The sequence below is a fragment of the Schistocerca gregaria genome, chromosome 3 (genome assembly GCF_023897955.1).
Source record: "Schistocerca gregaria isolate iqSchGreg1 chromosome 3, iqSchGreg1.2, whole genome shotgun sequence".
NCBI lineage: Eukaryota > Metazoa > Arthropoda > Insecta > Orthoptera > Acrididae > Schistocerca > Schistocerca gregaria.
Genome location: NC_064922.1, coordinates 36,262,926 through 36,335,014, shown reverse-complemented (window position 1 = coordinate 36,335,014; position 72,089 = coordinate 36,262,926).

Genomic DNA, 72,089 nt, shown 5'->3' with positions numbered 1-72,089 from the left:
ACCATGCGGACTTTTCTCAATGGGAGTAACTTCTGAATCTGTCTACGCTTTGATCGTTCCCTGGAAGACCAGTAGCAATTTCTGAAGCACATCTGGAGGCATTCTGTAATCTGTGGACCTTCAGAGTGTTGATGATACACAGAAATTGCATCGAGATTGAATACAACAGGCACCTTGCGGACTTTTCTCCATTGGAGTAATGTCTCAAACTGTCTACGCTTTGATTGTTCCCTGGAAGACCAGTAGTAGTTTACAAAGCACATCTGGATTCAGTTTGTAATCTGTGGACCTTCAGAGTGTTCATGAAACACAGAAATTGCATCGAGATTGAATACAAGAGGAACCATGCGGAATTTTCTTTATTGGGAGTATTGTCTCTAACTGTCTATGCTTTGATCGTTCCAGGCAAGGACTGTAGTAGTTTACATAGCACAACTGGAGGCATTCAGTAATCTTTGGAACTGCAGAGTGTTGATGAAACACAGAATGTGCATCGGGATTGAATACAACAGGCACCATGCTGACTTTTCTCAATCGGAGTAATTTCCCAAACTGTCTACGTTTTGATTGTTCCCTGGAAGACCAGTAGTAGCTTCCGAAGCACACCTGGAAGCATTCTGTAATCTGTGGACACTCAGAGTGTTGATAAAACTCAGAAATTGCATCGGGATTGAACACAACAGGCACAATGCAGACTTTTCTACATGGGAGTAATGTCTCAAACTGTCTACGATTTGATCGATTCCTGGGAGACCAGTAGTGGATTCCGAAGCCCATCTGGAGTCATTCTGTAATCTGTGGAACTTGCATTGGGGTTTAATACAACAGGCACCATGCGGACTTTTCTTCATGGGAGTAATGTCTCAAACTGTGTACGCTTTCATCGTTTCCTGGAAGAACAATAGTAGTTTCCCAAGCATATCTGGAGGCTGTTTGTAATCTGTGGACCTTCAGAGCGTTGATGAAACATAGAAATAGCATCGGGGATTGAATACAACAGGCACCATGTGGACTTTTCGCCTCATTAGTAATGTCTCAAACTGTCTACGCTTTGATCGATTCCTAGGAGACCAGTAGTGGTTTCCGAAGGACATCTGGAGACATTCTGTAATGTGGGGACCTTCAGAGTGTTGATGAAACACTAAAATTGCATCGGGATTGAATACAACAGGCACCATGCGGACTTTTCTCAATGGGAGTAATTTCTGAAACTGTCTACGCTTTGATCGTTCCCTGGAAGACCAGTAGCAATTTCCAAAGCACTTCTGGATGCATTATGTAATCTGTGGACCTTCAGAGTGTTGATGAAAAATAGAAATTGCATCGGGATTGAATACCACAGCACCATGCGGACTTTTCTCCATGGGAGTCATGTCTCAAACTGTCTACGTTTTGATTGTTCCCTGGAAGACCAGTAGTAGCTTCCGAAGAGCATCTGGAAGCATTCTGTAATCTGTGGACCCTTAGAGTTTTATAAAACTCAGAAATTGCATCGGGATTGAATACAAGAGACACAATTCAGACTTTTCTCCATGGGAGTAATGTCTCAAACTTTCTACGCTTTGATCGATTCCTGGGAGACCAGTAGTGGTTTTCGAAACCCATCTGGAGGCATTCTGTAATCTTTGGACCTTCAGAGTGTTGATGAAACACAAAAATTGCGTCGGAATTGAATACAACAGGCACCATGCGGAGTTTTCTCAATGGGAGTAATTTCTGAAACTGTCTACGCTTTGATCGTTCCCTGGAAGACCAGTAGCAATTTCCGAAGCACATCTGGAGGCATTCTGTAATATGTGGACATTCAGAGTGTTGATGAAACAAGAAATTGCATCGGGGTTGAATTCAACAGGCACCATGCGGACCTTTCTCCATGGGTGTAATGTCTCAAACAGTCTACGCTTTGATCGTTTCCTGGCAGACCAATAGTAGTTTACGAAGCACATCTGGTCTAAGTTTGTAATCTGTGGACCTTCAGAGTGTTGATGAAACACAAAAATTGCGTCTGGGTTGAATACAACAGGCAACATGCGGACGTTTCTCCCTGGGAGTAATGTCTCTAACTGTTTACGGTTTGATCGTTCACTGGAAGACTAGTAGAGTTTCCGAAACTCATTTGGAGTCATTCTGTACTTAGTTGACCCTCAGAGTGTTGATCCAACACAGAAATTGCATCGTGATCGAATACAATATTCACCTTGCGGACTTTTCTCCATGGGAGTAATGTCTCTAACTGTCTACGCTTTGATCGTTCCCTGGAAGATGTGTAGTAGTTTACAAAGCACAACTAGAGGCATTCTGTAATCTTTGGACCTTCAGAGTGTTGATGAAACACAGAAATTGCATCGGGATGGAATACAACAGGCACCATGTAGACTTTTCTCAATGGGAGTAAAGTCTCAAAATGTATATGTTCTGATCATTCCATGGCTGACCAATAGTAGATTCCGAATCTCATCTGGATGCATTATGTAACCTGTATACCTTCAGAGTGTTGATGAAACACAAATAATGCATCGGGATTAAATACAACAGGCACCATGCGGACTTTTCTCCATGTGAGTAATGTCTCAAAATGTCTACACTTTGATCGATTCCTGGAAGACCAGTAGCAGTTTCCGAAGCCCATCTGGAGGCATTCTGTAATATGTGGACTTTCAGAGTGTTGATGAAACAAAAAATTGCATCGGGATTGAATTCAACAGGTACCATGCGGACTTTTCTCCATGGGAGTAATGTCTCAAACTGTCTACGTTTTGATCGTTCCCTGGCAGACCAATAGTAGTTTACGAAGCACATCTGGAGGCAATTTGTAATCTGTGGATCTTCAGAGTGTTGATGAAACACAAAAATTGCATCGAGATTGAATACAACAGGCACCATGCGGACTTTTCTCCATGGGAGTAATGTCTCAAACTTTCTACGCTTTTATCGATTCCTGGGAGACCAGTATTGGGTTTCGAAACCCATCTGGAGGCATTCTGTAATCTTTGGACATCCAGAGTGTTGATGAAACACAAAAATTGCGTCGGGATTGAATACAACAGGCACCATGCGGACGTTTCTCCATGGGAGTAATGTCTCAAACTGTCTAAGATTTGATCGATTCCTGGGAGACCAGTGGTGGTTTCCGAAGCCCATCTGGAGGCATTCTATAAACTGTGGACTTTCGGAGTGTTCATGAAACAAGAAATTGCATCGGGATTGAATTCAACAGGCACCATGCGGGCTTTTCTTCATGGGAGTAATGTCTCAAACTGTGTACGCTTTGATCGTTTCCTGGAAGAACAATAGTAGTTTCCCAAGCATATCTGGAGGCTGTTTGTAATCTGTGGACCTTCAGAGTGTTGATGAAACAATAAAATTGCATCGGGATTGAATACCACAGCACCATGCGGACTTTTCTCCAAGGGAGTCATGTCTCAAACTGTCTACGTTTTGATTGTTCCCTGGAAGACCAGTAGTAGCTTACGAAGAGCATCTGGAAGCATTCTGTAATCTGTGGACCCTTAGAGTTTTATAAAACTCAGAAATTGCATCGGGATTGAATACAAGAGACACAATTCAGACTTTTCTCCATGGGAGTAATGTCTCAAACTGTCTACGCTTTGATCGTTCCCTGGAAAACCAGTAGTAGCTTCCGAAGCACATCTGGAGGCATTGTGTAATCTGTGGACATTCAGAATGTTGATGAAACACAGAAATTGCATCGGGATTTATTACAACAGGCACCATGCGGACGTTACTCTATGGGAGTAACGTATCAAGTGTCTACGCTTAGATCGTTCATTGGAAGACCAGTAGTAGTTTCCGAAGCACATCTGGAGACATTCTGTAATCTGTGGACCTTCAGAGTGTAGATGAAACACAGTAATTGCATCGGGATTGAATACAACAGGCACCATGCGGACTTTTCTCAATGGGAGTAATTTCTGAAACTGTCTACGCTTTGATCGTTCCCTGGATGACCAGTAGCAATTTCCGAAGCACATCTGGAGGCATTCTGTAATATGTGGACCTTCAGAGTGTTGATGAAACAAGAAATTGCATCGAGATTGAATACAACAGGCACCATGCGGAATTTTCTTTATTGGGAGTATTGTCTCTAACTGTCTATGCTTTGATCGTTCTCTGCAAGACCTGTAGTAGTTTACAAAGCACAACTGGAGGCATTCAGTAATCTTTGGACCTGCAGAGTGTTGATGAAACACAGAATGTGCATCGGGATTGAATACAACAGTCACCATGCTGACTTTTCTCAATGGGAGTAATTTCTCAAACTGTCTACGCTTTGATTGATCCCTGGAAGACCAGTAGTACCTTCCTAAGCACACCTGGAAGCATTCTGTAATCTGTGGATACTCAGAGGGTTGATAAAACTCAGAAATTGCATCGGGATTGAACACAACAGGCACAATGTAGACTTTTCTCCATGGGAGTAATGTCTCAAATTGTCTATGATTTGATCGATTCCTGGGAGACCAGTAGTGGTTTCTGAAGCCCATCTGGAGGCATTCTATAAACTGTGGACTTTCGGAGTGTTGATGAAACAAGACATTGCATCGGGATTGAATTCAACAGGCACCATGCGGACTTTTCTCCATGGGAGTAATGTCTCAAACAGTCTACGCTTTGATCGTTTCCTGGCAGACCAATAGTAGTTTACGAAGCACATCTTGGAGGCAGTTTGTAATCTGTGGACCTTCAGAGTGTTGATGAAACACAGAAATTGCATCGAGATTGAATACAACAGGCACCATGCGGAATTTGCTTTATTGGGAGTATTGTCTCTAACTGTCTATGCTTTGATCGTTCCCTGCAAGACCTGTAGTAGTTTACAAAGCACAACTGGAGGCATTCAGTAATCTTTGGACCTGCAGAGTGTTGATGAAACACAGAATGTGCATCGGGATTGAATACAACAGGTACCATGCTGACTTTTCTCAATGGGAGTAATTTCTCAAACTGTCTACGCTTTGATTGTTCCCTGGAAGACCAGTAGTGGTTCCCGAAGCCCATCTGGAGTCATTCTGTAATCTGTGGACCTTCAAAGTGTTGATGTAACATAGAAATTGCATTGGGATTGAATACAAAAGGCACCATGCGGCTTATCTTCATGGGAGTAATGTCTCAAACTGTCTACGCTTTGATCGTTCCCTGGCAGACCAATAGTAGTTTACGAAGCACATCTGGAGGCAATTTGTAATCTGTGGATCTTCAGAGAGTTGATGAAACACAGAAATTGCATCGATATTGAATACAACAGGCACAATGCGGACTTTTCTCCATGTGAGTAATGTCTCAAAATTTCTACGCTTTGATTCCTGGGAGACCAGTAGTAGTTTCCGAAGCCCATCTGGAGGCGCTCTGTAATATGTGGACCTTCAGTGTGTTGATGAAAAAAGAAATTGCATCGGGATAGAATTCAACAGGCACCATGCGGACCTTTCTACATGGGAGTAATGTCTCAAACAGTCTACGCTTTGATCGTTTCCTGGCAGACCAATAGTAGTTTACGAAGCTCATCTGGAATAAGTTTGTTATCTGTGGACCTTCAGAGTGTTGATGAAACACAAAAATTGTGTCTGGGTTGAATACAACAGGCAACATGCGGACTTTTCTCCATGGGAGTAATGTCTCGAACGGTCTACGCTTTGATCGTTCCCTGGAAGACGTGTAGTAGTTTAAAAAGCACATCTAGAGGCATTCAGTAATCTTTGGACCTTCAGAGTGTTGATGAAACACAGAAATTGCAACGGGATGGAATACAACAGGCACCATGTGGACTTTTCTCAATGGGAGTAAAGTCTCAAAATGTCTATGTTCTGATAGTTCCATGGCTGACCAATAGTAGTTTCCGAATCGCATCTGGATGCATTATGTAACCTGTATACCTTCAGAGTGTTGATGAAACACAGATAATGCATCGGGATTAAATACAACAGGCACCATGCGGACTTTTCTCCATGTGAGTACTGTCTCAAAATGTCTACGGTTTGATCGATTCCTGGGAGACCAGTAGCAGTTTCCGAAGCCCATCTGCAGGCACTCTGTAATATGTGGACTTTCAGAGTGTTGATGAAATAAAAAATTGCATCGGGATTGAATTCAACAGGCACAATGCGGACTTTTCTCCATTGGAGTAATGTCTCAAACTGTCTACGCTTTGATCGTTCCCTGGGAGACCAATAGTAGTTTACGAAGCACATCTGGAGGCAATTTGTAATCTGTGGATTTTCAGAGTGTTGATGAAACACAGAAATTGCATCGAGATTGAATACAACAGGCACCATGCGGACGTTTCTCCATGGTAGTAATGTCTCAAACTGTCTACGATTTGATCGATTCCTGGGAGACCAGTAGTGGTTTCCGAAGCCCATCTGGAGGCATTCTATAATCTGTGGACCTTCGGAGTGTTGATGAAACAAGAAATTGCATCGGGATTGAATTCAACAGGCACCATGCGGACTTTTCTCCATGGGAGTAATGTCTCAAAGAGTCTACGCTTTGATCGTTCCCTGGAAGACCAGTAGTAGTTTCCGAAACACATTTGGAGTCATTCGGTACTCAGTTGAACCTCAGAGTGTTGATCCAACATAGAAATTGCATCGTGATCGAATACAATATTCACCCTGCGGACTTTTCTCCATGGGAGTAATGTCTCAAACTGTATACGTTTTGATCGTTCCCTGGAAGACCAGTAGTAGTTTCCGACGCACATCTGGAGGCATTATGTAATCTGTGGACCTTTAGAGTGTTGATAAAACACAGAAATTGCATCGGGATCGAATACAACAGGCAGCATGCGGACTTTTCTCCATGGGAGTAATGTCTCAAACTGTCTACGCTTTGATCGATTCCTCATAGACCAGTAGTAGATTCCGAAGCCCATCTGGAGGCATTCTGTAATATGTAGACCTTCAGAGTGTTGATGAAACAAAATACTGCATCGTGATTGAATTCAACACGCACCATGCGGACTTTTCTCCATGGGAGTAATGTCTCAAACTGTCTACGCTTTGATTGTTCCCAGGAAGACCTGTAGCAATTTTCGAAGCACATCTGGAAGCATTCTGTAATCTGTGGACCTTCAGAGTGTTGATGAAACACAGAAATTGCATCGGGATTGAATACAACAGTGACCATGCGGACCTTTCTCCATGGGAGGCATGTCTCAAACTTCCTACGCTTTGATCGCTCCCTGGAAGACAAGTAGTAGTTTTCCAAGCAAATCCGGAGGCATTCTATAATCTGTGGGCCTTCAGAGTGTTGGTGAAACACAGAAATTGCATCGAGATGGTGTACAACCTTCCCCATGCGGAATTTTCTCCATTCGAGTAATATCTCAAACTGTCTACGCTTTGATCCTTCCCTGGAAGACCAGTAGTAGTTTCCGAATCACATTTGTTATCATTCTGTAATCTTTGGACCTTCAGAGTGTTGATGAAACACTGAAATTGCATCGAGATTAAATACAACAGCCACCATGCGGACTTTTCTCCATGGGAGTAATGTCTTAAACTGTCTACGCTTTGGTCTTTCCCTGGAAGGCCACTAGTAGTTTCCGAAGCACATTTTGAGGAATTCTGTAAACTGTGGACAATCTGAGTGTTGATGAAACACCTAAATTGCATCATGGTGGATTACAACATTCACCATGCGGACTTTTCTCCATGGGAGTATTTTCTCAAACGGTATACGCTTAGTTCGTTCCCTTGAAGACCAGTAGTAGTTTCCCAAGCAAATCTGGAGGCATTCTATAATCTGTGGACATTCAGTGTGTTTAAGAAACACAGAAATTGCATCGGGATTGAATAGAAAAGCCTCCATACGCACGTTTCTTCATGGGAGTAATGTCTCCAACTGTCACACTTAGTTATTTCCCTGTAGGACCAGTAGTAGTTTCCGAAGCACATCTGGAGGCAATCTGTAACCTGTGGACCTTCAGAGTGTTGGTGAAACACATAAATTGCTTTGCGATTGAATACAACAGGCACCATGCTTACTTCTGTCCATGGGAGTAATGTCTCAAACTGTCTACGCTTTGATCGTTCCCTGGAAGACTAGTAGTAGTTTCCGAAGCACATGTGGAGGCATTCTATAATCTGTGGACCTTCAGAGTGTTGGTGAAACAAAAAATTGCATCGTGATGGAATACACCATTCACCATGCGGAATTTTCTCCATGGGAGTAATGTCTCACACTGTCTACGCTTTGATCCTTGCCTGCAAGACCAGTAGTTGTTTCCGAAGCACATTTGGAGGCATTCTGTAATCTGTTGACCTTCAGAGTGTTGATGAAACACCGAAATTGCATCGTGATAGAATACAACATTTACCAAGCGGACTTTTCTCCATGGGAGTACTGTCTCAAACGTCTACGCTTTGACCGACTCCTGGGAGACCAGTAGTAGTTTCCGATGCAAATCTGGATGCATTCAGGAATCTTTGGGCATTCAGAGTGTTGACGAATCACAGAAATTGCATCAGCATTGAATACAACAGGCAACCTGGGGACTTTTCTCCATGGGAGTAATGTCTCAAACTGTCTACGCTTTGATCTTTCCCTGGAAGACTAATAGTAGTTTCCAAAGCACAACTGGAGGCATTATGTAATCGGTGTACCTTCAGAGTGTTGATGAAAGATAGAAATTGCATCGGAATTTAATACAACAGGCACCATGCGAACTTTTCTCCATGGTTGGAGAGGAATGAAGAAAATTGGGATGTGGAAGTAGGTGAGAACCATAGATTATGCAACACTGAGTCTGTGACAATGGCAAAAAAGAAGAGAGACAGTGTGTCAGTGAGAAGATACAGCAGCAGAGGAAGGAGTGAAACAGATAGTAGCAGTAAGATAGAGCAAGGCAGAGACAGTGACAGCAAGAGGAAATACTACTACTACTACTACTACTAGTACTAGTACTACTAGTAGTGGTAGTAGTAGTAATAGTAGTAGTGAGTGAGTGAGAATGGGCAAGCCGCTGTGAGGGGTATGAGTGACATATTAGTGAGAAGAGAACAAGTATATTTGTGTACCAAAATTTTTGGGAAGGTGCTGTGTAAAGTAGGATGAGGCAGCTAGAATCAGATTTTTCAGTCAATTATTTAAAAAGGAGCATATACACTTATTTGTGTTTAGAGAGTAGCATTTTCCCATTGGTAGATAAAACACTCAAAAAATATTACGTGTAACTGAACCAAGACATCAGATTCTTCCATTTTGTCCCTATATAACACTTAAAATGCTGAGATGAAGTGGGAGATATGATTCTGCGCAAAGAGTTTGACAGAGCACTGAAAGACCTAAGTTGAAACAAGGCCCTGGGAGTAGACAACATTCCTTTAGAACTACTGACAGCCTTAGGAGAGCCAGTCCTGACGAAACTCTACCATCTGGTGAGCAAAATGTATGAGACAGGTGAAATAACCTCAGAAGTCAAGAAGAATATAATAATTCCAATCCCAAAGAAAGCAGGTGTTGACAGATGTGAAAATTACCGAACTATAAGTTCAATAAGTCACAGGTGCAAAATACTAACGAGAATTCTTTACGGATGAATGGAAAAACTGGTAGAAGCTGACCTCGGGGAAGATCAGTTCGGATTCCGTAGAAATATTGGAACACGTGCAGCAACACTGACCCTATGACTTATCTTAGAAGCTAGATTAAGAAAAGGCAAACCTGTGTTTATAGCATTTCTAGACTTGGAAAAAGCTTTTGACAATGTTGGCTGGAATACAGGGAGTCGTTTCTGAAAGTATTTGTATGGAGTGTAGCTATGTATGGAAGTGAAACATGGATGATAAATAGTTGGACAAGAAGAGAATAGAAGCTTTCAAAATTTGGTGCTACAGAAAAATGCTGAAGATTAGATGGGTAGATCACATTACTAATGGGGAGGTATTGCATAGAATTGGAGAGAAGAGGAGTTTGTGGCACAGCTTGACTAGAAGTAGGGATTGGTTGGTAGGACATGTACTTAGGCATCAAGGGATCACCAATTTAGTATTGGAGGGCAGTGTGGAGGGTAAAAATCATAGAGGGAGACCTAGAGATTAATACACTAAGCAGATTCAGAAGGATGTAGGCTACAGTATGTACTGGGAGATGAAGAAGCTTGCACAGGATAGAGTTGCATGGAGAGCTGCATCAAACCAGTCTCAGGACTGAAGATCACAACAACAACAACACTAAAAATCTTGAAAACGGCTTAATGTTTTTACCATTTGTGTGTTATTATTAGTGTATCAAAGAAATAAAAGAAGAAACTACTCCGTCTTCATCAGTGACCCATTATAAAGTTAGTTAGTTACACATTCCATGGACAATTTTGCATGACAGATTGTAATGATGTGGAGAAAGTCATTTTACACTGACATTCCAAGTTAATTTGTACATATAATTACTTTCCGATCATTTCCTAGTTTGTGTTTTTTCTTTATTATTTACAAAAAGAAAAGTGTGTTCAGATTTAAGTAAGTAATTACTGTTCACCATAGTATCCTTTGCATCACATACATGATGTAGGTATTGTCATAATGAGATACAGCATACATACATCACAATTCTAGATGTTAATATAACTAATATGAAATTAAAATTATACAATGTGTTTAAAAAATTTCATAATGGACTAATGGATTGGTATTAGATGTGCCCTATAACAATTCTGACATACAAGCAGTACACTTCAAGAAACAAGAATATACAAACAATATTTAATATTTACAATGAGAACAGCATGTTTGAATGACACTGAAAAGAAAACAAGTGGTTATTAGTCATCAAGGAATTCAAAATACTCATCCATGATATAGAAACATTAATTTAATACTTAAGTTTTATTTCTGACTTAAATTTTTTGTCATCCATAATTCCCTTGATCTAAATTGACAGTGTGTTATACAGCTTTATTCCATAATGGCTCAACCTGTTTTGAGTTTTTGTTTTTATAGCTCTTTCTACATGCAGATTCTTACTGACGTGTGTTGTACTTCTGTAAATCTGAATTCATATGTAAATTACTTGTGTGTGTACTTCTATCAGACATACTTTTGAATATGAACAACAATGGTACTGTAAGTATTATTAACTGCATGAATAAGGGCTTGCAGTGTGTTTGTGGAGAGCTGTATTTAATAATTTTAATGACATTTTCCTGTCATTTCAAAGTATCTGCAAGTGAGGTTTTTTGACACCTCAGAACATTCTTCTATAAGATACAGCAGACTGGAAATAAGCAAAATACACTAACGTTGTACAGTGTTTGTAACAAATTCCATAAATTATGCTCGGTGCAAAACATGCAGAATTGAGTTTTTTGGATATGTAAATGCAATGGCTTTTCCAGCTGAAGACATGGTCAGTGTGCATGCCCAATAATTCTGTAAACTTTACTTTCTCTATTTCGTGGGCACTCAATAAAAACTGGAGGATATACTTCTCATTTCCTTTACTGTACTGTTGGTAATTTATTTTATTTAAATTAAATGTTAACTTATTAGGAAGAAACTGCTGCAGCACGCATTTCACAACTTTTTCAGCAGTAATAGATAAGGATTTTCCATCATCACCAAATTATGGTTGTATGGTCTGCAAATAACATCATTTTTGACAAACTGTTTGTGCTTTTAATGTCAATTATATAGATCAGAAATTATAGGTGGGGCCATGAACAGTACCCTACAGGACACCTTTTGCCACCCTCTTAGCATCTGATAGCCACTTTATTTTTTGCCTGTTTTGAGACCCTGTGAGTTCCAAAACCTGTGTTCTATGTTGTAGATAGGATTAAGTTAGTTCCTTGCCAATATCTTTGATGCTATAGCTTCCAGTTTCTCATGGAGTATTTAGTGGTTTACTGTATCAAAGGCATTGATAAGATCTTGGTTGATTGCTACAACACTTTTGTTATGGTCTAAATTCCTTCTGGCTCCTTCATGAGGCTTGTATGGCTCCTGTGTTATAACCTGTATGAAAGCTGTGTTGATTACAATTCAGAAGATTAGAGGTGTCGAGATAGCTTATGATCCTGATTTTCATCAACTTGCTAAAGATTTATGAAAGAGATTGAAGGAGGGACGTACGTCTGCAGTTTTCTACCTAGCATGAATACCCATTTTTGAACAGAGTTCTAACCTTAGAAATTTTCATCCTCTGTGTGAACACACCTTCACTGAATGAGAAATTGGCAGTATGTACCTGTGGCTACAAAATTTGTGGTGCAACTTTTTTATTTGTGACACTTGCACTTTATCCATTTCTGCAGACATTTTTGGCCTCAGACTATTAATTACTTCCACATTTCATATTCATTAGTGGAACTTGGAACTTATTCTCCTACTGATGCCTACTTTGGTGCTGTTCTTTACTTTTGTTTGTTAAAGTTCATGCTTAGTTTCTCAAGTACACTTAGAAAGTAGTTAATAATGTAATTGAGCAATGCTTCTTTTTTTAGTTGATTGTTATCTCCAGATATAAGTATAGTCTCCTGTTCCTTACTGCTTTTCCCAGTTCTCTTTAACTATTTACCATGTTCTGCTTGATTCATTGTCTGACTCCCTTACCAATCTATAATGATGTAATATGTATGCTACATTAATTATCCTTTTTATACACTTACATTTGCAGTTTCATACTTTTTTTTCTTTTTTAGTGTCAGAAAAAAATTTCACTTCAGTGTAGAAGTTTCTCAGTGTGTTTTTGTAAGTGTATGTGAGTGGACTTTCATGAATCTTTATAGACAGCACATTTCCAGATCTATCATGGAAAGAGAGAACATGGCATTTGTATTTGTTTGTGACAATACGTATGCCGAGGATTGGTCAGTCAGTGTGGTAGTAAACTGGTGGCAGTTTTCAGGGGAGAAAATTCTTTTGTACCTATGATGTACTATTGTTGTATTTACGGGAAGTGTGAGAACTGTAATGAGTGCATTGTGGTCAGATAAGCCTAGGTCAATGTTCCTTACTTCTATATCTGAGGTTTCTAGATTTGAAGATGTATTGTCTATGAAACTTTTTGAAGAGTTTGTTAGCATAGCTGGGATATTTATACACATGCCGGAAAAGTTTTGCATCATCCCAGTTCCAAGAACTCCTGAAGATAGATGTTGACTGTGGATATTGTATTACAGACACAGTCCCTTTGACTGTTAAGAGATGTCACTAAACCCACCCAAAGATGTAAACAACCATGCATGAGCAGCACCTATTAGACGGAGGGGCTCCGACAGCCAATAAGTTCGAGTCATTCCACCTGGAAGGAGGTAGACAGCTGATGTTGTCTGAAGTTCAGCCATGCCTAGATGGCCAATACTGTGGTTTGATCACATCCACTTAGTTACTTTGTGCTAGGAAGGTCTCTCAACAGGGGAAGTGTCCAGGCATCTCGAAGTGAACCAAAGTGATAATGTTCAAACATAGAGGACCTACAGAGATACAGGAACTCCTGATGACAATCCTCGCTCAAGCCACCCAAGGGCTACTACTGCAGTGGATGACTGCTAGCTATGGATTATGGCTCATAGGAACCCTGACAGCAATGCCAGAATAATGCTTTTTGTGGAGCCACAGGAAGTCGTGTTACGACTCAAACTGTGCACCACAGGCTGTATGATGGGCAGCTCCACTCCTGACATCCATGGTGAGGTTCATTTTTGCAACCATGACAACATGCAGTGTCTTACAGATGGGTCCAACAACATGCTGAACAGACCACTCAGGATTGGCATCACATTCTCTTCACTAATGTGTATCATATATGCCTTCAACCACACAATCGTTGGAGACATGTTTAGAGGCAACACGGTGAAGCTGAACACCTAAGACACACCGTCCAGCAGGTGTAGTTTCATTATGTGGGGCTGATTTATGTTGCTGCTGGTCATGGAAGGCATCATAATGGCTGCATGATACATGAATGCCATTCTCCAACCAATAGCGCAATGATATCGGCAGCATATTCGTGAGGCATTAATTGCTGTGGACGAGAATTCATACCCCCATGAATGACTTCCTTCGGGATAATTATATTGTTTAACTAGAGTGGCCAGCATGCTCTCCAGACAGAACCCATCAAACTTGTCTGGGATTTATTGAAAATGGCTGTTTATGGATAACATGACCCGCCAACCACTCTTGGGGATCTATGCCAAATCGCCGTTGAGGACTGTGACAATCTGGACCAACAGTGCCTTGATGAACTTGTGGATGGTATGCCATGACAAATACAGGCATGCATCAATGCAAGTGGATGTGCTATTGGGTATTAGAGGTACCAGTGTATACAGAAATCTGGACCCCTACCTGTGAAGGTATCACTGTATAGTGGTACAACATGCAGTGTGTGGTTTTTATGAGCAATAAAAAGGGCAGAAATGTTGTTTATGTTGATTTCTATTCCAATTTTCTGTACAGGTTCTCTACTCTCCAACTCTAGGGAATGAGGTTATGCAAAACTTTTTTGATGTGTGTATTAGAATAAAAGTTGAAACTACATAGAAAGTTAAGGAACGGAATTTTAATTGCACTGTGTACCAACATATTGACATTATAAAGTCCCCAGATACAATTATTGACTTTTTCTCACCACATAAGATGCGCAGTCTAATTAATAAAAATGTCTGGATCACAGTTCTAGTTTCTAGAACACTTTCACAGCTGCAACACTTTCTATACCAAGAAGTCCCTTCCATACAGCCTAGTCATCCATGGCTGTTGCATCAGTAGTGATGAGCAGTTCCTCTGAAAATATGCTGAGGATCTCACTGAGGCCTTCACACACTGTTATTACCTTCCCAGCTTCGTACAACAACACATCCCCGTGCCTTATTGCTCCAGTCACCCACCACCTCACAAAGGTGCAGCATTCCACTCATGACATGGTAGCACAATCAGGACTGGAGCAACCATATCATATTCTCCTTCTCCCCTGCAGGTCCGGGGTATTCCTGCCTGTCGTACAAGGTGACTAAAAGGAGTTTCACATGTTTCAGCCTTTATGTGATGGCCCCCTGTAGGGTTTGACTTCCATTCTTCAAACTTTTCCAAAAGAATGAGCCAACTGGAGAAGAGAGCCTTAAAAGGTCCATCGTGTTCTTCGTGAATTAAGATCTTTAGACCCATAACCACACAGGCATTGTGCTGCTGATGACTGCACTGTTAACTCCCTGCATATGCCAAGGGGTAGATGCCCATCCTCCTGAGGCATCAGGACTCCCAGCAAAGGCCATCCTATCAGCTGGCGCCTGTTGGGAGGGCCCCTGGTCAGAGTGGGCGGCATCAGGGTGGATGACAAACGATGAAGCGCAGTCCATCATCTCTTGCTGGTGGTGAAACACCAGCAGTCTCTAAGCGATCACAAGCACAATTCAACACACAACAGTACAACAAGTAAGAGCCTAAATGTGGTCCAGGGTATCACATTTCATAGAGACATTCTTTTGCAGTCCGAAATTGAGCTGCTGGCCAATTTAGAGTGACAAGGTGTAAATTTCGTCCAGCATGTCCACCGGGGTCGGAAGGATAATGAGGTTGCCAGCGGTGCCTTCATATTGGCCTTTGAGGGTGATACATTGTTCGAGAAGGTCAAGGTGATGGTCTACTGGTGTGATGTAAAGCCCTGTATCCACCCCCCAACTCGGTGCTTGAAGTGCTGGAAGTTCAGCAATATGTTTTCCCGCACTACTTCCAGAGTCACAAACCAAGATTTTGGATGCCCATCACATCCCAATACTCCATGTGCACTGCCTTCCACCTGTGTCAACTGCAGAGAGCACCATTCACCTTGCTCACCTGACTGCAGGATTCTCCAGAAAGAAAGGAGAATCATGGAGTACAAGACCCTGGAATGAATGACCTACACTGAGGATAAGAGAAAATTTGAACACCTGCATCCTGTGTGTATGACATAGTCTTACACCACCACTACAACAGTTCTGACACAATGAGCTCTGCCAACCCAGGTCACCTCTCAGAGCTGGTAGACTCACCTGCCCCCTTGATGTTGGAGAGCATTTCCATCCCTGTTGATCCTGCACCACCTACTTGAGGAGCAACACCACCCTGCCCCCCCCACCCCGCCGCCACCATCATTGCGCAACAATCATGGCTGGAGCTGGAGAAGCGTAAGTGTTCTTCAGCTTCTCTCCCTAGGAAGTGGTCCCTTGGGTCACTCCATTCCTAGGTATATTCTAGTGGGAAACAGGACACCTGCCAGTGGCCAAAGAGCAAAAAAGCAGCTGGTTGTAGGACGTCACGCTCATCCTCAGTCCTGGAGACTGAGCCAGTGAAGTCCTCCCAGCCAGGGAAACCCAAGGAGCAGTGAGAGAAATCCAAAACGAAAACCGCTAAGACCAAAGAAATTGCGGTCGCACCCACACCGCTGCTACCTACAGGCTCTGCAGCTGAGGGTGGGGTGGAGATTTGGGCACCTGCTAAGTACCTACACTCCTGGAAATTGAAATAAGAACACCGTGAATTCATTGTCCCAGGAAGGGGAAACTTTATTGACACATTCTTGTTGTCAGATACATCATATGATCACACTGACAGAACCAAAGGCACATAGACACAGGCAACAGAGCATGTACAATGTCGGCACTAGTACAGTGTATATCCACCTTTCGCAGCAATGCAGGCTGCTATTCTCCCATGCAGACGATCGTAGAGATGCTGGATGTAGTCCTGTGGAACGGCTTGCCATGCCATTTCCACCTGGCGCCTCAGTTGGACCAGTGTTCGTGCCGGACGTGCAGACCGCGTGAGACGACGCTTCATCCAGTCCCAAACATGCTCAATGGGGGACAGATCCAAAGATCTTGCTGGCCAGGGTAGTTGACTTACACCTTCTAGAGCACGTTGGGTGGCACGGGATACATGTGGATGTGCATTGTCCTGTTGGAACAGCAAGTTCCCTTGCCGGTCTAGGAATGGTAGAACGATGGGTTCGATGACAGTTTGGATGTACCGTGCACTATTCAGTGTCCCCTCGACGATCACCACAGGTGTACGGCCAGTGTAGGAGATTGCTCCCCACACCATGATGCTGGGTGTTGGCCCTGTGTGCCTCGGTTGTATGCAGTCCTGATTTTGGCGCTCACCTGCACGGCGCCAAACACGCATACGACCATCATTGGCACCAAGGCAGAAGCAACTCTCATCGCTGAAGACGACACGTCTCCATTCGTCCCCCATTCACGCCTGTCATGACACCACTGGAGGCGGGATGCACGATGTGGGGGCGTGAGCGGAAGACGGCCTAACGGTGTGCGGGACCGTAGCCCAGCTTCATGGAGACGGTTGCGAATGGTCCTCGCCGATACCCCAGGAGCAACAGTGTCCCTAATTTGCTGGGAAGTGGTGGTGCGGTCCCCTACATCACTGCATAGGATCCTACAGTCTTGGCGTGCATCCGTGCATTGCTGCGGTCCGGTCCCAGGTCGACGGGCACGTGCACCTTCCGCCGACCACTGGCGACAACATCGATGTACTGTGGAGACCTCACGCCCCACGTGTTGAGCAATTCGGCGGTACGTCCACCCGGCCTCCCACATGCCCACTATATGCCCTCGCTCAAAGTCCGTCAACTGCACATACGGTTCACGTCCACGCTGTCGCGGCATGCTACCAGTGTTAAAGACTGCGATGGAGCTCCGTATGCCACGGCAAACTGGCTGACACTGACGGCGGCGATGCACAACTGCTGTGCAGCTAGCGCCATTCAACGGCCAACACCGCGGTTCCTGGTGTGTCCGCTGTGCCGTGCGTGTGATCATTGCTTGTACAGCCCTCTCGCAGTGTCCGGAGCAAGTATGGTGGGTCCGACACACCAGTGTCAATGTGTTCTTTTTTCCATTTCCAGGAGTGTAGATCTTGCCAGACCCTCTCACACGATGGATATAGACTATTCAGGCCATAAATCAGTGGAAGCAGGTGACTGTGAGCCATACAGTGCTTCACTGAATTTTCCGTGCCTTCCCAGTCTCACGATGTCATCGTCCAGTGCAACTGTGGTGGTTTTATCCACTGCCTGGCTGAGCTACAGCAACTGTTGAGGTTTAAACCTGCCATCTGCATTGCCCTCCAGGTAACCTGGTTCCCTGCCCTCCGTGACTATAAGGCATATTACAGCAACCACAGTGACTATAATCGATTGACAGGTGGAGTTTGCGTTTATGTTCTAAACTCAGTCTGTAGTGAACATGTGCCCCTTCAAAACTCTCTTGAAGCTGTGGCTGTCAGAATAAAGATGATGCAGGAAATAACTGTCTGAAATGTATATCTTCATCTAGATGGTGCAGTACCCCTGAATGTATTAGCTGCACTAATTGATAAACTGCCTAAACCTTTCCTTCTTCGGGAAGATTTTAATGCCCATAACCCCTTGTGGGGTGGTACCATAGTTACTGGGCGAGGCAGAGTTGTCGAAATTTACTGATGCAATTTGACCTCTGACTCTTAAATACTGAGGCCGCCACATGTTTCAGTGTGGCTCATGGGAGTTACTCAGCCATTGACGTATCAATCTGCAGCCCAGAACATCTCCCATCCATCCACTGAAGAAGACATGACTACCTGTGTGGTAGTGAGCACTTCCCCATCTTCCTGGCAGTGCCCCAGCATCAGGCACACAGATGCCTGCCCAGATGGGCTTTGAACAAGGCTAACTGGGTAACTTTCACCTTAGCTGTCACCGCTGAATCTCCCCTACATTGTAATATCGATGTGATGGTTGAGCAGATGACTAGCACAATTGTTTATGTCACAGAAAACGGAATCCCTCGCTCTTTAGGTTGCCCAAGGAGTAAGGCAGTCACTTGGTGGTCGCCGCAAATCGTTCAGGCAATTGAAGAGTGTCTGCAGGCTTTACAGCCCGTAAGTGGCACCCTTCCCTGGAGCACATCATAGTCTTTAAATTGCTCTGTGCCAGTGTTCGCTACCTTATCGAGCAACAGAAGGAGTGGTGTTGGGAGAGATAAGTCTCCACCATTGGAGGCCACATGTCTTCCCAAGTCTGGAAAAAGATCAAATGTCTCTTTGGGTACCAAGCCTCAATGGCTGTCCCTGGTGTTACCTTAAATGGCGAGTTATGTACCAACACAAATGCGATTTCCGGGCACTTTGCCAGGCACTGCATTGGATAATCACCCCCCAAGGTTTCGCACACTGGAACGGTGGCTGAAAGGTAATGTACTCTAATGCACTACATGCTGTGGTGAATCCTATAACGCCCCATTTACAAAGTGGAAGCTTTTCAGTGCTCTTGCACATTGCACCGACACAGTTCCTGGGCCTGACCGCATCCACAGCCAGGTGATTAAACATATCTCATCTGACTACAAGTGACATATAATCATCATCTTCAACCGGCTATGGTGAGATTGTGTAAAAACGCACTTGATGTGGACAGCTATCACACCATCTGCCTCACCAATGTTCCTAAAAAGCAATGCCACAAGAGTGAGAATAAAACGGATTAAATGTGTAACACAAAACAGAAAGAAAGGAAAAGCCATAAGAATGAAGGGCACACTATGAACACTAAAAGGAGCAAAAGAGGACAAGGAAACAACAGAAGAGAGTAAAACATGAAAGCAGATTACAGTGGCTGGCAAGCACGAGAATAGAAAGGGAAAGCCAGTGACTCTGCAACACATTAAAAACTCAACCGTAAAGCACTAGGCTGGAGGACACAGAGTGTCAAAGGATACACTAAACCCTATATAGAAGTATAAAACCCACTCTCACGGATAAAATGTAAAACTAAAGCTGTTGTGGAGTCATTGTGTCCAACACCGAACGCAGGTTGGTGGGAAAGTTGAAAGTCTGTCACAGAGCGGTTAAATGTGAGTAGTCCAGCAAGAGGTGAACAACTGTCATTTGGAAGCCACAGCGACACTTAGGTGCTTCTCGCAACAGAGTAGTTAACCATGCATTAGCCTCATATAGTCAATGCAGAGCCGGCAGAGGATGACTGATTCCCTGGGAGAGGCCTGCCTGGAAGACTTCCACACATTCATAGCCTCCTTAACGACATGCAGTTTGTTATGTGTGCTGTTATGCCATTCCATCTCCCAAAGCCAGAAAACCCCATGGTGTAGACAGAATGTAGGTCAGCTTCAGAGAATGCCTATCTCCAGAAGCAGTTTCCACGTCGCCTGCTTGGGAGCCATTCCGTGGTTTATCAGTGGACCCCAGGACACGTCATTATCCCTGGCCATGAACTTGTATGATAGGCAGTTGTGAGAAAATGCAAATCACCAAAATGTAAGTAGCTACTCTTTTTTAAAAAAATGTGAATTTAACTGTTTAATAATATGAAACTAACGCAACTGTATCGTTATAAATCCCACTGATGATACCTTAGAACAGGAGAAGGTGAAAAGTGTACGGGATAAATAAAGTAACTAGCAGCAGGATAAGGCAGCTTTATTTACAAAACAAATTTTTATATGCTTGCTGCAGAGGATGGCCACACAAACAGACTTGTTATTCATGCCATGCCAGGCATTTCCACATGGCCCATACCAGAAATTCAGAAGAATCATCTGAACATCCATAAAACCATACAACACACAAAATTCAACATATGCAAATGTAACAATCTGGTACCTAAATATTCAATGTAAAAATTAAAAACAGTTCAACCACCACCCAAAAAGCAATGCCTTCTGCTCAGAAAATATGGTTAAAATACGAGATAAAATCCCTACACTCTAAAAAACAAGAGTTAAATTACGAGTTGTATAAGACATATTTACAACTCGCAGACACCATAAATAATATGAAAGTTTTCTCCCATCTGGTCAACAGGGTCGAAAAGCTTACAAAAACTGCTGCACAAAGAATAGAAACAGTTAATAGAAGAAAGATCAACCAACTCAAAAAACTCCAGTTACAACATATTACCTTTACTCACACACACAATTTCTACCCCAGATTAGTGAAACCTACAGACACACAGTTAAACAGTAAAGAAAGACAGCTGTTGGAGAAAGGATGAAAATACAATCTAAATTCAGAAATAGATGACGGTTACTTATGAAATCTAATTATAGAAGCATAAAGTGTTTTGACAAGGGATGATAGGAATGAAAATAGCAGTGTCAGCATTGGATTAACTAGAGAACTAGTAAAAAAAGAAATCCAGAATATAATAACCAGCATAAAAATGCAACAACACAAAACAACAAAAACTCAGGTCTGCAACACTAGGAAAAATTAGGAGAAAACTACAAAAACAAAATGTTATCATTTTAAAATAATAATTCCAATCCCAAAGAAAGCAGGTGTTGACAGATGAGAAAATTACCAAACAATCAGTTTAATAAGTGACAGCTGCAAAATACTAACATGAATGTTTTACAGAAGAATGGAAAAACTAGTAGAAGCTGACCTCTGGGAGATCAGTTTGGATTCCATAGAAATACTGGAACACGTGAGGCAATACTGACCTTACGACTTATCTTAGAAGAAAGATTAAGGAAAGGCAAACCTATGTTTCTAGCATTTGTAGACTTAGAGAAAGCTTTTGACTATGTTGATTGGAATACTCTCTTTCAAATTCTAAAGGTGGCAGGGGTAAAATACAGGGAGCGAAAGGCTATTTGCAATTTGTACAGAAACCAGATGGCAGTCATAAGAGTCGAGGGGCATAAAAGGGAAGCAGTGGTTGGGAAGGGAGTGAGACAGGGTTGTAGCCTCTCACTGATGTTATTCAATCTGTATATTGAGCAAGAAGTAAAGGAAACAAAAGAAAAATTCAGAGTAGGTATTAAAATCCATGGGGAAGAAATAAAAACGTTGAGGTACGCCTATGACATTGTAATTCTGTCAGAGTCAGCAAAGGACTTGGAAGAGCAGTTGAATGGAATGGATAGTGGCTTGAAACGAGGATATAAGATGAACATCAACAAAAGCAAAATGAGGATAAAGGAATGTAGTCGAATAAAGTCGGGTGATGCTGAAGGAATTAGATTAGGAAATGAGACACTTAAAGTAGTAAATGAGTTCCGCTATTTGGGGAGCAAAATAACTGATGATGGTTGAAGTAGAGAGGATATAAAATGTAGACTACCAATGGCAAGGAAAGCGTTTATAAAGAAGAGAAATTTGTTAACATCGAGTATAGATTTAAGTGTCAGGAACTCTTTCCTGAAAGTATTTGTATGAAGTGTAGCCATGTATGGAAGTGAAACATGGATGATAACTGGTTTGGACAAGAAGAGAATAGAAGCTTTCGAAATGTGGTGCTAGAGAAGAATGCTGAAGATTAGATGGGTAGATCACGTAACTAATGAGGACGTATTGAATAGGATTGGGGAGAAGAGAAGTTTGTGGCACAACTTGACTAGAAGAAGGGATCGGTTCGTAAGACATGTTCTGAGGCATCAAGGGATCACCAATGTAGTATTGGAGGGCAGCGTGGAGGGTAAAAATCATAGAGGGAGACCAAGAGAAGAATACACTCAGCAGATTCAGAAGGATGTAGGTTGCAGTAGGTACTGGGAGATGAAGAAGCTTTCACAGGATAGAGTAGCATGGAGAGCTGCATCAAACCAGTCTCAGGACTGAAGACCACAACAACAACAACAACAACAACAACAACAACAACAACATTTTAAAAGGAGACAAGGAGACCACAATATTACTGATACACAAAGAACAATACATTGAAAAAACACAAGAATTCATTTTACAAAATAGCATTACAAATTTAAAATCAGACATGACATTCAGATTAAAGACAAAAGTAAAAAAAAAAAAAAAAGAAAAGAAAAGAAAAAAGAAAACACACTCTGAAAAATATTGACATCATATTGGATAACATAGAGAAAAGAAAGTTGTCATAGATCAGTCCCACTGCACTGGTTCTCCAAAGCCAACCAAAAATCCACAAACCGAATCTTCTGTGAGGCCAATACTGGATTTCAGAAACTCCCCCCACTTCAGAGCTTGCAGGATACATGTTAAAATTTCTGTCTGAAAATTTCAAAGTACAAGAAGACAGAACCATTAAAAACACTACACAGCAAATACAACGAACAAAAGATATAATCCTCCTTTCATTTGTTATAGAAATCATGTATTGCAACATACCAGTACCAGAAATGGTTCAAATGGCTCTGAGCACTATGGGACTTAACATCTGAAGTCATCAGTCCCTTAGATCTTAGAACTACTTAAACCTAACTAACCTAAGGACAACACACACACAGTCATGCCCGAGGCAGGATTCGAAATTGCAACCTTAGTGGCTGCGCAGTTCCTGACTGATGCGCCTAGAATGGCTTGGTCACACCAGCCAGGAGTACCAGAAGTAATAGAAATTATAGATAAGTACCTGAAAACTTATAGTCACCTTCCTGATGAACAGATTAAGGAAATATGCACACAAATAAAGCTCATAACACAACAAAATTACTTCAAATTCAGTAATGAATTTTATTTAGAAGAAGATGGATTACCAATTGGGTCCCCAGTTTCAGAAGCCTTAGCAGATATTTTGGTAAACCACATTTAACAGATCATTTTCACAAAAATATTAGCAAAAGAATACAGCATATTATAGTGGTTCAGATACATGGATGACATCCTTTGCTTAACAGATGTACCACAAAGATAAGTTGAAAAACTACATACTGACATCAGCAAGATCCATAAAAATATAAAATTCACAATTGAAAGAGAACAGAACAACCAAATTAACTTCCTGGATATAACAATAAAAAAACAGAACCATAAGCATATGTTTGAAATTTACCGTAAACCCACAGCAACAGACAATATGATTCCTCAGTCCTCTAACCACCCGCACACACAAAAGCAAACAGCACTTCAACACATGCTCCATAGACTCAACACAGTACCACTTGCCAAAGAAGGCTACCAAAAAGAATGGGACATAATGATGCAGGAGGCACAAAATAATGGTTACAACAGTAACACAGTAACAAAGCTTAACAACAAAATTAAAAGTAAAATAAAAGCAGAAAGCTCCAAACCACAGACAACAACACAACAGAACCAAACACAAACATGCAGTCCCATAACAACTGCACAGGATAATCAGAAAAAGTTGAAAGAAAACAATAGATGGTACACAATGACATACAAACGCAAACTCACCTATCAAATCACCAACATTTTCAAGAGACAAGGAATAAACATAGCAGACACAACAGACAGTTCTATGCAAAAATACACCCCAAAACTGACTAATAACAGAGACATATACCAGAAAGCAGGTGTATATCAGCTACAGTGTAACACTTGTGAAGGCAGTTACATAGAGCAAACAGGGGAACATTTGATGTCAGATAAAAAAACACATGAGAGTTTGGAAATATGGGACAATCCACATCACATTTGCAGAATGCCTAAGAGAAAATGACCACAAACCAACCACTAGAGACAATGACATAAAATAATTATAATCGACAGTAAAACAACACCTCCTAATAATGCAAGAAAATTACCACATACAGAAAACCAAAGCAGAAGGGAAAATCCTGTTGAATGACCAAGTACACATGCCAAGCCATTCATTATTTAAAATAATAGAATACCATCTGCAAAAAGGATTAATAAAATAATACAGTCCAATATAATAATAATAGAATCCAAAAAATCCATGAGCCCCTCCACAGAATATTGAAAGGAAAAGTCAAATCAGCTGTCGCTGTCACCAAAGTTTTCAACCACTCACTGATAGCTTGTATTCCCCCCTCCACTGCCCCCCCCCCCCCCACCCACCCAAATTAAAACTCGTCAGCTCTATCCCCCTCCCTCCCTCTCTCTCAATCATACGCACACGCAGTATAAACATCGGAAATAGAAGTTAGTCTCAAACATATACTTCGTTACATTTGCAACAAATAGGTAAACTTCTCAAAGAAGATGAAACAAATAATGTAGTTGCAATATTTACGTTGAGAAAAACAGTGTACGATGAAATAGTTGTATCGAGTGACAAAAGAACAATAGTCGACCACAAAAAGGTGAGAAATATGGTGAATGGTGTATGGAAGGTGAGAACACAAAGATGTGATTATATGGCAGTGATAAAAGTGGTAGTGTGACCTCCAGACCAGATGTGAGGATAAGCAAATTAGAAAAATCATAAGTAATTACTTTTTTTTACAAAGTGAACTGTTTAATAATCTAAAACTAACAAAATTGTATCATTATATATCCCACTGATGATGCCTTAGAACAGAAGGCGAAACACATATAGGATAAATAAAGTAACTAGCAGAAGGAAAACGAAGCTTTATTTACAAACCAAATATATATATATCATAGTACCCTGGAATGGGGAATCTATTAAGCACTATCTTTTACATCCCTTCCACAGTAGTATTCCACTGACTACTGAACCTAGAGAATATCACTAGTAAACAACCCCTGCTTGCTGCCCTTTACCTCATGGCTCATGCCCCTGTAATAGACATAGATGCAAGACTTGTCCCATACATCCTCCCTCCACCACCTACTCCAGTCCACTCACAATTATCGCTCGCCCAATCAAAGACAATGCTACCTGTAAAACCAGTCATGTGATCCAAGAGCTAAGCTGCAACCACTGAGCTGTATTTTATGTTGACACGGCAACTGACAAAATGTATGTTCACATGAATGACAACCAAAATCCTGTGATGAAGAAACAGTTGGGCCAATCAATTGCTGAGCATGCTGCGCAGCATGACATTTGTCATTTCAGTGACTGCTTCACAACCTGTGCCTTCTGGATTCTTCCCACCAACACCAACTTTTCTGAATTGCACAAGTGGGAACTCTCCCTACAGTATAGCTTACATTTAAGTAACCCTCAACCTTCATTAGTCACTGTCTACCACCAAACTATACCATTCCTTGCTCCCATTCCAGAACTCAATTCCAGTAATGCACCCACAGTTTTTATAGCTACCTCCTTTTCTGATGGCCCTCCCACCCCCCTGCTGACATCTGTCTAATCTCCTGACTCCAACTAGCTGCCGTACTCTCTCCCCACTTTGTCCCTGTAACCGTCCACAAGCAGCACATAACTGTCCCCCTACCCTACTATCTCTCCCTGCCCCATTCTCCTCCTTCCCTACCACCTGTTTGCTTCTCCCACCATGTGCTTCTGCTTGCAGTCTGGTCTTGGGTGCCAGAGCTTGTGTGCTTTTGTGTTTGTTTTCCTTGCTCTGATGAAGATTTGTTATGATTATTAATATGCAGCCAATATGGAAGGTATCAACATTCTATTAAGGAATGGGATTATCATTGTCTACCGTCAAAGAAAAGCTCTACAGTTGGGTGCATTTCCTTGAAGAAGCTTCTGGCTTTGAAACATTTAAAACACTGTGGGCTCAATCTTATTTCTGTTATCTCTCTCTGAAAATAATGCTAATAATCAAGAACATATATTTAAGATTATTTCTATTTTCTTTCATCTGTGATCAGATTCTACATATTTCCAAAAATTTACTTATTTTCAGTTTTAATATCTATTGAGCAATAGTGACTGTTTACTAGCACTGAAGTTAACTAAATCAAAACAATAGTTGTTAGCAACACTATCCCACAAGGATTTTTGTGCATGATCTTTCACACAGTACTGAAGATGAGCTCCCACTGTCGTATTTGTAGTCCTCTACTATTTCATGTTTCAGGTTCAGAACCCACTAAATTATTGAGATGTTCATCATCATGATGATGGTTCAAGTAAGGTTAAACCCTGTAATGGATAGAATGGGAACTTCATTCCAGATGACAATAGAAAATATACCATAGGTGTTATGTCACATCAATAGTTGTGATACAAGCCGTTCAGAAGCTGTACAGTTTCAGAGGATCAGCACCTGAAATTACTGTTGATAGTTCCGTACTTAAAATGGATAGCCAGAAGTTTCTTTTATAAGTTCAAAATTATGAGCTCACTAATCTTTAATCATGTCTTTAAGATCCTGTTGGGGATGACCAGATCTCTTACAGTTTCTAATGATGTATGCAGACAGGTACTTAGTATGGACATCTGTGGAGCACAATACTTATTATCTCTTCAGAAAGTAAATGTGCACACAATACAGATGAAGTGATCAAAAGCTGTTTCACATACAGTTAAGTAAAACACGGCAAAGAGTGGTTGTTGTAAACACAAATATTACTAAACAAAACTGAAACACACACATAATGATATTTATTGCTCATAATTGTAAAATAAGTTCTCTCAGCCTGACTTAAATGAATGGAGAGGCAACACAAATAGTTTCCAAGAGTGGTCTAGAATGCAGCCTAGTTAAACTGAAGCCATACCTGAAGAAGATTAACAGCAGAATCAAGAGAGTGGAGTGAATGTAGGCCGTAAACAGATTTGTTCTACGGTATTAATGAATTATGTTAATTTATTATTGTTTACAAAACCTGTGAGCCAGAAGGCTAAGTTTTATTGGCTGTGGATATTGTCATTATATTTTGTTTGTAGCAGTATGTTACTTCGCATGAGCAGCGTCTATTCAAAAGTTCAATTCTAATTTATGCCTATGCATTGGAAATCAAGGGCTTATTATTATTATTATGGGACCCATCTTGCATATTAAAATGTAGTTACTGAAAAATCTGTAATTTGTAATTCAGGACTCTTGCTCATTAGTACTGGTGTCAATAGAAATTAGAAAAATCAGATGATCAAAAGTGTATCAACAGATCCTGGAAATTCACAGCAATATGTCCATAACTGGCACTACAAATGTGTATAAAGTTAAACTAACAATTATCAGTATCTGTTAATGCATATAACAAAGAAAGTTGCTGTGACTTACCAAATGAGAAAGTGATGGTAGATAGACACAATAAAAAATACACAAACACACACACAAATTTCAAACTTTCACAACCCATAGATGAAGCAACGTCTGTCTACCAGTGTTTTATCATTTGGTGAGTCACAGCATCTTTGTTTTTTATGTATATTTTTACCATGTGGAATGTTTCCCTCTATTATATTCAATATCTGTTAAGATAGTTAAGTTTACTGAAAAGAGGAAAAATAGCCCTTTAATTGGAAAGTGATCTTTCCTTCAAAATATACCTATTAACTCGTAAGACTTTGCATAAAGTATGAACTTCATCATCAGAATTTTGAAAATAAAGTTACCAAAAGGCTTATGAGGATCTTAATATACGATACGGGAGTGGTGCCACTGCTCCACACTTCTCTCCAGTGCTAAACTAGTGATCCGTTAACATCTTAGAATGCATCCTGTCCACTAATCCTTTCTTTTAGTCAGCTTGTGTAGGAAATTTCTTTTCTCTCCAAGTCCATTCACCCATCTTATGTTCAGCATACATCTGTAGCACCACATTTCAGAAGATTCTATTCTCATCCTGTCTAAGCTGTTTGATATCCATGTTTCACTTCGTATATGACAACAATCAATACAAATGTTTCCAGAAAAATCTTTGTAACACCTAAATCCATAAACATGTTGTGAATATTGCAGTTCCATGTTGTGAATATTGCAGTTCTCTTTACTTCTGTGTCTAAGAAAATTAGAGAGAAATTTCCCCTCTCTTTTTTTTTCCGGCATGTTCATAGCTGTGTTTTCACACAAACCTGTTTCAGCATTTTCTGTACTATCTGAAGATAGCAAAAAAAACTGCTGAAAAATGTCTCATTGAAAACAAAGCTACAAAGGTGTCTTGCATAAAGTGCAATTACTCTACAACCTAAGTTTATATTCAATGCTCCAAAATTTCTCTTCTTCAGAAACACTTTCCTCTCCATTGTCTGCCTAGATTTTATATCATCTCTACCTTGAACATCATTAGCGATTTTGCTGCCCAAATAGCAAAAATCATCATCTTTAAGTGTCTCATTCATTAATCTAAATCCCTCACATCACCTGATTTAATTTGACTACATTCCATTATCTTCTTTTGCTTTTGTTTATGTTCATATCATATCTTCCTTTCAAGAACTGTCCATTCTGTGCAACTGTTCTTGCAGGTCCTTTGCTGTCTCTGACAGAATTACAATGTTGTCAGCAAACCTCAAAGTTTTTTATTTCTTCTCCATGTATTTTAATTCCTATTCTGAACTTTTCTTTTGTTTCTTTTACTGGTTGCCAAATATACAGTTTGAATAACGTCACGTATAGGCTACAACCCTGTGTCACTTGCTCCCCAACCACTGCTTCCCTTTCGTGCCCCTCAACTGTTATAGCTGCCATCTGGTTCTGTAAAAATTTTAAATAGTCTTTCACTCCCTGTATTTCATCCCTGCTTCATAATTTGAAGAAGAGCATTCCAGTCAACATTGTCAAAAGCTTTCTCTAAGTCTACAAATTGTAGAAACATGGGTTTGCCTTTCCTTAATGCATCTTCTAAGATAAGTTGTAGGGTCAGTATTGTCACATGTGGTCCTACATTTCTCCAGAATCCAAAGTTATCTTCTATGAAGTCAGTATCTGCTGCTTTTTGGTCCTTTTATATAAGAATTTGTGTTTGTATTCTGCAACAACAAATTCCTAAACTGACAGTTTGGGAATATTCACACCTCACAGCACCTTATTTCTTTGGAAGTGAAATTAATACATTCTTAGTGAAATTTGTGGATATTTCACCTGTTTCGTACATCTAGCACAGCAAATGGAATAATTTTGTCATTGTTGTCTCTCCCAATGCTATCGGTAGTTTTGACAGAATGTTGTCTACCCCTGGGTACTTGTTTCCTTGTTTCACTGTGAGTCTTCAGTGCTCAGTCAAATGCTTCTCACAGTATATCTCCCTTGTTACCTTCATCTGTCTCTTCTACTATTTGTATGATGTTGCCCTCAGTTATATCTCCCTTGTATAGATCTCCTATACACCGAGGAGCCAAAACATTATGACTACTGCCCACTGTGATGTCGGATGCCACCTGATAGCGTTACAGGCATATGACACTCTAAAAACAGTAAGTAAGTGGGTAGCAGATGCATATGGGGATCACCCTAATGAAGATACAGGTCCTCACACCTTTACTTCTGCCAGTATCTCGTCTCCTATCTTCCAAACTTTACAGAAGCTCTCCTGTGAACCTTGCAGAACTAGCACTCCTGAAAGAAAGGATACTGCGGAGATATGGCTTAGCCACAGCCTGGGGGATGTTTCCAGAACAGTTTTAATCTGCCAGAAAGTTTCATATCAGTGCACACTCCACTGCAGAGTGAAAATCTCATTCTGGAAACATCCCCCAGGCTGTGGCTAAGCCATGTCTCCGCAATATCCTTTCTTTCAGGAGTGCTAATTCTGCAAGATTCACAGGAGAAAATCTGTAAAGTTTGGAAGGTAGGAGCCGAGGTACTGGCAGAAGTAAAGCTGTGAGGACCGGGCGTAAGTCATGCTATGGTAGCTCAGATGGTAGAGCACTTGCCCACAAAAGGCAAAGTTTCTGAGTTCGAGTCTCCGTAGGGCACACAGTTTTAATCTGCCAGGAAGTTTCATATCAATGCACACTCCGCTGCAGAGTGAAAATCTCATTCAGGAATCCAACAAAGTGATTGTATTGTGAGGGGGCTTCGTGCAGCTTATGTCCCATAAAGCACTTAGGATTATGGATGAAATGGGATGACTGTTGCTTTGTAGTAACCATACCAACACAGTGTAATAGAGTGAGAGGAGCTTGCTGGAGCTTCTTTCAGAAATAATTCATATAGGGTTTTGGATGAAGTGTGATGATTGTGGCTATGTAGTAACTATACCAACAGGATGATAGTATTGTAAGGGGAGTTTTCTGAAGCTCCATTCAGAAATAATTCACATAGGACTATGAATGAAATGCAATGATTGTGGCTTTTTAGTAACTGTACCAAAACTCGTGGTATTGGTCGGAAAGCTTTTTACAGTTTCTTTTGGAAATAATTCACATAGGACTACGAATGAGATGAGATGATTGTGGCTCATTAGTAATTATACTGGAAAAGTGATAGTATTGTGAGGGGAGCTTCCTGCGGCTTCTTTCAGGAATAAATCACATAGGCTTATGGATGAAATGCTATGATTGTGGCTTTGTAATAGCTATACCAACAGATTGATACTTGAGTGAGAGGAGCTTGCTGCACCTTCTTTCAGAAATAATACACATATGGTTATGGATTAAATGCAATGGTTGTATGTCTTCAGTAACTATAACAACAAAGTGATAGTATTGTGAGGGAATCTTCCTGCAGCTTCTTTAAGAAATAAATCTCATAGTGTTATGTGTGAGATGCCATGTATGTGGTTTTGTTGTAGCTATAGCAACAAAATTATTCTACAGTGAGAGTACGTTTGTGCAGCGTCTTTCAGAAATAATTCACATAGGGTTATGCATAAAATGCGATGGATATGACTTTGTAGTTACTATACCGACAAGGTGATAGTATTGTGAGCTTCCTGCAGCTTCTTTCAGAAATAATTCACATACCATTATGAGTGAAGTGCAATGATTGTCACTTTTTAATAACTATACCAACACTTTGGTTCTAGAGTGACTGGAACTTTTTGCAGATTCTTTCAGAAATATTTCACAGCATGCTATGAATCAAATGCAATAATTGTGGCTTTGTGGTAACTATACCATCAAGGTTTATAGTATTTTGAGGGGAGCGTTCTGTGGCTTCTTTCAGAAATAATTCACATGATGTTACAAATTAAATGCAATGATTGTTGCTTTGTAGTAGCTATATGAACAGATTGATTGTTAAGGAAGAGCATCTTACTGCAGATTCTTTCAGAAATAATTCACATAGTGTTATGAATGAAATGTGATGATTCTGGCTTTATGGTAACTACACCAAGAAAGTGATTGTAGTGTGAGAGGAGCTTTCTGCAGCTTCATCCAGAAATAATTCACATAGTGTTATGGCTGAAATGAGACGACTGTGGCTTTGTAGTAACTAACTGTGAAAGTGATTGTAGTGTGAGAGGAGCTTTCTGGTGCTTCTTTCAGAAATAATTATCATAGTGTTAAAGATGAAATGCGATGATTGTGGCTTTTTTGTAACTATACCAACAAAGGGATAGTAATTTGAGAGGAGCTTTTGTCAGCTTCTTTCAGATATAATCTTCATAGGGTTATCGATAAAATGCAATGTTTGTTGCTTGTTGTGGACCTTTCCTACAAGAGAGTGCAAGAATTCAAATACCTAGGGGCACTTTCCACTGTGAACTCGTCATGTGATGCAGAGATCAATGCCAGAATACAAGCAGGAAACCGATCTTTCCACAGCCTAGCACAACTGCTTTGGTAGAAATATCTCTCCAGACAGTTCAAGATTCAACCGTACAAAACCTTTATCCAGCCTCTTGTTCTATATGGCTGTGAGATATGGAGTATCCGGAAACAGGGCTTCCATAAGCTCCTTGTTTTTGAGAGAAAAGTGCTTCGGAAGATTTTTGGTACAGTTCTGGATGCAGATACTGGGGAATGGAGGATCAGATACAATGAAGCGCTTGAGGAACTATACCAGTGGCCCAACATAGCAGGTACCCTCAAAGCCAAACAAATGCAGTGGGCCGACATTGTAGCTTGGATGGAGGATCACAGATGGCCTCGGAAGCTCCTGGATTTCACACCTACAGGAAAGAGACTTCCAGGGAGACCCAAGAACCATTGGAGTGGTGGATCCCATGAAGATTTAATCCAAGTGTCAACAGATGTGGACGAATGGCAGATAGCAGCATTGGACAGAATACAGTGGAGGAGGTAACTTGTAGATGTGTGTGGTCTACTGGGCCTGATCACGTAGTAGTAGTAGTAGTATTGCTTTGTGTAAAATTTCAAACAATGTGACAGTACTGAGAGAGGTGCTTTTGCAGCTTCCTTCAGAAATAGATCACAACTGAACCAACAATGTGATAGTAATGTGAGAGAATCTTTCTGCAGCTTCTTTCAGAAATAATTTCCACAGGGTTATGGATGAAATGCGATGAATGTGGCCTTGTAGAAACTGTACTAACAAAGTTACAGTACTGTGAGCAGAGCTACAAGCAATTAATTTCAGCAATAATTAACGTATGGTAGTGGATGAAATCAGAAGATTCTGGCCTTGTTGTAACTATACCATGAAAGTGATAGCAGTGTGGTAGGAGCTCCCTGCAGTTCCTTTCAGAAATAATACTCATAGGGCAATGGATGAAATGTGATGATTCTGTCTTTGTAGTAACTGTAGGATCAAAGTGTAGTAGTGTGAGTGGAGCTTTCTGCAGCTCCTCTCAGAAATATTTCAGGTAGTGTAATGGATAATATGCAATGATTCTGGCTTTTATGTAATCATACCAACAATGTGAAGCTGCTGTGGTATGAGCGTTCTGCTGATTCTCTTGAAAAAAAAAAATTCACATATGGAAATGCATGAAATGCGATGATTCTGGCTTTGTAGTAATCATACCAACAAAGTGATGCAAATGTGGGAGGAGCTTTCTGCAGCTTCATTCAGAAATAATTCGCATAGGGTTATTCATGAAATTCAATGACTCTGGCTTTGTAGTAATCATACCAACAAAGTGATGCGAATGTAGTAGGAGCTTTTTGCAGCTTCTTTCAGAAATAATTCGCATGGTGTAATTGATGAAATGTAATGATTCTGGCTTTGTAGTGTGACGCAAGTGTGGGAGGAGCTCTTTGTAGCATCATTTAGAAATAATTCTCATAGGGTAATGGATGAAATGAAATGATTCTGGCATTGTAGTAATCATAGCAACAAAGAGATGCTGCTGCAGGAGGAGATTTCAGCAGCATTGTTCAGAAATAATTCACTTAGGGTAATAGATGAAATAGGATGATTCTAGCTTTGTAGTAATCATAACAACAGAGAGGTGGTGAGGTGAGAGAAGCCTTCTGCAGCTTCTTTCAGAAATAATTCACATAGGATAATGGATGAAATGCGATGATTCTGGCTTTGTGGTAATCATACCAACAAATAGACACTGCTGCTGGAGGAGGGACTGCAGCTTCTTTCAGAAATAATTTGCATAGGGTAATGGATGAAATGCGTGATTCTGGCTTTGTAATAATCATATCAACAAAAAGATGCTGCTGTGCTAGGAGCTTTTCTGCAGCTCCTTTCAGAAATAATTCACATAGTGTAATGGATGAAATTCGATGATTCTGGCTTTGTAGTAATCTGATGAAAAAAGAGAAACTACTGTGGAAGGAGATTTCTGCACCTCTTTTCGAAAATAATACACAAATGGTAATGAATGAAATGGAATGATTCTGGCTTTGTAGTAATCATATGAACAAAAAGACGCTGCTATGTGAGGAGCTTTTTGCAGGTCCTTTCAAAAATAAATCACATATGCTAATGGATTAAATGCATTGATTCTGGCTTTGTAGGAATCATACAAGCAAGGAGACACTACTGCAGAAGGAACTTTCTGCTGCTTCATTCAGAAATTATTCACATAGTGTAATGGATGATATGCGATGTTCCTAGCTTTGTAGTAACCATAACAAGAAACAGGTGGTGCTGTGAGTGAAGCCTTCTGCATCTTCTTTCAGCAATAATTCACATAGGATAATGTATTAAATATGTTGATTCTGGCTTTGTGGTAATCATACCAACAGAGAGACGCTGCTGTGGGAGGAGCTTTCTGCAACTTCTTTCAGAAATAATTCACATAGCGTGATGAATGAAATCGGATGATTCTAGCTTTGTATTAAATATACGACCATAAAGACACTGATGTAGCAGGAGCTGTATGGAACTCCTTTCAGAAATAATTCGCATAGGGTAATGGATGAAATGCAATAATTCTTGCTTTGTAGTAATCATACCAATATAGATATGCTGCTGCAGGAGGGGCTTTCTGCAGCTTCTTTCAGAAATAATTCACATATGGTAATGGATCAAATGCAATGATTCTGGTTTTGTAGTAATCATACCAACAAAGAGACACAAATGATGGAGGACCTTTCTGCAGCTTCTACATCTACATCTACATCTACATCTACATCCATACTCCGCAAGACACCTGACTGTGTGTTTTTGGAGGGTACCCTGAGTACCTCTATCCGTTCTCCCTTCTATTCCAGTCTCGTATTGTTCATTGAAAGATGTATTGTCGGTATGCTTCTGTTTTTGCTCTAATCCCTGATTTTGTACTCATGGTCTCTCTGCGAGGTATATGTAGGAAGTAGCAATATAATGCTTGACTCTTCGGTAAAGGTATGTCCCCGAAACTTTAACAAAAGCCCATACCGAGTACTGAGCGTCTCTCCTGCAGAGTCTTCCACTGGAGATTGTCTATCATCTCCGTAACCCTTTCGAGATTACTAAATCATCCTGTAACGAAGTGCGCTGCTCTCCGTTGGATCTTCCCTATCTCTTCTATCAACCCTATCTGGTACGGATCCCACACTGCTGAGCAGTATTCAAGCAGTGGGCAAACAAGCGTACTGTAACCTACTTCCTTTGTTTTCGGATTGCATTTACTTAGGATTCTTCCAACGTATCTCAGTCTGGCATATGCTTTACTGACGATCAACTTTATATGATCATTCCATTTTAAATCACTCCTACTGCGTACTCCCAGATAATTTATGGAATTAACTGCTTCCAGTTGCTGACCTGCTATTTTGTAGATAAATGATAAGGGATCTATCTTTCAGTGAATTCACAGCACATTACACTTGTCTACATTGAGACTGAATTGCCATTTCCTGCACCATGCGTCAATTCGCTGGAGGTCCTCCTGCATTTCAGTACAATTTTCCGTTGTTGCAACCTCTCAATACACCACAGCATCATCTGCAAAAAGCCTCAGTTAACTTCCGATGTCATCCACAAGGTCATTTATGTATATTGTGAATAGCAACAGTCCTATGGATGTCTCTATAGGCCTCCTGGCTCAGCAGCTGTTGTCGCTGAGCACCTGAAGGGTAATTTGGAAAATATTTTGAGCAGATTTCTCCACCATGTTATAGTTCATGGTGGAGATTTTAATTTGCCAGATATAGACTGGGAGACTCAAACGTTCATAACGGATGGCAAGGACAAAGAATCCAGTGAATTTTTTTTTAAGTGCTTTATCTGAAAAATACCTTGAGCAGTTAAACAGAGAACCAACTCGTGGCGATAACATATTAGACCTTCTGGTGACAAAAAGACCTGAACTATTTGAAACAGTGAATGCAGAACAGGGAATCAGCAATCATAAAGCAGTTACTGCATCGATGATTTCAGCCATAAATAGAAAAATTAAAAAAGGGAGGAAGATTTTTCTGTTTAGCAGAACTGACAAAAAGCAGATTACAGAGTACCTGACAGCTCAACACAAAAGTTTTGTCTCAAGTACAGATAGTGTTGAGGATCAGTGGACAAGGTCAAAACCATCGTACAATATGCGTTAGATGAGTATGTGCCAAGCAAGATCGTAAGAGACGGAAAAGAGCCACCATGGTACATCAACCGAGTTAGAAAACTGCTGCGGAAGCAAAGGGAACTTCACAACAAACATAAACATATCCAATGCCTTGCAGACAAACAAAAATTATGCGAAGTGAAATGTAGTGTGAGGAGGGCTATGTGAGAGGCACTTAATGAATTCAAAAGTAATGTTCTATGTACTGACTTGGCAGAAAATTTAAGAAATTTTGGTCTTATGTCAAAGCGATAGGTGGATCAAAACAAAATGTCCTGACACCACAGATGACAAAAGGGTAGATACCAAAATAGACGACAGAGTGATAGAGAAAAAATTAAAATCACACAAAAGAGGAAAGCCCACTGGACCTGAAGGGATACCAGTTAGATTTTACACAGAGCACGCGATGGAACTTAGCCCTCATCTTGTAGCAGTGTACCGTAGGTCTCTAGAAGAGCATAGCATTCCAAAGGATTGGAAAACGGCATGGTCTTCCCAATTTTCAAGAAGGGACTTCGAACAGATGTGCAGAACTATAGACCTATATCTCTAATGTTGATTAGTTGTAGAACTTTGGAACACGAATTATGTTAGAGTATAATGAGTTTTCTCGAGACTACAAACCTACTCTGTAGGAATCAGCATTTGTTTTGAAAAAGACGGCCATGTGAAACCCAGCTCTTGCTAATCATCCACAAGACTCAGAGGACCATAGACATGGGTTCACACTTAGATGCCGTGTAGCTTCTTTCAGAAATACTTCACATAAAGTAATGGATAAAATGCAATGATTCTGGCTTTGTAGTAACCATACCAACAAACAGACGCCAATGGGGGATGAGCCTTCTGCAGTTTCTCACAGAAATGCTTCACAAAGGGTAATGCATGGAATGCATTGATTCTGGCTTTGTAGTAACCGGAAGAACAGAGAGAGGCAAATGAGGGAGGAGCTTTCTGTAGCTTCCCTTAAAAAATTTCACATAGGGTAAAGGACCAAATGTGATGATTCTGGCTTTGTAGTCACTTCTCCAATAAAGAGACACCTATGAGGCAAGCGCATTCTGCAGCTCCTCTCAGAAATACTTCACGAAGTGTAATGGATAAAATGCGATGATTCTGACTTTGTAATAACCTTACCAACAACGACACGTCTTTGAGGGAGGAGCTTTCTGCAGCTCCTCTCAGAAATAGTTCACATAGGGCAAGGGATGAAATGTGATGATTCTGGCTTTGTAGTAACCATACCAACAAAGAAACGGAAATGAGGGATGAGCTTTCTGTAGCTTCTTTTAAATGCCTCACATCAGGTAGTGGATGAAATGTGATGATTCTGTCTGTGTAGTAATCATAGCAACAAACAGATGTAAATGAGGGAGGAGCTTTCTGTAGCTTCTCTTATGTACACCACATCAGGTAATAAATGAAATGTGATGATGCTGTCTGTGTAGTAATCATACAAACAAAAATTGCAAATGAGGGAAGGGCCTTCTGTAGCTTCTCTCAGAATTACTTCACATAAGGTAATGGATGAATTGCGATGATCCTGGCTTTGTAGTAACGTTACCAACAAATGTACATGTATGAGGGGAGAGCTTCCTGCAGCTTCTCTCTGAAATACTTCACATGGGGTAATAGATGAAATGCGAATATTCTGGCCTCTGTAGTAATCATACCAACAAACAGTCACAAATGAGGGAAAAGCTTTCTTTAGCTTCTTTCAGAAATACTTCACATTGTGTAATGGACACCCCATGAACAATGGACCTTCCCAATCGTGGGGAGGCTTGCGTGTCTCTGTGATACAGATAGCCATACCGTAGGTGCAACCACAACGAAGGGGTGTTTGTTGAGAGGCCAGACAAATGTGTGGTTTCTGAAGAGGGGCAGCAGCCTTTTCAGTAGCTGCAAGGGCAACAGTCTGGATGATTGACTGATCTGGCCTTGTAACAATAACCAAAACGGCCTTGCTGTGCTTGTACTGTGAACGGCTGAAAGCAAGGGGAAACTTCCTGAGGGCATGCAGCTTTACTGTATGATTAAATGATGATTGGGTCCTCTTGGGTAAAATATTCCGGAGGTAAAATAGTCCCCCATTCGGATCTCCGGACGGGGACTACTCAAGAGGATGTCGTTATCAGGAGAAAGAAAACTGGTGTTTTACGGATCGGAGCATGGAATGTCAGATCCCTTAATCTAGCAGGTAGGTTAGAAAATTGGTGAAGTTCCGTGGCAGGAGGAACAAGACTTTTGGTCAGGTGACTACAGGGCTATAAACACAAAATCAAATAGAGGTAATGCAGGAGTAGGTTTAATAATGAGTAGGAAAATATAAATGTGGGTAAGCTACTACAAACTGCATAGTGATAGCATTATTGTGGCCAAGATAGATACGAATCTGACACCTACTACAGTAGTACAAGTTTATATGCCAACTAGCTCTGCAGATGATGACTAAATTGAAGAAATGTATGATGAGATAAAAGAAATTATTCAGATAGTGAAGAGAGGTGAAAATTTAATAGTCATGGGTGACTGGAATTCGAGTGTAGGAAAAGGGAGAGAACGAAACATAGTAGGTGGATATGGATTGGGGCTAAGAAATGAAAGAGGAAGCCGCTTGGTAGAATTTTGCACAGACTTCAACTTAATCATAGCTAACACTTGGTTTAAGAATCATGAAAGAAGGTTGTATACATGGAAGAACCCTGGAGATACTAAAAGGTATCAGATAGATTATATAATTGTAAGACAGAGATTTAGGTATCAAGTTTTAAATTGTAAGACATTTCCAGGGGCAGAGGTGGACTCTGACCACAATCTATTGGTTATGACCTGTAGATTAAAACTGAAGAAACTGCAACAAGGTGCGAATTTATGGAGATGGGACCTGGATAAACTGAAAGAACCAGAGGTTGTACAGAGTTTCAAGGAGAGCATAAGGGAACAATTGACAGGAATAGGGGAAAGAAATACAGTAGAAGAAGAATGGGTAGCTCTGAGGGATGAAGTAGTGAAGGCAGCAGAGGATAAAGTAGGTAAAAAGACGAGGGCTGCTAGAAATCCTTGGGTAACAGAAGAAATATTGAATTTAATTGATAAAAATGCAGTAAATGAAGCAGGCAAAAAGGAATACAAACGTCTCAAAAATGAGATCGACAGGAAGTGCAAAATGGCTAAACAGGGATGGCTAGAGGACAAATGTAAGGATGTAGAAGCTTATCTCACTAGGGGTAAGATAGATACTGCCTACAGGAAAATTAAAGAGACCTTCGGAGAGAAGAGAACCACGTGTATGAATATCAAGAGCTCAGATGGCAACCCAGTTCTAAGCAAAGAAGGGAAGGCAGAAAGGTGGAAGGAGTATATAGAGGGTCTATACAACGGTGATGTACTTGAGGACAATATTATGGAAATGGAAGAGGATGTAGATGAAGACGAAATGGGTGATACGATACTGCGTGAAGAGTTTGACAGAGCACTGAAAGACCTGAGTCGAAACAAGGCCCCCGGAGTAGACAACATTCCATTAGAACTACTGACGGCCTTGGGACAACCAATCCTGAGAAAACTCTACCAGCTGGTGAGCAAGATGTATGAGACAGGCGAAATACCCTCAGACTTCAAGAAGAATATAATAATTCCAATCCCAAAGAAAGCAGGTGCTGACAGATGTGAAAATTACCGAACAATAAGTTTAATAAGTCACAGCTGCAAAATACTAACGTGAATTCTTTACAGATGAACGGAAAAACTGGTAGATGCGGACCTCGGGGAGGATCAGTTTGGATTCCGTCGAAATGTTGGAACACGTGAGGCAATACTGACCTTACGACTTATCTTAGAAGAAAGATTAAGAAAAGGGAAACCTACGTTTCTAGCATTTGTAGACTTAGAGAAAGCTTTTGACAATGTTGACTGGAATACTCTTTTTCAAATTCTAAAGGTGGCAGGGGTAAAATACAGGGAGCGAAAGGCTATTTACAATTTGTATAGAAACCAGATGGCAGTAATAAGAGTCGAGGGGCATGAAAGGGAAGCAGTGGTTGGGAAAGGAGTGAGACAGGGTTGTAGCCTCTCCCCGATGTTATTCAATCTGTATATTAAGCAGGCAGTAAAGGAAACAAAATAAAAATTCTGAGTAGGTATTAAAATCCATGAGGAAGAAATAAAAACATTAAGGTTTGCCGATGACATTGTAATTCTGTCAGAGACAGCAAAGGACTTGGAAGAGCAGTTGAATAGAATGGAGAGTGTCTTGAAAGGAGTATATAAGATGAACATCAACAAAAGCAAAATGAGGATGAGGGAATGTACTCGAATTAAGTTGGGTGATGCTGAGGCAATTAGATTAGGAAATGAGACACTTAAAGTAGTAAATGAGTTTTGATATTTGGGAAGCAACATAACTGATGATGGTCAAATTAGAGAGGATATAATATGTAGACTGGCAATGGTAAGGAAGGCATTTCTGAAGAAGATAAATTTGTTAACATCGAGTATAGATTTATGTGACAGGAAGTCATTTCTGAAAGTATTTGTATGGAGTGCAGCTATGTATGGAAGTGAAACATGGACGATAACTAGTTTGAACAAGAAGAGGATGCAAGCTTTCTGAATGTGGTTCTAAAGAAGAATGCTGAAGATTAGATATGTAGATCATATAACTAATGAGGAGGTATTGAATAGATCTGGGGAGAAGAAAAGTTTGTGGCACAACTTGACCAGAAGAAGGAATCGGTTGGTAGGACATGTTCTGAGGCATCAAGAGATCGCCAATTTAGTATTGGAGGCCAGTGTGGAGGGTAAAAATCGTAGAGGGAGGCCAAGAGATAAATACACCAAGCAGACTCAGAAGGATGTAGGTTGCAGTAGGTACTGGGAGATGAAGAAGCTTGCACATGATAGGGTAGCAGGGAGAGGTACATCAAACCTGTCTCAGGACGGAAGACCACAACAACAACCACAACAACAACAGTGTAATGGACGAAATGCGATGATTCTGACTTTGTAATAACCTTACCAACAAAGATATGCCTATGAGGGAGGAGCTTACTGCAACATCTTTCAGAAATACTTCACATAGGGTAATGGAGGAAACGCGATGATTCTGGCTTTGTAGTAACCATACCAACAGAGAGAAGCAAATGAGTGAAAAGCTTTCTTCAGCTTCTCTCAGAAATACTGCATATAGGGTAAAGGGTGAAGTGCGATGATTCTGGCTTCATAGTAACCATACCAACAAAGACATGCAAAGGAGGGAGGAACTTTCTGTAGCTTCTCTCAGAAATATTTCACATAGGGTAATGCATGAAACGTGATGATTCTGTCTGTGTAGTAATCATACCAACAATGAGACGCAAATGCGGGAAGAGCTTTCTGCAGCTTCTCTTTTATACATCACATCAGCTAATGGATGAAATATGATGATTCAGGTTTTGTAGCAAAGTTATCAACACATAGACACCCATGAGGGAGGAGCTCACTGCAGCTTCTCTCTGAAATTCTTCCCATAGTGTAATGGATGAAATGCGATGATTCTGGCTTTGTAGTAATGTTATCAACATAGAGACGCCTCTGAGTGAGGTGCTTTCTAAAGCTCTTCTCAGAAATACATCACATACAGTAATGGATAAAATGTGATGATTCTGGCTTTCTAGTAACCAATCAAAGAAACGGATATGAGGGACTGATAAACTTCATATCAGGTAATGGATGAAATGTGATCATTCTATCTGCATAGTAATCATACCAACAAACAGACGCCTATGAGGGGGCAGCTTTCTCCAGCTTCTCTTTGAAATACTTCACATAGTATAATGGATGAAATGTGATGATTCGCGCTCTGTAGTAAACCTTCCAACAAAGAGACACAAATGAACATGGAGCTGCCTGTAGCTTCTCTCAGAAATGCTTCACATAGGTTATGGATGAAATACGATGATTCTGGCTATGTAGGAACATTAACAACAGATAGATGCCTATGAGGGAGGAGCTTTCTGTAGCTTCTATCTGAAATACACCACATAGGGTAAAAAATGAAATCCGATGATTTTGGCTTTGTAATAACCATACCAACAAACTAATGCAAATGAGGGAGGAGCTTTCTGTAGCTATACTCAGAAATACTTCACATAGGGTAATAGGTGAAATGCGATGATTCTGGCTTTGTAGTAAACATACTAACAATCAAACGCAAATGAGGGAGGAGCTTTCTGAAGCTTCCATCAGAAATACTTCACACCAGGTAATGGATGAAGTGTAATGATAGTGTCTGTGTACTAATCATACCAACAAACAGATGCAAGTGAGGGAGAAGCTTTCTGCAGCTTCTCTCAGAATTACATCAAATAGGGTAGTGGACAAAATGCGATTCTTGTGGCTTTGCAGTAACCATACCAACATAGTGACACAAATGAGGGAGTAGCTTTCTGTGGCTTCTCTCATAAATACTTGACATCAGGTAAAAGATGAAAAGTCGTGATTGTGTCTGTGTACTAATCATACCAACATACAGATGCAAGTGAGGGAGGAGCTTTCTGAAGCTTCTCTCTGAAATACTTCACATAGGGTAATGAATGAAATGTGATTATTCTGGCTTTGCAGTAACCATTCCAACAAAGAGACGCAAATAAGGGAGGAGCTTTGAGCGGCTTCTATAATAAATACCTCACATCAGTTAATGGATGAAATGTAATGATCTTTTCTGTGTAACAATCATACCAAAAAAGAGATGCAAGTAAGGGAGGAACGTCCAGCAGCTTCTCTCAGAAATACTTCACTTAAGGTAACGGATGAAATGCAATGATTCTGGCTTTCCAGTAACCATACAAAAAAAAAAAAAAAAAGAAACTCAAATGGGGGATGAGTTTTCTGTAGCTTCCCTCAGAAATACTTCACATCAGGTAATGGATGAGATGTAATGATTGTGTCTGTGTACTAATTATACCAATAAAAGATGCAAGTGAAGGAGGAGCTTTCTGCAGCTTCTATCAGAAATACTTCACATAGGGTAATAGATGAAATGGGATGATTCTGGGCTTGTAGTAACCATACCAAAAAACAAACACAAGTGCGGGTGGAGCTTTCTGTAGCATCCCACAGAAATATTTCACATCAGGTGAGGGATGAAATGTAACCAGTGTCTGTGTACTAATCATACCAACAAACAGATGCAAGTGAGGGATGAGCTTTCTGCAGCTTTTCTCTGAAATACATCAAATAGGGTAATAGATGAAATGCAATGATTCTGGCTTAGTAGTAAACTTACCAACCAATGCACGACAATGTGGGAGGTGCTTTCTGTAGCTTCCCTCAGAAATACTCCATATCAGGTAATGGGTGAAATGTAATGATTGTGTCTGTGTACTAATCATACCAACTAACAGATGCAAGTGGGGGAGGAGCATTCTGTAGCGTCCCTCAGAACTACTTCACATCAGGAAATGGATGAAATGTAATGATTGTGTCTGTTTAATCAAACCAACAAACAGATGCAAGTGAGGGATGAGCTTTCTGCAGCTTCTCTCTGAAATACATCACATTGGGTAATAGTTGAAATGCGATGATTCTGGATTTGAAGTAACCATGCCCACAAACAAATGCAAATGAGGGGGGAGCTTTCTGTAGCTTTTCTCAGAAATACTTCACATAAGGTTGTAGATGAAAGGCATTGATTATGGCTTTGTGCTAACCATAACAAAAAACGAACGCAAATGTGGGACTAGGTTTCTGCAGCTTCTCTATGAAATACATCACATAGGGTAATAGATGAAATGCGATGATTCGGCTTTGTAGAATCATACCAACAAACAAACGCAAATAAGGGAGGAGTTTTTTGTAGCTTCCGTCAGAAATAATTCACATCAGGTATTGGATGAAATGTAATGATTGTGTCTGTGTACTAGTAATACCAACAAGCAGATGTAAGTGAGGGAGAAGCTTTCAGCAGCTTCTCTCTGAAATACATCACATAGGGTAATAGATGGAATGCAATGATTCTGGATTTGTAGTAACCATAGCAACAAACAATGCAAATGAGAGAGGAGCTTACTGTAGCTTACCTCAGAACTACTTCACATCAGGTAATGGATGAAATGTAAAGATTGTGTCTGTGTACTAATCATACCAGCAAACAGATGCAAGTGAGGGAGGAGCTTTCTGCAGCTTCTGTCAGAAATACTTGACATAGGGTAGTAGATGAAATGTAGATTTTACGAACAAACAGATGCAAGAGAGGGAGGATCGTTGTACAGCTTGTCTCAGAAATACTTCACATAGGGTAGTACATGAAATTCGATGTTTCTGTCTTTGTAGCAACCATACCAAAAAACAAATCCAAATATTGGGGGAGGATACTGTAGCTTCTCTCAGAAATACTTCACATAAGCTAATGAATGAAATGTAATGATTGTGTCTGTGTACTATTCATACCAACAAACAGATTCAAGTTAGGGTGTAGCTTTCTGCAGCATCTGTCTTAAATACATCACATTGGGTAAAATATGAAATACGATGACTCTTGCTTTCTAGTAACCATACCAAAAAAAAAAACAAACGCAAATGTGGTAGTAAGCTTTCTGTAGCTTTTTCTCAAAAATATTTCTCGGAAGTCCAATAGATGAAATGCGTTGATTCTGGCTTTGTAGTAACCATTCCAACAAACAAACGTAAATGAGGGGCGAGCTTTCTGTAGCATCCCTCAGACGAACTCAACATCAGCTAATGGATGAAATGTAATGATTGTGTCTGTGTAATAATCATACCAACAAACAAATGCATGTGAGGGAGGAGCTTTCTGCAGCTTCTCTCTGAAGTGCATCATTAAGGGTAGAAAATGAAATCCGATGATTCTGCCTTTGTAATAACCATACCAATAACCTAAGTCAAATGTGGGAGGAGCTTTCTGTAGCTATTCTCAGAAATAGTTCACATAGGGTAATAGATGAATTGCGATGAATCTGGCTTTGTAGTAACCATACCAACAAACATACGCAAATGATTGAGGAGCTTTCTGTAGCTTCCCTCAGAAATACTTCACATCATGCAATAAATGAAATGTGTTGATTGTGTGTGTGTACTAACCATACCAACAAACAGATGTAAGTGAGGGACGAGCTTTCTGCAGCTTCTCTCAGAAATACTTCACATAGGGTGAAAGATGAAATGCTATGATTCTGGCTTTGTAGTAACCTTAAAGAACAAACAAACACAAAAGAGGGTGGAACTTTCTGTAGCTTCCATCAGAAATACTTCACATCAGGTAATGTGTGATATGTAATGATTGAGTCTGTGTACTAATCATACCAACAAACAGATGCAAGTGAGGGAGTAGCTTACTGCAGCACCTGTCTGAAATACATCACATATGGTAAAATATGAAATACGATGTTTCTTGCTTTGTAATAACCATACCAAAAAAAAAAAACCAAATGAGGTAGGAGCATTCTGTAGCTTTTCTTGAAAATATTTCACATAGTGCAATAGATGAAATGCGTTGATTCTGGCTTTGTAGTAACCACAGCAACAAACAAATGCAAATGACGCAATAGCTTTCTGTAGCTTTTCTCAGAAATACTTTACATAGGGTAATAGATAAAATGTGATGATTCTGGCTTTGTAGTAACCATACCAACAACCAAACGCAAATGAGGGAGGAGCTTTCTGTAGCTTACCTCAGAAATACATCACATCAGGTAATGGATGAAATGTAATGACTGTGTCTCTGTACTAATCATAAAAACAACCATATGCAAGTGAGGGAGGAGCTTTCTGAGCTTCCCTCTGAAATACATTACATAGGATAATAGATGAATTCTGATGATTCTGGCTTTTTAGTAACCATACCAACAAACATACGCAAATGATTGAGGAGCTTTCTGTAGCTTCCCTCAGAAATACTTCACATCAGGTAATGGATAAGTAGCTGGAACTATTCTGGAATTTGTATCTATCATCGCCACCAAAAAATGACAGAGTCCAGCAATTCTACCCGCAATTCAACCTACTGACATGCAGTCGCCACTACATTGCGCAATCACTGTAATCGAGTACTATAATGATGTACAGTGATGGATCAGCTAAATGGATGTGTTAGTGTGCTCAAATATAAGGTAATTTATAACTGAGTTTATGTACCTACCTTGATTTTTCTCCTTACCATAACACCTATCAGGTTCCTCTCCGTTTGAAGTGAAGAGATTTCCGAGTGTCCCTACTGAAAGAACATTAAAGACCAGTGTTTTTGCTAATTAATGCCTCTTGAACATAAAAAAAGAAAGTTAATGAAAGTAATTTTCCAAATAAAACTGCTTATTAATGCATTGTTGCCAACTTCAAATTAAAAAGTTCGTGAGGCTGAGGCTTATAAAGTTTTGCTTCGTAAATGATCTCATTACCGCCTGTTGTAAATCACAGAAGGTGAGTCAGTATCTTACATATATGTTAATTTAGTGTGTCAATGTAGTAAAAGTGGAAAACTGCAGTGTGGAACATTATATACTCAAGTATGCTAAGTGTATGTCTCTCCTGTGTATTAGAAGTGCTTATTAATAATATAACAGGATTCACAGTTTGTCTATTTGGTTAATGCTTGGTAACAAGTAACAGAAAGACCACTAATTAGGAAAACCTTAATTTCTTTAATCAAATGATAGTGAGGAGCAACCTGTAAGTGGATTCAAATTAACTTTCATTTTAAATAGGAACGTACTTAACTGAGAGAGACTTAACCTATATCCAATTAATGATTCTGCAGTTAATAGTAATAATGTTATAAAGACCATTCAGTTTGTGTAAGCCCTGAAAGTAATAGTGTGTTTCAGTATCTGTTATAATTTTGCAAATAGTTTGTGCTGCTTTAACTGTTAGTTTCAATCGTACCTTACCCACATGAATGTGTCAAGAGTATACTGCTCTCGCATGTGACAAAATATAGGTTGTGTTTATCCATTCAAGTTTCTAATAACTATTTTCTTGAATGAGAATGTTAATCATTCTCTTGCCTACTTAGGCTGGCCACAGTTTTCTTTACCTGTTAAACAGTGCAGATAGGCAAAATTTTGTTTATTACTGTTCAAATATTTCCGTAATTCTGACTTTCATTTCCGATAAGCCACTTCCGTTAGGTACAACACGGTCAACACAACAAAATTCCTCCCAGAGGGTAACACTGCTCTGTTGCATTATACCATAATTGCTTTAATAATATTGTTTTACTTCACAACCTGCTTTAAGGTTATGGTTCAGCAGCAGCAGACAATAGTGTTATAAGCTTTCTGCAGCTTCCCTCAGAAATATTTCACATCAGGTAATGGATGAAATGTAATGATTTTGTCTGTGTAGTAATCATTCCAACAAACAGATACAAGTGAGGGAGGAGCTTTCTGCAGCTTCCCTCTGAAATACATCACATAGGGTAATAGATGAAATGTGATGATTCTGGCTTTGTAGTAACCACACCAACAAACAAACGCAAATGACGGAGGAGCTTTCTGTAGCTTCCCTCAGAAATACTTCACATCAGGTAATGAGTGAAATGTAATGATTGTGTCTGTGTACTAATCATTCAAACAAACAGATAAAGTGAGGAAGGAGCTTTCATCAGCTCAATTAAATCACATAGGGTAATGGATGAAATGCAATGATTCTGGCTTTGTAGTAACTATACCATCAAACCAACGAAAATGAGGGAGGAGCTTTCTGTAGATTTCTTTAGAAATACTTAACATTGGGTAATAGATGAAATGTGATGATTCTGGATTTGAAGTAGCCATACTAACAAACAAATGCAAATGAGGGTGGAGTTTTCTGTAGCTTCCCTCAGAATTATTTGACATCAGGTAATGGATGAAATCTAATCATTGTGTCTGTGTACTAATCATACCAACAAACAGATACAAGTGAGGGAAGAGCTTCCTGCTGTTTCTCTCTGAAATACATCAAATAGGGTAAAAAATTAAATCCAATGATTCTGGACAAACTAATGCAAATGAGTTAGGAGCTTTCTGTAGCTATTCTCAGAAATAATTCTCATAGGGTAATAGATGAAATGCGATGATTCTGGCTTTGTAGTAACCATACAAACAAGCAAATGAAAATGACGCTTGAGCTTCCTGTAGCTTTTTTTCAAAATACTTCACAAAGGGTAATAGATAAAATGCGATGATGCTGGCTTTGTAGTAACCATACCAACAAACAAACACAACTAAGGGAGGAGCTTTCGGTAGCCCCCCTCAGAAATACTTCACATCAGGTAATGGATGAAATGCAGTGATTGTGTCTGTGTACTAATCATAACAACAAACAGATGCAAGTGAGGGAAGAGCTTTCTGCAGCTTCCCGCAGAAATACTTCACATCAGGTAATGGATGTATGTAATGAGTGTGTGTGTGTGTATTAATCATTATAACAAACAAATGCAAGTGAGGGAGGAGCTTTCTGCAGATCCTTTCTGAAATACATCACATAAAGTAATAGATGAATTGTCATGATTCTGTCTTTATAATAACCATACCATCAAACTAAAGCAAATAAGGGGGGAGCTTTCTGTAGCTATTCTCAGAAATTCATCACATGGGGTAATAGATGAAATGCGATGATTTTGGCTTTGTAGTAACCATACCAACAAATGAAACCCAAATGAGGGTTGTGCTTTCTGTAGCCTCCCTCTGAAATATTTCACAACAGGTAATGGATGAAATATAATGATTGTGTCTGTGTACTAATGATAACAAAAAAAGGAGCAAGTGAGGCACGAGCTTTCTTCAGCTTCTCTCTGAGATACATCACATAGGATAATGGATGAAATGCGATGATTCTGGTTTTGTAGTAACTATAAAAACAAACAAACGCAAATGACACTTGAGCCTTCTGTAGCTTTTCTCAGGAATACTTCACATAGTGTGATAGATGAAATGCGATGATTCTGGCTTTGTAGTAATAATACCAACAAACAAACGCAAATGATTGAGGAGCTTGCTGTAGCTCCCCTCAGAAATACTTCTCATCAGGTAATGGATGAAATGAAATGATTGTCTCTGTGTACTAATCATAACAACAAACAGATGTAGGTGAGGGATGAGCTTTCTGCAGCTTCCCTCATAAATACTTCACATCCAGTAATGGATGAAAAGTAATGATTGTGTCTGTGTACTCATCATACCATAAACAGATGCAAATGAGTAATGAGCTTTCTGCAGCTTTTCTCTGAAATTCATCACATAGGTTAATAGATGAAATGCGATGATTGTGGCTCTGTACTAAACATACCAACAATGAAACGCAAGTGAGGGTTGTGCTTTCTGTAGTTTCCCTCAGAATTATTTCACATCAGGTAATGGATGAAATGCAATGATTGTGTCTGTGTATTAATCATACCATAAACAGAAGCAAATGAGGGATGAGCTTTCTGCAGCTTTTCTCTGAAATACATCACATGGGGTAATAGATGAAATGAAATGATTCTGACTTTGTAGTAACCATACCAACAAAGAAACACAAATGAGGGATGAGTTTTCTGCAGTTTTTTTCAGAAATACTTCACATTGGGTAATAGATGAAATGTGATGGTTCTGGCTTTGTAGTAACCATACCAACAAACAAACGCAAATGAGGGAGGTGCTTTCTGTAGTAATCATTCCAACGAACCGTTGCAAGTTAGAAAGGAGCTTACTGCAGCTTCCCTCTGAAATACATCACATAGGGTAATAGATGAAATACGATGATTCAGGCTTTGTAGTAACCCCACCAACAAACAAACGAAAATTATGAGGAGCTTTTACAGCTTCCCTCAGAAATACTTCACATCCAGTAATGGATGAAATGAAATGATTTTGTCTGTGTACTAATATTGCCATAAACAGATGCAAGTGAGGGAAGAGCATACTGCAGCTTCTCTCTGATATACATCACATGGGGTAATGGACGAAATGCGATGATTCTGGCTCTGTAGTAATCATACCAACAAACAAACGCAAACGAGGGAGGTGCTTTCTGTAGATTCCCTCAGATATATTTCAAATCAAGTAATGGATGAAGTGTAATGATTGTGTCTGTGTATTAATCACAACATCAAACAGTTGCAAGTGAGGGACGAGCTTTCTGCAGCTTCTCCCTGAGATACATCACATAGGATAATGGATGAAACACAATGTTTCTGGCTTCGCAGTAACCATACCAACAAACAAACGCAAATGAGCTAGGGGCTTTTCTGTAGCTTCCCTCAGAAATTCCTCACATCAGATAATGGATGAAATGTAACGATTGTGTCCGTGTACTAATCATACCAACATACAGAGCAAGTGAGGGAGGAGCTTTCTGCTGCTCCTCTCTGAAATACCTCATATATGGTAATAGATGAAATGCGATGATTCTGGCTTTGTAGGAACCATAGCAACAAACAAATGCAAATGAGGGAGGAGCTTTCTGTAGCTATTCTCAGAAATACTTCACATAATGTAATAGATGTAGTGCGATGATTCTGGCTTTGTAGTAACCATACCAACAAACAAATGCAAAATAGGTAGGAGCTTTCTATAGCATCCCTCAGAAATACTTCACATCATGTAATAAATGAAATGTAATGTTTGTATCTATGTACTAATCATGCAACAAGCAGATGCAAGTGAAGGAGGAGCCTTCTGCAACTTCTCTCTGAAATACATCACATTGGGTAATAAATGAAATGGGATGATTCTGGTTTTGTAGTAAGAATACCAACAAACAAATGCAAGTGAGGGAGGAGCTTTCTGCTGCTCCTCGCTGAAATACATCACATATCGCAATGGATGAAATGCAATGATTCTGGCTTTGTAGTAACGATAGCAACAAACAAACGCATGTAAGACAGGAGCTTTCTGCAGCTATTCTCAGAAATAAATCGCATAGGGTAATAGATGAAATGCGTTGATTCTGGCATCGTAGTAACCCCGCCAACAAACAAACGCAAGTCATGGAGGAGCTTTCTGTAGCTTCCCTTTGAACTATTTCACATCAAGCAAAGGGTGAAATCTACTGATTGTGTCTGTGTACTAATCATTCCAACAAACAGATGCAAGTGATTAAGGAGCTTTCATCGGCTGAAATACATAGGGTAATGGATGAAATGCAATGATTTTGGCTTTGTAGTAACCATACCAACAAACAAACGCAAGTGACGCTTGAGCCTTCTGTAGCTTATCTCAGAAATACTTCACATCCGGTAATGGATGAAATGCGATGATCCTGGATTTGTAGTAATAATACCAACAAAGAAACACAACTGAGGTAGGAGCTTCCTGTAGCCCCCCTCGGAAATACTTCACATCAGGTAATGGAGGAAATGCAGTGATTGTGTCTGTGTAATAATCATACCATAAACAGATGCAAGTGAGGGAAGAGCTTTCTGCAGCTTTGACATGAAATACATTACATAGAGTAATAGATGAAATGCAATGATTCTGGTTTTGTGGTAACCAAACCAACATCCAAATGCAAATGAGGGAAGAGCTTTGTGTAGGTTCCCTCAGAAATATTTCACATCAGGTTATGGATGAAATGTAATGATTGTGTCTGTGTACTAATCATAACAACAAACAGGTGCAAGTGAGGGACAAGGATTCTGCAGCTTCTCTCTGAAATACATCACATGGGGTAATAGATGAAATGCAATGATTCTGGCTTTGTAGTAACCATACCAAAAACAAACGCAAATGAATGAGTAGCTTTCTTTAGCTATTCTCAGAAATACTTCACATAGGGTAATAGGTGAGATGCGTTAATTCTGGCTTTGTAATAACCAGACCAACAAACAAACACAATTGAGGGAGGTGCTTTCTATAGCTTCCCTCCGATATATTTCACATCTGGTAATGGATGGAATGTAATGATTGTGTCTGTGTACTAATCATAAGAACAAAGAGGTGCAAGTGTGGGACGAGCTTTCTGCATCTTCTCTCCGAGATACATCACGTAGGGTAATGGATAAAATGCAATAACTCTGGTTTTGTAGTAACCATACCAACAAACAAACGAAAATGAGGGAGGAGCTTTCTGTAGCTTCCCTCAGAAATACTTCACATCAGGTAATGGACGAAATGTAATGATTGTGTCAGTGTACTAATCATACCAACAAACAGATGCAAGTGAGGGCGGAGATTTCTGCAGTCTCTCTCTGAAATACATCACAAGGGGTAATAGATGGAATGCAATGATTCTGGCTTTGTAGTAATAATACCAACCAACAAACGCAACTAAGGGAGGTTATTTCTATAGCTTTCCTCAGAAATACTTCACATCAGGTAATGGATGAAATGAAATAATTGTGTCTGTGTACTGATCAGAACAACAAACAGATGCAAGTGACGGAATAGCTTTCTGCAGCCTCCCTCAGAAATACTTCACATCAGGTAATGATGAATGTAATGATTGTGTCTCTGTGCTAATCATTCCAAAAAACAGATGCATGTGAGGGAGTAGCTTTCTGCAGCTTCTCTCTGAAATACTTCATATAGGAGAATAGATGAAATGCAAATATTCGTGCTTTGTAGTAACCATACCAACAAAGAAACACAAATGAGGGAGGAGCTTTCTGTAGCTTTTCTGAGAAATACTTCACATAGGGTAATAGATGAAATCCAATGATTCTATCTTTGTAGTATCCATACCAACAATCAAACACAAATGAGGGAGGAGCTTTCATTAGCTTCCCTCAGAAACACTTCACATCAGGTAGTGGATGAAATGCAATGTTTGTGTATACGCACTAATCATACCAACAAACAGATGTATGTGAATGAAGAGCTTTCTGCAGCTTCTCTCTGAAATAAATAACATATTGTAATAGATGAAATGCGATGATTCTGGCTTTCTAGTAACCATACCAACAAACAAACGCAAATGAGGGAGGAGCTTTCTGTAGCTTACCTCAGAAATACTTCACATCAGGGAATGGATGAAATATAAGGATTGTGTCTGTGTACTAATTATTCCAACAAACAGATGCAAGTGAGGGAGGAGGGTTTTGCAGCATCTCTCAGAAATACTTCATATAGGACAATAGGTGAAATGCAATTATTTTATCTTTTTAGTAACCATACCAACAAACAAACACAAATGAGGGAGGAGCTTACTGTAGCTTTTCTGAGTAATATTTCACATAGGGTAATATATGAAATGCGATGATTCTGGCTTTGTAGTAACTATACCAACAATCAAACGCAAATGAGGGAGGAGCTTGCTGTAGCTTCCCGTCAGAAATACTTCACATCAGGTAATGGATGAAATGCAATGATTGTGTCTGTGTACTAATCATACCAACAATCAGATGAAAGTGATGGAGGAGCTTTCTGCACTTTCTCTCAGAAATACTTCACGTAGGGTTGCGTACTAATCATACCAACTATCAGGCTTTAGCATTCTGCACCTTCTCTCCTAAATACATCACATAGGGTTATAGATGAAATGCGATGATTCTGGCTTTGTAGTAACCATACCAAAAAACAAACGCAAATGAGGGAGGACCTTTCTGTAGCTTTTCTCAGAAATATTTCACATAGGGTGATAGATGAAATGCCATGATTCTGGGTTTGTAGGAACTATACCAACAAACAAACAAAATGAGTGAGGAGCTTTCTGTAGCTTCCCTCAGAAATATGTCACATCATGTAATGGATGAAATGTAATGAGTGTAGTAACCATACATAGGGTAATGAATGAAATGCAATGATTTTGGCTTTGTAGTAACCATTCCAACAAACAAACTCCATAAAAGAAATGTAATGGTTGTGTCTGTGTACTAATCATACCAACAAAGTGATGCCATTGAGGAGGCCTTGCACCACCACTTTTATTCCATCTTAGCCACGTATCACGGCTCTGGCATTGTCTACACTGTTGGTTCGATGGTTGCTGGTCGTGTCGGTTATGCCCTAACTCTAGTGGACCATTGTGAACAACTTTCATTACCGGCTGGCTGCAGTTTTTACACTGCTGACGTGGTCACCATCTTTCGAGCTCTAGAGTATCTCCGCTCCTGCTCAGGTGAGTCCTTCATTATCTGTGGCGATTACCTGAGCGGTTTACCAGCTCTCGACCAGTGTTTCCCTCATTCTCGTCTGGTGATGGCTATCCAGTTGTCCCTGCATAATCTTGCCCGTTGCGGCGGATCTGTTGTCTTTGTTTGGAACCCAGGCTATGTTGAGATAGCTTGCAATGAAAGTGTTGACTGCCTGGCGAAAGAGGCCACCAGTAAAGCATCTCTGGAGATTAGCCTCCCGGAGACTGATTTGCAGGCACTATTACGCCAAAAAGTTTTAGATTTATGGGACAGTGATTGGCGCAACCTGCCCATGCCAAACAATCTCCGTCATAACAAGGAGACGATGACTGTGTGGTGGTCATCCATGCGATCCACCGCAGGGACTCAGTCATCCTTTGTCGTCTCCGCATTGGCCACACCTGACTGATGCATAGTTATTTCCTGTGTCGTGAGGATCCACCTCGTTGTCGTTGTGGGGTTTCCTTGACAGTGGTCCATATTCTGTTGGAGTGCGCCCTTTTAACTGTGCTCAGGCAGACTTTTGCGATGGCTGAAATGCTCTCTGCGCTTTTAACTTATGACTGTTCCATAGCGGACTTAGTTTTGCATTTTATTCGGGCACGAGGATTTTATCGATTAATGTAAATGTGTGTGTTTTTGTGTTGATTCTGGCCTATGGGCTACAATTTTAGTCTGCTTTTTTTAATGTGTTTCTCGGTGGTTGGCTTTTCCTTTTCTGTTTCTATGGTCGGCCACCCACTGTCACTCTCCCTGTGATTTTAGTTCGTTTTGTCTGGTCTTTGTCTCAGTTTCTCTCATTCTGTGTCATCTGTCCTCTCGTTTGTTGATTGTTCTTATTCTCTGTGGGTGTTTTTAGTATTAGAAAAAGGGACCAATGATCGTAGCAGTCTGGTCTCTTTAACCCCCAAAAACCAACCAATCCTAAGATGTCTACCTCAGTCGGAGATGAAATGTCAGAAATAATTTTATTCATCGACTGTGCCGTCCTCCCACAAGCCAGTCCAGAAGTTTTGACTAATGTGAACAGTCGCTGTGAAAGCCTATGTTGTGTAAATGTGTGCTTGTCTCCTGAAGTGTACCTTGTGAAAGGAGGAGTAGGAGGTGATTTAATGCTCGTGGTGTGAGTAGCTTCGCAGTATTTTCTATCCTTCATGTAACATGTGTTTTCATTCTTGATAAAACACTGAATATTAGTCATCGAGAAAGTATTTGTTGTAGCTTGTGTATTTAGAGGGAACAGCACTAACCTGGCGTACATGTTTCCTTGGGATTGAACTAGAATGTCGTGAATTTCAGCCACAGTCTCCAACTTTTGTCACTATTTAACTTAAATTATTATAGGACCTGTCTGAGGAAATGTGTGTCAAGTAATGTACTTCAAAAGGCATTTCTGCTGTGCTCTAATTCCTCATGTTCATATACAGGATTGAAGCAGTTGAGAGTTGAGAAGCGTTATGAGTTTGGGAAAGAATAAGATCTTTAGTCGACGTGAAAACACAGACAATGCTATTGTGGTAAACTGCAGTATTAAAAATTCTGTAACTTTACAAAAGGTCTAAAAGAGTCAGTAGAATCAGGTGTGACTGGTAAACCATTCTTTTTCAGGTGGTATACATTTTGTTATTTTTCATTTATAAATGTATATCTATCTGCTCCAGGAGATACATTTTCCTGCCACTGGAATGAATATGCAGGTTTTTCTGCATATCATTAACAATGTGTTTGTTGTAGAACATGTCTTCCACAGTGGCCGACATTGAAAAATGATTTGAGTGAAAGCCATTTCCTTCTGTAAATGAGTGTCCTATGTCTGTGTGGTAAGGCAGGGCAACTTGGCCATTGTATTTTATATTCTGTACCATTGCAAGTTGAAATCAAACTTCACACACACACACACACACACACACACACACACACACACACACACACACACACACACACACACACACTAACTACGTAGATCTTCTTTAGTTACATCTGAGCTTCCAGTGAACATAATTCATATTTATGCATTATATTTAGCACATGGGGAACATGTGCAAACTCAGTTGATGAGAAATAAAGGATATAATGTAAGTAACTAATTCATTTTTCACCTAATTAAATCTCTCCTCACTTTCAGGCAGAAAGCCTTAATCTATGTCACAGTGAAAGCCACGTGCAGACAGTGGCCAATAGCCGCTCCCTCCGGTTTCGTAATAGGGACCCGCTCTGCCCTAGTCCAGCCAGTCTGGTACTCGCTCTGGGTTTTGTTTCTATCTCGGTGGTAGTGCATTCTGGTTGTTGCTCGTTGTTGACATTTGCCTGGCTCTGGTTCCGAGTGGATTTACGTTTGGTGTTTGGTGTCCACAAGCCTCTGTTGTTTATCTCTTCCTCCTTGTGTCGCCTATAGTCGGTAGCGGTTGGTTGTTGTCAGGTGTCATTGGTCTGTCGTCCGACTTGTCCTGTGTTTACCTTGTGGTGCGTGTTCCACCGCTGGCATCTTCCCTGCCTGGCGGCTCCGATCCACAGCCCAAGCCATTCCTGCTGTTGGTTGTGGTTACCACAATTTACTTCGCTCCTACCACATTGTCGTCAGTAATTGCAGTAGTCATTTTCAACATCTTCTCAACCATCTTTGAAACATTTGTACCACTTGTAAACTCTTGTACTCGTAGTAGAGTCGCCAAAAGCCACATTCGATGTTTCCAATGCGATACTGCACTTTGTTCCATTTTTAAACAAAATTTAATGGAGAATCTTTGATCCATCTTTTTCGAAAGTAAAAATTCTCTGAGCACTCAAAAACAAAGACCTCCTTTTCCACTGTCAACAATGAACTAAATACTGAAAATAGATGTAAATATATGTACGGTACATCAGGAACACGTGTACTAACAAGAAAAGAACAAAAATGTATACAGCCGACAGAATTAAATTCCTGTAACTTTTTGATCACACCTCGTATGCAGTGTCTGGAAAAAGGAAATAAAGCACCCATAACAGTGTAACTTTGTACAAGTAAAATCTATTAGCGGGCATGTAAACAATTAGAGCAGCGGTTCTCAGCAAAAGTAGAAAGGCCACTAGTGTTGATGGTGGAGGGTATACAAGAGGTGTGAGCACCATCAGGTAGACTACTGATGAGAGGTGTCACATTGTGTTCAGTGTTGAATCACGGTTCTGCACTATCCCCGATGACCACTGTCAGCATGTGTGGCGGCAGCTTGGGGGACATTCCATTCTTCCAGTGTTTTGGAAAGGCACAGTATGGCCAGCAAATGGTTATGAATGTAGGTTGCAGTTGATAGTGATTGAGGGAACTGTGACCGAACAACAATCTTTCAGATGTCGATAATCCTCGTGTTACATCTTGTATGACAGTATCGTGATGTTATTTCCAACACAACAGTGCTCATCCACATAGTGGCATGTGTATGTATCAATTGTATGCATGGTATTAGCTGCTCCCATAGTCAGCAAAATCCTTAGATATGTTCCCTGCAGAGCATATGTGGCACGAGCTTGGACGTAAACTCTGCCCAAGTGTCAGTATCCAGAATATTGTGGACCATTACAACAGTTTGAGGCCAGCTTGCCCGAGGAAGGAATCTAGTGGCCTTATGACACCCTCCCAAACAAACAAGTGTATGCAAGAAGGGCAATTGGGTGCATGTCATATTGATAAGTGAGCTCATACTGCCAAGTTCTTTGTAAATCTGACTCAATTTTGTAATCACTAAAGTAACATCACATACCGACTGAACCCATGGCATTTCTTTTCTTTCTGTGAATTTCAATTTCTTAGCCGGGCAGTGTTTATGAACATCTTGGGCTGAAAGAAAATCAGCATGATATAGAGACGTAAAACTATTAGAGACGTAATTAAATGTAAAAGTGTCACTAAAAACACATTTAAAGTGAAAAGCCTGAAAAAACACCAAGTTGTGTGTCCAGAAAGTCTGTATCACAATGGGTTAACAGTGAGCAGCAACTGCAACCAAATGGGAAAAGTATCTTCTTCCGGCCCAGGATGTTGTAGCAGATTTTCTGCAACTTCACATTCCTAATGCTTCTGTATATTTTTTCCTGTTTCTACAAAGTCCATTCCTGGCAACTATAATTTAAAATGATCCAAGTCACTGTCCTTCTTCTTTGTATACTAAGGTGTCTGTCTGTAAATAATTTACACTTATTTCTGAAGGCTTGGGCATTCCAATTCTTCTCTTAATATCCACTAGCTTTTGCCCTCAACTATGTTGGCACGGATCTTGAACCTGCATGAATTTTGAGTAGCCCTGAAACTTATTATCCATGGGAAAAATGGATATAAAGAACTGAAAGTGAAGTTGTCAAAACGATCCAATGGTAAAGAATTGATATGTTTGTAAGCACAGATACAGATATTTGAAGTATGAAATAGCAAAACGCCTGGATAGGGGAACAAGCTAGTGGCGTATTTAATGAAAATACAAAAAATTAAAGAATCTGTAGTTACAAATAAGTCAGTTCTTTACTGTTGCACCCTTTTGACAGTGTCACCTTCAGTCTTTTATATCTGTTTTCTTGCTAATAAGCTTCAGGATATTTATGAACATTCATGTCAATGAAGTCGTTTGCTTAATAAGCTTATCAGTGACAATAGTTACAGTAATTTGTGAATGAATTGAAGAATGTCTGTGGGTAATGGAATTAAACTGTTAACATTAGTAATATTTTGGAAAGTTTCATCATCATAACACTATTTACTACTTTTTACTGATTTTTCTCATTTCTGGTCCCGGTTTGTTTTGTTTAGTTTTATAAAACTTCCACTGTCCCGATGTTTTTTTCTTCCAGTATAATGAAATGATGCTTATATGAAACTGAGTTGATCCACATAAAGCACTTGGTACCTTGCAGGCCTGCATACAATAAAAAGTATTTAATATTGCATTTTTTGTAATCAGTTCAGCATGCAACTCTTTATACATAACCTGTCAGTAGCTGCCCACAGAGTTATTTTCAATTTTCCTGTAATTAAATAACATAAAACATGATAAATAGATGTAAAAACTTTTTATAATATGGAAAAATGCCTGTAAACCATTATTATTTGCAGGATGTAGATAGTCACAGGATATGTGATGCATTCCCTTATGGATCTGAGTTACTGGGTACACATTTGTTTCTATACTATTCAGGCCCACATAGTTAAATGTACAGTTCAGTTTATCATGTTTTATAGATAATTTCACTTCAAAATTTCTCTGAGGGTTGAAATGCTTTTATAAATATGTAATGTTGAATCATTGGCTGTTGTCAGCTTAGCATATAATTTTAATGGTCTTTTATCCATTCTGGATCTTTCTGAACTCAACAGCTGTGAACAAATGTTGATTAAGAATGCAACCAACCATGAGTACTTCTAAAAGTATTTATTTAAATGCCATTACCAGTCTCAAGCTATTATGTCTGTCTACAGGCTTTTATTTTATTTACTTACATTTTTTTAAGTAATTGCAACAGTGTGCTAATATACGTGTATTTGATAAAATATAAAATGAAATACTTACATACCCTTGATTTGTTTTGTCGGTATCATTTAGGCTTTCTTTGGTCCTTAAGAATTTTCAGCATGACACACGAAGAGTTAAGAATTATAGACAATGCACTTATTCTAAACAATCCACTGTGTTGTGCACACACTTCACAGTATTTTTCATCAGTTGCAGCCTTTGACAAGTACTTCACATGTAATGATTTTGCTTACAGTGAAAAGTCTATCCACTGACCAACGATATCACTCATTTCTCAACAAGGAAACATCTCATCTACTGTATGTTAAGTAAAGAATGTGTGGACGATACAAATCTAAATAACAGAAAAATGCTTTGTCCAGAAAAGTGTACTTCTTACAAGTGAGGAACTCTAATTGTAGCATGTCATAGGAGAAATTAACAAGAAGATTTATCAGGCTACTCTCGAGAAGCAATGGCATGTGTTTTGATTTTGGTCCCTGACAATATTCTTCAATGGATGTTAAGTTGGGCAGCTAGTGGAATAAGGATACCCTTGTTCAGAGTCCTAACACAGACCAATCATGTTTAATTTGTGTGAAAAGTGCAATGAACATTTTCAGGATTGTTTGTTAGCCAGCTGTAGTTGCTCATTTAGAATTTGCTGAGATGAATTGAAGGTGTGAATGCATATTTCTAGTTATTTTAAGATACCCATTTTCCTCCATAAGTTAGTTGTATATTTTGTTTGTAGATTATCTTTAGTGTTTGAAATGCTGTATCTATATTGAGCCATGTGAGTGGCAGTTGCAGATGTAGTTAAATGTTTTTAGTCTAAAAGCATCCTTTTATTTATGATATCTTGAAGTTGCTGCCAGTCAGGCCAAGATAAAATCTGATGCAATTGTCACAATCAGTACTGTGTACTCCTCTGTTTTTAGAGATCCAGCCCAATGGTTTTGGTTTTATGTACTATGTTATGTTGCAGCATTTAGTGTGCATCTATGGGCTTAAAGTCGAAATTGTGCAGAAAATATTAGTAAGTTACTTTATCCAACCATAGAATGTTTATGAAATATTACATATGTCATGTTAATTGAAAGAGGAAACAGTATTTTAATGAACTAATCCATACATACAGCAATAACATCTTTTACAGTAGTAGATGATGATGATCTGCTGTTAATTTTGAAGTGTTTTGTACAATTTTTTATACACATTGCCAAACAAGTTTACAATTTATGTAAAAAAAAAAATACAGTTTGTGTCGCAAAACTACACACTGGGTGAGCGAATATTTGTAGTTTGGGCACTGCATTTCAGCTGTCTTAAGTACCTTGACAATACTTTTAGCATCCCCTTGTATTCTTTGTGTTGTCTCTTTAGCCCATTTGAAAAAGCAGAGTCATCAGCTCACCACAATGTTAAGATGACAAAATTGGATGAAGGATGGAAATTATCCATCACAGACCCTGGGTGCAGAATTTCACATTATTTCTAATTAAATAATAATAATTTTTTCAATGCCTGCTTGATGTTACATAAATAATCATGGACTTTTTAGTATTAACTATTTGAGAGGTATGCTTCATTTTTTTTAATATTAGGGTTTTAATGCATTCAAAAATTTTATGGTGCAGTTTTATTCCTTTGTAGAAAATACTGGCTGTTGTTTTGTTTATCTTGAAACATGAGTCGGAGAAAACTGACATTTACTCAGATCATGTGAATACAGCTGTTTGTGAGATAACTGCTTTGTTCTGTATAAGCCAAAAATATTGTTATTCAGTCTGATATTATATAATTGCCCACACTATGAGGTTTGTGGTGGGATTATTTGGGACAGAGATGCTACATATTAGTACGTTGTGCAAACAATAATGTAAAATGAATGACTTACAGAGGATGATGTGAAGTTTGCACTATGTGCATATTTAGACTGCTCAGCTATAACTGAAGTTGTATTTACCAAATGTTGAAAATTGATCTTCTACCTTAAACTTATAATTACCTTTGATGTTTACATTCTGTATGTAGCAAACATCACTATAGAAATCTGCCATTGCGCTGCTTGTAAAAGTTGTAACTGCTTGATAGTAATTTGTCATGTTGACATAATGATTATTCCTTAATCTAGAATGTTTCTAGTTACGTAAGTACTTTTATTCATGTTATATAGTAACCTGTTTATACATTATGTATGTAAATGTTTATTGTTCGCTAGGAAACTTAAGTTTGGGTCAACACAATTCCAAACAGACAGTTATAATTTATGATAATAATTAAAATAGTTTATGCACAATTATCTTAAAATATTCAAAATTAAATGTAAACTTAGTAACATTCAGATTAATGTTTAAAGACATTCTTTCCTTTCTTACTGTACACTGATTTCTGCAGGCATTTTTAAGTGTAAAGATGCCTTGCTGGTACCTGATAGTTAATGCTGTAAATGTTAGCTGTGTTAGCTTCAGTTTTGCTTGGTTACTTTATATTCGTATGCATCATATGGGAGAAGTCAAAACAATACTACTTTTGTGTAAAACAAATGAGCTCTGTATTCGCATGTTAACAATACTATCAGAGCTAATGACATTCTGTGATAATCAGAAACGTCATTTCTATGATGTTTCTGGATGTAACAGCATAACTAGTGCTACGATGGGGCTGATTTGACGATGGGACTAGTGCTACAATGGGACTGGCGTGGAGATGAAAACATTCTTGAGTGGATGACCATCTCTGGGGTGCAAGAATTTCTCTTGATAGGTGTGCAGCCACCAGGATTACGCTCTGTTCCTAGCTGTACTGGACATTCCATATTTCTTAGACTCCTGGATCAATCTGTACTGCTATCACGCTGTCTACCACACCCTGTTCTTTGTACCTCCCTTTGCAGGTGCAGTGGGTAACATGACACTTGTGAAGAGGCTTCAGTTTCCTTTCCAAGAGAAAATTGGTCCTACACAGACCCATCCTCACTCCACCCATGAACAACAGTTCTCAAATTTTATATGGATATGAATCTGTATGTGCATCAAAGCCCTTCTTATGCAACACAAGACATGGGTAGCCGACATACGTTTGCGGCACTGTGAACTGTAACTTGACAGCTTACCACTACCTTATCCAAGACTGCCTCTAAAGTAGTGGCAATAAAGGCTGTGCATATGTGGCATGTACTTCTTTTTGAGAACATCCATCAGGGGTTTCAGAGTATTTAATTGTACAGCATCAAATGTGTCACAAAGTGCTCTTTGACCCAGTTAAGTTATAACATTATATAAATAACACACAGCACAGTGAACAGTATTAATGGCGATGATAACGATGTTGATGACATCAACAACAATTATAATAGTCTATTCACTGGACAGTATATTTGTAATTATTTATTTATTCTGTTAGATGAGTTGATTGTTAATCAGTGCAATGATGACTGCATTACCACCTGAAGCAAGACTGCTTAATACAAATTTCTGCTTTATTCAATAAATTTTTGGTGTGCACATATGTTGCTGCAACAATAAAGTAAAATTAAATGATATGATTGAATTGTTCATTTGATGGAATTCTGTATTCATTTGGATGTTAAATACACCAGTGTATCATTTCTTTAATGCCTCATCTGAATCCTTGTCAGTATAGCCATTTTTATCTCGAATTTATGTATAGCATTGCCTAACACTTGTTTGTAATTTAGTTTTCAAAGTTATAATTGTAAAAAAAAAGTTGTTTGTGTTTAATATGTTGTTTAAGTTTAGTATGTTGTTTCACTGTTAGTATGTTTTGAACATTAAAGAATATTACTAACTATCCTGAAATACATTATTAAAGTTATCCCCTACTGTCACTCGCAGTATTTGTAAGTCATTGTAATATGTTGATGCTGATTTACACTTTTATGGCCACTTACCATTATTTTGTTACTGATCTCTTATAAAAGCAAATTCTTGATTTATATACATCATCTATTTTTATATCTTTATTGCCTGTTGCGGAAAGTGGATGTTAACAATGTTGTTGAATTATAGTGTAAGCGGCTATGCCTTCATCCAGAAAGAAATAAAAATATGTTTGACATGTATAGGTATTTTAATTCATCTTCCTAAGGATATCTCACATATAACGTATTTCATCTCTGGCAGTGTTTATTAATTTGATGTGGTAGTCAGCAAGCAACCTCAAGATGTAAAACAAACTCTTGTAACGTTTTTGTCCATAAAATTTGGAATTGGGAAGAAAGATAATGGTGGCAAGTGCTGTTATCAAATACACAACACTGAAATGTTTGTATCTGAGTGCTTATACACTACATTAGAACAGAATTTTCCAATAATCAAAATTTTCTCCTATTCCCACATGAGGGTGCACAGATAGCTTGAGCATTTGGGAGCTTCTTCCATACTCAGTTAAGAGAGTTAGCTCTGCCAGTAACACTGTGACAGTTTTTTACATACAGAGGATGACAGTGTGCGGTTCAACAGGCAGGTCCTGTCAATAACAGAGAAGCTGTTGAAAGCTTGATTTCTCCCTAAAACCTTAAGGGGCAAGTAAATCTGAAAAACATATCTAAAAATTTCATAATCTTGTTCTGATTGTGTAGAAACAATTGTTACTCGTAAGTAACACAGCCCTGTTGTGGTAAGTAAATTTACACTCGTATTTAGGGTACGCTAATTATCACATTCGTTTAGGGAGTGACTCTTTATCATGTTAAGGCACCATTTTCAAAATTTTAAGTGGTATGTAAAATCTTGTGGCTTTTGCAAACTGAAAAAGAGGAACTTGCAGTTTATTCCATGCCATCGACAGGAAAACTGTGAAGGCCTAATGATGTAAACAGAAAGGTATACTAGGGTTTTACGTCCCATTCTTAATGATGCTTTTACCGTGCTCTCCCAGAAAGTGGGTGGTCACAAGTGCATGGCATACTGTCTCATCTGTTCCAAAAAACAAATATTAGGGTATGAGATTGATAACCATTTACCATTCATTGTTCCACAGTGAGAAATATTTATTGGATTTTTCAGATTGGTGCAACAGGTAAATCAAATATACTGGTGCCCGTTGCAATTTATTGCTTCAAAATACCTATAGAAACAACTGTGGGAGCTCTCACACAGAATCTTTGGTTTGTCATCTCTCTGTACTTATGTCTGGTTTAGGCAGCACACGATCCACATCTCCATTCAACAACCTGTAGTAGTATTCATGGAAATCCGTAGGAAACCCACCATTCCATAGTAACACTCTTGTCTCTCATTTGCTGTGAATAGATCTTTAAATTTGCTGCTGCACTTTGTACTTTCTTGATGCAGTGGAGCTGCTGTGCAGTTCCAATTCTTCTGGCCATGTAATTTTATTTCTGTTTGCAGATGATTGAGGACCGTAAGAAAGCACATATCTACTCAGACTCACGATAAAGTAATGTAACCACTCTTAACAAACTCCTCTAATGAGACGAGTGTTCAACGGAAACAATGGTATTGTCAGGAATGCCCCTAGGGAAGTGTTTTCTGTAAACATAATGATTTGGCAGGCAGGGTGGGGAATAATCTGCGGTTGTTTGCAGATGATGCTGTGATACAAGATGATTTAGACAACATTTATGGTTGTGTGTGCGTGTGTGTGTGTGTGTGTGTGTGGGTGAGAGAGAGAGAGAGAGAGAGAGAGAGAGAGAGAGAGAGAGAAGGATGTGTTAACGGTATTTTCAAATGACATGTAAGTTGTACATAGATGCTTTGGGAACTCGTATGGGAATCCCTGGAGAGAAAGCAATATTCTCTTTAAGGAAAACTGTATAGAGAAATTTAGAGAACTGGCATCTAAAGCCGATTGCAGAATGATTCTACTGCCAGCAGCATACATTTTGCATATGAATTGTAAAGATAAGCTATAAGATACTGGGGCTTACACAGACGCATATAGATATTCATTTCTCCCTCACTCTTTATGCAAGTGGAAGAGGAAAGGGAATGACTAGTAGTGGCACAGGGTACACGCACACTACAGCTTCTGGTGGAATATGTATGTAGGTGTGGCCAGGCTCATAACAGGAGCTCTCATTCAATCTTCCTGTGACAGAAAAGTTTCCGGATCATTGTCACCAGTGTCCATTTTCTCCTCGAGTTCAAAGACACTGCCAAGCCATGACTTCAACCCACAGGTGGACCTCCACAGCAGGGTGGAAGCACAAACACTGCTGTGCCTTGCTGATCTTAATGAGTTAACTCCACTTTTCACAAATCTATACATACACGACAAAGGGCACACACGGTTGGTTGGCCCACACTTACTGATAACTTAAAATATGTTTTTAACAATTACGAATGTCGTTCCTCGGCGTGAGAGATAATACATGCATTTCAAGTTCTTGTTAAGATTGATCACACTTATAACATTTCCAGTTAAGTGTAATAGTATGTAATTAATTCGTAAGGACATAGTTTATAACCATGTTTTGGTGGAAATAGTTTAACTGTTCTTTATCATAGGGAGTCACATGCTAATGCTGGGCTCTGTACTGCACTATGTTACTTCAAATCTGATTTGTGACAAATATTAAATGGTGTCTCTGTATAGGTTGACTTGTCATTTTCCAGCTAAGTCTCTTTACTTTTGACTATTTTGGAGACTATGTCATTATTGTGACACAACATCACATTGCAGCTTAAGATATTTGTAGCACCAACATTTACAACTCAATTTTTGGACAGACACTGTGTACATATATTATTTTTGTGATGATATTGTCCCTTCTTTTATACCTCCATACAAAAATAGTATAGGTAATTTCCTCTATGTATCCACCTGACCCCAGGTAACACCATCCCTCCTATGGGTCCGTCTATGTCCCCCTCACTTCCATACATAAAATGGGGTTCACTGAACTTAAAAATTGAAACTATATCTCTTTCTGTGTCAAAAGTGTCTACATAGCATATTTAAGTTTTACTTGATACATGGGTTTCCTACTACTTTCCATTCTGTCACTCTTACTGTGCCTTTCACAGAGTCATACCTTCCCTCTATGTTATATTAACATTTAATAATGTGCTTTCTCTGATACAAACTTAAGATTAACTACAGACTGTTCATTAAGACCTCATTTGCTGTTACACATGGAAATGTTGTTATCCAGTTTGTTTTTATCAATAGAGTTGTGCACCACTCATTTTGAAATCATGAAGTAGTACTGAGAATACAGAAGTTTCCTTTAATTTGTTACTTTTCCTCTCAACTACTTTGTCATATACTAGGTATATATGTGATACAGCAGCTTTTCACTTTCCACTGAGAACACATCTATCTTTTTGTTAATCCCAATTGAAAAAAACATTAAATTATCAAACTCAAAACCTTTATTTATTGTGTGTCAAACACTTTATGCCCAGTTATGTAACATATGTATAACTATCAGCTTTTTCATACACTTTGACACGTATAAGGTTCACACACAAGTTAATAGCATTTTCGTTTCGCATGTTGCTACGGGTTTCTTTATCAATTGCCATTTTAATTTGTAGTTCACTGTTGCTATCTCAGTTTACATTTTGCCATTTGGAGATAGTGAGTGGAGATGTGGACGCTAGAAAGTGGAGTGCCAAATGGAATAATGTGAACATTTTCTTCTTGAGTTCAGTAGAGGGGTGACAGCAGTGAAGGCAGCCAGAAACATCTGCACCATATGTGGGGATAATGCTATTCATCAGAGCACAGCAAGAATATTGTTTTCTCATTTAAAGGAGGACCATTTTCACATTAGTGACCCACTAAGTTCATAAAAATGCGAAGGCCTTCCTGAAGATCATGGAAAGATTAATCCACATGATCATGATCATTCCACCACTGTGCAAATTTTGCATGCAACAGAAAGGTTACAAAATGAGGTGTATGAGTACCGCATATCCGAAGTGAAAATCGCAAAAATCAGTTGGTGGCCATATCTATCGCTATTTGCTCATCATCAAGCGGCTCATGAAATACTGAACATTACAATTGTTGCAGGGTTAGGGGTCAAACCCGGGACTCCACATGGCAGACCAGAAGCTGGGACCCACCACACCGTATTTTGTCAGGAGGCCGAGCAAGTTCAAGAATTTTGAGAGGCAGTGCAGAGTGATACAGCAGCATTCAGTAACATTGCTTTATTTAGCTAATTTACAGTATTTGATGGTGAAGCGTAGTGTCAGCGTGCTGCCCGCCCGATGTCCTGCAAGTCCAGCCGGCTCAGCAGACTCCTGGTATGCCGATGCCACTGCTGTTGTTATCAAGGCTGCCTGCCAACGGAACTTGGCCGCCGCTCTCCCGGTCACCTCCCAGCGATGAGTAGCGCCTTGCAACCTACTCCGCCCCATTAGGCCTGCTCTGCCTGACCAAGGGATGAAGGTGGATGTACTGGTCACCCGTGGCCCTCAGGCCACCGCTGCTCCCAACACATGACCTGATTCAAACCCACGCGCACCTGGATTCTGTGCTGAAATTTTCCGCTAATGGTGCTTGCCGGATGGCAACACCCACTGCCATCTCTGGCGCTGTCGTAGCGCTGCTCTGCTACCCTCAGGGTACGCCTCGCCCGGACCCAGTATGCCAGGTGGGAAGCAAACTTGGCCACTACACTAGAGTGGAACTGAGTCCCTCCTGGACCTGCTGCAGACCTCTCTCACTGCCGATTTTCAGGCAGACCGTGCTATCTCCAAGTGGAAGGATGCCATTCCACCCTTCCCTGGCGTTGTGTCCCCCGATGCAGAATATAGCCCGAGCAACAACATAGAAACAAAGTACAAATTTATACAGAATGCTTATAATATTGCTGCCAGACTGGCCACTATAAGCATAGAGCAGCACAGGTCTGTCCCGACGTTCCACTGACCTGGCAGACCCTGTCAAGCTAAACTTGCCCGTCTATTTATATTGGTTTCTCCCTTGCTTCTGACATAGTGTCAGAGAGAGACACTAACAATTGTAGGATAAATTTCTACAGGTCAGCCATTTACAAATATCCACTCCTGGCTCTGGCCTAGTGCCCCACCTAATATATCCACTAACTAAGAGCAACGCTGCAGTTTCCTACCTTGTTGTTGCTCCACTCAAAACAAATCGTGCATGCAATACCGCTGTCGCAACTCTGCGCCGGCAGGTGCCATGTTTACCTTGCCTGGCCTGCTGGCTGTCGTCCGTTACGGCACTCTGCCAGCGGCCCCAGATTTCATCCCCCAACAGCGCCTTCATTGAATTTCGAAAAAATTTCCCTTTCCCTTGACTAGATTAACACTAGTGCAGCACTATCCTGGTGATGAAAAATTGTGTCTGTATTCTAACATAAGGAAAGGAAAGGATTGGTTGAGGCCAAACAGAGGAGCAACATCCCATACAAAAATCTGCATGCTTTCACAAAAGATAATGTTATGCATCTAGTGGGACGACGATGGTGGGGTGTATTATGAATTGCTTCCGCAAGATGTAACCGTCATTGCTGACATTTTCTGTCAACAGAAAAGATGTCTTGCTTATACAGTCTAAGAACAGCAACCAGGAAGTCCACGTGAAGCAATATTGATCCATGAGAGAGCCTGCCTGCATTCCGTACAGTATTTTTTTGTCAGTCTAGCAAAAGTTGGGTTGGGAAGTCAAGTCACACCCACCTTATTCACCTGATCTTGTGCCTCAGATTTGAGCCTTTTCCACTCTCTATCAAATAACTTTCATGGAACTTCCCTTTCGGATTAAGAAAGTGTTCTGAAGATGACTCAATGAATTCTTTACCAGAAAACCATGCCATTTCCATTTCGCAGAATCGAAAATTTCCCCAATGTTTGCTGTCCATTGTAAGCACTGAAGGATGATATATTATTGTACGCTGAAGTCTCTGTTATGTTTATTAAACCTATAGAAAAAGTATACAAACTAATGCACCAGCTATGTACCTGTGTTGGGGCCTAGCGCAATGGTTATCATATAAACATGATGTAGAAGGTTGTCGGATCAAAAAACGACAAATGAAACTTTTTTTCAATTTATAAATCCGATCAAAAGAATGTGATTATTATTTTTATTCAATTAATTCGTTTACATGTAATTTTTGATATTATTGTTTGTTTTATTTACCCTTATTTTTCTTTCTGTCATTCTTTTTTCTCCTGGAATCTGCCTGTGTCACCTATAATGTGGAAATAATTGTTAATGTGTGTGTGTCCGTCTCGAGTTGCTTCATAGAGGTTAGCTTTAACCACCATAAACAAAGCAAGTGCGATTTTTAAATCTGCACAGATTGTTGATTGCTATTCTCTCTGATGCATTTCACATCATGGGGTTGTGGTTAGCTTAGGACACAAATTTGAATTCAGGGCTTTGTCTGCCATGGTTGTCCTTTCTCACTTAGAATCATCTGTCCATAGACCATCTCACATTTCCAACGTACCTGGAAGTGGCTGCCTCCGACATTACTCTGCATTAATTGGTGCATAGTAATGAAGTAAAACAAATTAATATTTCTACTTTGACAGTTCTCTGCAATTTATTGCATAATTTGGTAAACCATAGTGTGTTTTCTGACATGCTCTGGTGGTTTCCGGTGATTAAGGGTGTTAGTGTGGTACTGGTGTGCAAGACTCACACTCCCTCTTGGCTATCAAACTTACTTGGAGTTGCTTCGCCGATCATCTTTTCAGGATAGCCAGCTGTGATGTCCTGCACGACTTCTTCTCTGAATATAGGATGCTACATGGAGGAAATTTTTTATACTTTAAAATATTCTCGAGTGTACAGAGTTATTTTAAAACTCAATCTCACTGTATTTTCATCACACACAACAGTTTCTGACAGACCGGAAGGTTCCAAGCTTACAAAAAATGTTTTAGTTGTATGAAAACTATCACATTAATTTTTCCATAAATACAGTCTACAAATCTCACAAAGTTTAACAAGACAACTGTCTAGACCTTACTTATTGACTCTTTCTCTTACATTCGTAATTGTCCCTTCTCTTCTTTCAACAACATTCAAATGTTCACACAGTAATGTTTCATGTCGCATGGAGTACGGCGCGTTTATTCCTTGAGCTGGATGTGTAACTCTAGGCGACTACCTGCCCACGCCGATCATCCGTTCCATACACGTCCGTCCTGCACACACATAACTGTGGTGCAGTAGACACAGATCTACTCATCTCTAAAATAACGCGTGTTCAAGACGGTGGAAATAAGAGGGTCTCTAGAATTTACTCCGAAATTCCTTAGGCATTACAATGCCTTCCAGAATGCTAGAAGTTAGAAAAGTATAATTATTAAATTGTCATTACTTCAACACCCCCCCCCCCCCCCCAATCAATTTAATAATTTCCTAAATTGCCCATAAAATTCCCTATCCCCAGCTTTTAACACAGTCTATTGAAACGTGCACTCTTAGCTACTTTTGGTAAAATATGGACCATTTGTTCCTCGGAGCTAATGTATTGAACATTCAGACATTCAGATGGCCTTTGTTGTATAGCTCTTGTGTAGAACGGATTTCACATCCACATGCTTCAGTCATCTATGTTCCCACTTCCGTAATTGACAGATTCTTCAAGAAGATGCTTAAGCCATGGGGTGTCTGTCATAGCTGTCAACGAAGCTGGATATTCTGCTTCTATTTCATAGTGAAACTCATCTGTCTCCTTGTCACAAGAAACAGTATTTTCAAACAAAAAACTATAAGAAAGTGAAGAAGACAGAAGATCTACAACATAACACAGTCAGAATCAACATAGCAGTAATAGCATTTAAAATTTCCTTTTTGTATCACAGGCCAACATCAAGTGTTCCTTTAATATATCAAAGAATTCATTTCAAAAATTTCTACTCTAATTCTGTTGGTTTATTTTGCTGTCTACTAAAATAGTTAAGTGATGCACTTCGTCTGGTCATAGCTGTCATTATATACACTCCTGGAAATTGAAATAAGAACACCGTGAATTCATTGTCCCAGGAAGGGGAAACTTTATTGACACATTCCTGGGGTCAGATACATCACATGATCACACTGACAGAACCACAGGCACATAGACACTGGCAACAGAGCATGCACAATGTCGGCACTAGTACAGTGTATATCCACCTTTCGCAGCAATGCAGGCTGCTATTCTCCCATGGAGACGATTGTAGAGATGCTGGATGTAGTCCTGTGGAACGGCTTGCCATGCCATTTCCACCTGGCGCC